Genomic DNA, 72089 nt, shown 5'->3' with positions numbered 1-72089 from the left:
CATCCAGTTGCCTAGCTAGTCGGGGACCTGAGTGAAAGCACTGTCACTCCCATCTCCTCTCCTTTTAGGCTCTGAAATTCTTTGTTTCATTCTTAGTCTGTATGCTTTGTCTTACGAACAAGAAAAAATGGAACTCTAGCTTATATTGCAAACTATGTGTCTGAGTTTATCTACCATCAGGTTACATGTTCTACTATTTTTTCAATCACTGCAAGCAATTTGTTCCTTTTTCCCCATATCCAGATTGTGCTCAGTGCTGTCAAAGGGAGTGGAGGGAAGGACATGGAACCTCAATGATTTTGTAATGAGCTTCCTTCCCATCAACCTTCAACACACACACACACACACACACACACACACACGCATGTACACAATTAGTACATATTCATTTCATTCCATGAATACTTATCAGGCACTTAATAGTGCCAGGTAGTATTCTAGGCATTGAGAAAGCAGCAGTGAACAAAACAAAGAAACTCTTGGAATGTTCATTCTAGAAGGGGAGGGAGAATAGACACAAACGTGATGAAATCATTTGTCTTATGACCATAAGTATCACAAAGAAAAATAAGCCCGAGAAGATGGGGATGGTCACCATCACACACTACACTATCACTACATTACACTGCTATTCTTTGTTTATAGGATAATTTTTTTGTCACTATTAATCTAGAGGCTTTCGTTCTGCCCAGAGATAGAACTGTGAGCGATGATACATGAGTGACTCATATTCAAATGTTTTCCTTTTATGAATGATGAAACTGCAGTTCATGACAACAAATATTTCAGTTCCATTTGAACTATATATATATGTGTGTGTATATATATATATATGTACATATGTATATATACTTTCCTAGTGTAATTAAAATGCTCAAGAGTCCTAATTTTAGTGCCCTGAGAGTCTGAAAATTGGCCTCAACTCTCCTGAGTTTTTTCACCCAGGGTACATGAATGTTTGTAAGGAAACTCCAACTGACCCACTTGATATACCATAGTCCCCAAGTTCCAAGGCAGGAATTTCACAAATGTTTGTGATTAAATACAGGGAGGGAGCAAGTGACAAAGGTCAGTTGGAAGTTGTCAACTTTTCTAGGAGAAAAAAATCTTTTATTAATGAAGAAGTGATGTATATCAATTGATTAATAGAAGTGCTTTTTAAATTCTAGTGACATAAATCTAACAGTAAGGAATTTTAACAAAGAATTTACAAAGATTTACAAAAAAAGGTCCAAGAAGAATTGTCTTATTAACCAGGATAATTTGTTCTGTAAACTTTGCAAAGGCACTCTTTGTACATGCTGTTTCAGTGGCCTGGAATGCCCTTCTCTTTAATTAGTGAAACTCTTACCGTTTACAATTCATTTTATGATCTACCTCTGCCTCTGTTAGCACGTCCATGTAGATTTCAGTGCAGTTCTGTGTTCCCATCAAACACTAAGATTTCCTGTGTTGCTGATTTTTTAACCAGAAATGTTAACAACTCAGACCTGACTCTCATTTCCATTTTTCATGGTTGGAAGTTTGTCCTGAAATCTGTTTCTCAGTTACGTGAAAAGGGAGGCTTATTCAGGAGTCACCAATGTTTCCAGGCAGATTTGGAAGTTATAGGATCAGAAATTATGATCACCATTGTTAGACTGGGGTATAGGTTGAAATATAATATGATCTTCTTTAGGTTAAGATCACACATTCACTATAGAAGCAATGAATCAAATGGAGATTGATGAATTCATGCATGCATGCTTATAATTGTGCATTCAAGCATGGCATTAAGCAGAATAAAGAGTTATTACACTTTCTTAAAAATTGTCTAAACACATGATATAGGAGAGTAGAATTGCCTGCCATTAAGGATTTTGAGAATTTTGGTCAGAATTCTCATGGAAAATCTGAGATCATTGAACTGAGATGAGACATCTATAATAAAAACATAAAATAATATTTTAATGGTTTTCTCAAGATGAAAGAGAAGATTGCTCTTCCAGGCTTCTAATAGTTTTGCTAACTGGCAGAATTTTTACTAAGAAGCTTATAAGTCAGTTTCAATACTTGCCCATAAAAAGAAAGAAATAGAAATTGTGACTTAATTTTCATTATTCCCTTCTGAGATATTTGGCTAAAGTTGAACCATAGTATAAAGTATTTAGTTATTTTTATTATTTTTTTAATTAAGGTGACTATAAAGTATTGAGATTTAATTAATCAGCTCTGTGACATTGGAGAATCCAATTTGTTGATTTAGCCACTTGTATTTAAGATTATAATTCTTCTTCCTCCCTAACTGTATAATTACTAGTTAAAAATTTGACTTTTTCAAAATAAACTGAAAATGCTCATAAAATAAATTATAAGGTCTTCTCTTGATAAAACATGAGCATAAATATTACCACAAAACTCTGGATTTAAAAACTTCTGAAAAAAGCAAACATTTGAGATTCTTTGCACTGTGTGTCACAGTGCTAATAAATGGAAATCTTTAATACAATTGATAGTAATTTCCCTGCTCTTATTAAACACTTCGATAATAGCAAATAGTGGCTAATAAAATTATGTGTAGCCACAAAAAAAAAAAAAAAAGACTTCTGAAAATACACCTTTTTTCGGTCTGGCTTTTTTCAGTCAGTATAATTATTTTGAGATTCATCAGTGTGTGTTTATCATGTACAGTACATAATTCCATGCATAAAACTCTAGTAAAATACACACAGAAAGCCAGTTAGGGGTGCCTGGGATGAAGGAGAGGGGCTGAGGAAGCCACTACAAAAGAGCATGGGAAAGTTTGGGAGTAATGGAGACGTTCTGTTCCTTACCTTTTTGTGCTGATGTTTCAGAGGTAGACACATATGCCAAAACTTACCCAGTTGTAGAATTTAAATATGGGGAGTTTATTGTATGCTAATGATAGCTCAAAAGACCTGTTTAAAACTCACGAAAATAAGTTTTTCACATTTTTATTTTGTAAGATAAATCACTCTGGTACTTCTTAAAATTCAAGTCTATTAAATTCATTAATTATATCATATTTTCAAAGATTTTCCCTTCCAGAGTCTATGAAAACAAGAGAAAAAATTTTCAAAACTTTCACTAAACCATACACGAGCACATACACGTCCAGATGATAAAACCTCAGTCTGATTTTTGGCTTATTGTTAAGAATTAATAAAGCTGAAAATAATGACTTATGTTCTTCAAAAAGGCATAATAACCCTCCACATCTGAAATTCATCGTTATGTGGTCAAGTTCTAGTGCTTGTGATATTTGGGGCCACCTGGCTCTGTTCAAGTCCCTTCTATGAAAACATCGTGAAAGTCAAAACTAGGAGAGACCAATGGCTACCTAGGTATCAGAATGTTCTCTGTGAATATCAGCTTTTATGAAATATCAGTTCTCTGACACCATCAAAATTAATCAATAAGTAGCTTAGTTAATCAGTAATTAGCTTATAATCCAATAATAACAAAATAAACAAAATCTTGGATTATCTTCATATGCATTGGTTTTACCATTAAAATATATCAATTTGTACATTAAATATAAAATTTAAAATATAGTTAAATATATTTTTATTAGTACCTATAGCATAGTACCAATAGCGTATTATGGTAATACTAATATGTCTTATTGAAAAAATTGTTGTGTGGTCTTAACACATGCAGTTTTGGTTAGTGGATGCTTCTGGTCAACAGAATTTCTTGATCCTCTGTTTTGAAGGGCCCCTCATGCCCTGGTTGCAGCCTACCCGCCCAGCCTCAGCTCCTGCTTCTGTCTCATGGGACCCTTGCTTCAATCTTATGGTGCTACATGCAGTTTCTCAAATGTACTAGGGACTTTTCTACTTCTATCTCTTTTCCTATACTGTCTTCTATCTCAAGCCACAAAGTCCATCTGGAAAAAGCAGTTTTCAAGCACCAGATTAAAATGTTGAATGAAATAATTTAAGTAAAAAAGAAAAAAAAATAGGGTCCAGTGGCTCTATATAAAGTAACTGTGCAATGAATGGTAGTTAAGTAACATTTTTAACTGTACGTTCTCAGCTTTTAAATAGCAACAGAATTATCATATTATATTTAGTAATGTGCTTTATTATTTTTTTAGGGTATTTAACAACCTATTAGACTCTATCCTCGTGAAGTGCAGGGACAGACTGCATCTTACCTGTGTCCTTGATAGCTCACTGCTCTATGCCCGCACCTGGACACTTAATATATACTAGCTGAATCCAGTTGCCTTGACATTTAAACAAGGGTTTGAAGATATTCAGTGACTCCTAGGGCATATCCTCTTGGTGGAATATAAAATATTAAGTCGACTACTCTAGCTTTTCTCTTTTGTTGAGAGCAGGTAATTAACCCAAGAACAAGAGTATGAAGAAGCTGAGATGCATTTGCACACTTGGAGAACAACATGGATCACTTTTAGTCTGGCTCCATCAATCCCAAGATTTCCTGGGTCAGGTGTGGAATTTGCCAATTGATCATATTTTAGACAATGCTTTAAGTACACTGCAATGTGATATCAAGGTTCAATTCAAATTAGCATATAACAAAGTTAGACTTTGGATTTCAAAAAATCAACAAGACTAAAATATTGAATCAGTGTAGGGTTGTTTGGGGGAAGAGCAGGGGAATGTTAATCTGAGGATTTCCTGAATATATGCATTTCTCCAATTTTCCTCAAAGAAGCAAGTATAACATGGATGTTCTGTTTTGAAATTTCTTATGGTCTTATAATATTTCAACATTTATTCAATATTAATATCTGTCAACCAATCTGTTGATCTATCTATATAAAACTTGGTCTCCACTGCACTTTGCTATCCAATGGAAGAAACAGACCAAAAAATTAACTATCAAATTGATAAAATAGGAATAAAGTGTGCTATGAGGAAAAAATAAACAAGATCAGAGGTAGAAAATAGGCAGGGGCAACTCAACTTTAGACAGTATGGCCAGGGACGGAATCTTTAAAGAGGCACTGTTTATTTTTTTTTAAGATTTTATTTATTTATATGAGAGAGAGAGAGCACTCACAAGCTGGGGGGGTGCAGAGGGAGAGGGAGGGGCAGGGGAGAGGGAGGGGCAGAGGGAGAGGGAGAAGCAGACTCCCCACTGAGCAGGGAGCCAGTTGCAGGGCTCAATCCCAGGACCCTGAGATCATGACCTGAGCCCTGAGCCAAAGGTAGCCGCTTAACTGACTGAGCCACCCAGGCACCCCTAAAGAGGTACTGTTTAAATGGAGTTCTGAATGATGAAAGGTAATCCATGTAAAAGTCTAGGGAAGAGAGTTCTAGGCAGAGATGAAGAATAGATCTAGAATTGAGGATGGAAAGTCCTGAAACAACTTTGTGGACTATTGTTAGCTTAGGCTGCACTGTGAGATGGGCAGATCCACCCAAGAAATTGCTACATTTTCTTCAAGAGCAAAGAACATATGAAATAGCCAACATTTCTTGAGAGATGTCAATGGGCCAGGCACTGTTTGAAGTCCTTTATATATAACTTTCTTAATCATCCCAACAACCTTATGAGGTTGTTTTTACCCCCATTTTATAGAAGACAAAACTGAGACACAATGAGGATAAGTAAATTTGTAAAGACTCAAAGCCAAATTCAAACAAGTCTTTTGTCTCCAGAGTCTATACCGTTATGCTCTTCTGCCTCTTTTATGTTCTGTAGCTTTTAGGAAGGTAGTATGGAAATAAAATCAAGCTTGCTTGGGCAGTAATGGGATGGGCCAGAAGAGGATATGGTGAGATGAAGTAAAATCTACAAAGGAATCTCTCTCCCACACACTCACCTTCCCTCCTCATTTTGCTCCAGGACAGAGAGGGAAAAAAAAAAAAATTCAAGCATCAGGCTTAGTCCATTAGTCCAGAGAATATAAATCTGAAAGGAGATCTAAAGCAGGGATAGCAATTAAAAGAGGAAAAGACATGTGTTAGTAAATCATTTCACATTCTGGTGCCCAAAAGTTCATTTATCTAGCAGTGGTGGATTGAACCAAAAAGGCAGACAATCAAACTTAGGGTTTCAAGTTTAATTGTATACATGTGATTTCACAGAATTTTTCCAATTGATAATAGCTGTGTAATGAGAAGATAACTGGAGTTGAGAGATGGAACTTCATTTAATGGGAGAATTAGAAGGACAAATTAAGAGCCCAGTCAAAAGTGAGTTCTAAAGAACTGGGATACCAAGGCCCTAGAATGATCAGTGGCATTATGGACATTAACCTATTACTGATCTAAGTCCCTTTGTGGTCTTCTTGCTTAGGTAGAAGCTACCAGACCTTCAGTGTTAGTCTATGTGCTCCTGACCCAGTCTGAGAGTCATGACACCTGAAGACTGAAAGGGCATTTGAGATTACAGGGTAACAAAGCAGAGGCTATCCAGTCCACACATCTGTTTTGAGACCCACCTTATGCCCGCCAATGGGCTACTCCCTTTGTGTCTATCTCCCCAGACAAGCCAGTGGAAAGACAAAGGCACCGTCAGGGTCCTTCCCCAAGCCGGATCCTTACAAATAGGAGAATTAGGCACAGTAAATAGTGTAATTAAAAATAAACTAAAACAATCATGCGCACAACATGTACTTCTGCCAATTAGATTTTCTTGAATGGATCTGAGCCAAAATTTTGGGAAAACAGAGAAATAAAAGAAGCAAGCAGCCCAAGAGCATTAGAGACTGCTGGGGCAAGAGGATATCATGGTGTCTCACAATATCTTTCTCTTAATTCACCCCAACTCACTTTCCAGAAATCTCCAGTCTGCTCTTCCATTACCTTGTCCAGCCATAGGTGTTGAATCTATGTGGAAGAAGTGCAAAGTCTTCAAGAACATAACTTTTCCCCCCTATTCTCCTGGACAAAGTAAGTGTGACAGACTCCACCAGAAACATGTCTCCAGCTCTCTTTTTTATCCACAACATTCAAAGGAGCTATTTTTTGTGTTGCTATGAGCTGACGCTGCAGAAAGCTCCCCAAGACAGTTGTGTGTGCATCAAAACAGAATATAAAGACAGGTGTATTCTGTAGTGTGTGGAAGACCTCATGTACTCCCTAGAAAAAGGTGTCAATACTGACAACAATTCCAAATGAGAAAGGGCGGATGGGGTAATTAAAACAATCCTCAGTGCCTGAGCAAGGCCTCCGCGGCGTGTATATACTTAGAAACAGTGCAAATCATTTAGCCACTGAACTACTTTTCCAATCACTGTTTCAATAAAGTAAATAGCTCCTTAGGAACATGAAGAGCTAATGCAACTTTAGAGAACCTAAGCCAGCCAGTTTTCCATTCAATGTGGTGGCCAGAGCGCAGAGAGGGGGGCTAGTCTATTAAAATCCAGGTGAGTCCAGAGACGTGTCTGCAATTGGAAGGTGAAGGGCGAATCCCCAGCTGTTTAAATCTTCAAAGAAATAATGGACTAATATCCCGAATGCAGAGATGTGTTATACGAAGGTCAAAGAGAGTTTAAACTTTTTCCAGTTCCTCTGAGCTAGGAGCTGGTTTTCTACCTTTTGAAACATTATTGTGTACAAGCAGGCACTGAGCTCTCTGCTCAAGAAACAGCCAGACGGCCGGCCGTGGTTAGTGGAAATGCTTATTTGTTCTGGGAAGCAAAATTGTGGGAGGAAAAAAAGGCAACTTTTGAACAAAACACTAAAAAGAAACAGATCTGAGGAATCTGGTGAAATTGAAACTTTTAATCTGAGAAAGATAATAATGACTGAATGGAAAATAATCTTCATACCCTCATATTTTCGTTTCAAATATTGGAAATTATTTTATGGTCTAGAATTGCTGCCATCACAGTGGATAATTGTGCTTGATCGGCAATTGCTTATTGGAGTCATTTCTTCTCTTACCCTCAGGTTACTGATGGCAGCAAAAGAATTAGGTGGGGAAATTACTTGAAAGATAACTATTTCTAGTGAAAGCCTGACAACTAATCCTAGGCTCCTTTGGCTTCCACTGGAAGAGTGATCACATTGTAAACCAAGGAAGAGAACTATACACAGGTGTGGTGGCTAGTTTCTAAACTGAGCAGCTGAGCTCTGCTCAACAGGTTCTCTCCAGGTTTGGAAGAGAATATAAATCTCACATGATCTTACTAATGAACAGATTGGCTTACATGTTAGGGGAAATATCAGTGTAGATAATTGTCCATTCGTAGTTCTTGTCCCAATATCAGTGTAGATATTTGCCCATTCACAGTCCATGTCCCAAAATGCCATTTTGTTCCCCTTTTGGCAGATGCAGGTGGGGAAAAGACTGGTACCACAAATTTGAACTGGAAAAATACCCTTTGCACCTATTGCTCATATTGAGCAAGGTGCTTCCTAGTTTTTTTGTTTAATGGACTCTTCTTCCCCCTCTTGGATACATTTTCTTGTTTATATATTGGTAGCAGGAATTTTAATTGTTCTTTAAAGTCCTCTCAATCCAATCCTCCATGGAAACTTCTTAATTAATTAATTAGTTAATTAATTAATCTTTTTGTCTATTGAAGACTTTAAATGGAAGGGTAGTGAAAATTGTATCCACTTTTTTAGCAAATTAATTTTTTATAACATGAACTGATAGCAATAAATATATCTTGTGTTCATTCCTTACATTGTTCCTCAAATCATTTGCTCTATCAAAGTGTTTGTTTGAATTATTCATCAATATAAAGTGTGGTGCCTTTAAGGCAAGCTTCAAATTCAGCTCTTTCTTCAAGTAACTGTGAACTTGAGATAGCCCGTAGAAAAATTCTATTTCATGATGAAACAAAAGAAGTCTAGAGACAATGTGAATCTATCTGTCAGAGCAGGAGTTAACATTAGTCTCTTGTTGTTGTTATAAAAATGTTAACCTTGCATATTCTTTGACTTCTATTTAATGTGCCCCAACTCTTAGTCTACCTTTGTCCAATCCAGATATCCAGTTAGTCTTTTGGAGTAACAATATAGCATTTAGTCAAAAATCTAAAGTCACCTAAACTTCATTGCATTGTGCTTAAATTACATATTATTTCTATTTTTATATTCATGTTGGCATCTGGTTAGTTTCAGCATCTAGAGTTCTGGATTGGAAAACTATTCCCACTCTCTTGAAATTTAGAATGGAAAAAGGTATTCAAAACAACTAAAACCAAGTTTCAGTTAAGTGCTAAAGGCTTTTTAATTGTGCATAAATGTGAATGCACTTTTATTATCATATTAACATATTGTGTATTGGAATTGTTTCTCAACCGTATATCCATGATGGTTCAAATTACTGAAACATATACTCTTTTAAACTTGTAGGGGAAATCTGTTTGACAAGACTTAGAAATTTGATGAGATCTCTAAAAGGGAAAAATTTAAATAGCAGAATTACCCACCAATATTTCAGTGGAGAACGTGGGCACACTGGTAGTTTCATAAATGTTTTACAAAATTAAAATTGCAAAAGTGAAAGATTTATTTTGATTTGGGAAGAGGAAAGTCAAAATGTAAACATGTTTTATTTTACAAATGATATGATTACACTAGAAATTAAATTATAGTGAGCACAACTCCTAACTTCAGAAAAGGATCAAAAAATTAATGAGAAAGTGTTTGATGATTTAGTGTCAAATAGTGGATCCAAAGGCTAGATAATTTCTCTTGATGTAATTATGAGTGAACACAGCTACACGTGGAGAATCTTTTTAAGACATCGTTCCTTGTTTTTCTTTACTGCAACTACTTTCACTTCTATAATCACTTGGGTGTTATTACCTATGATAACAATAGTCATGATTTATAACCAGTTATTCCGTGTTTAACTAGGGGCAATGTCACTATTCAATATTTATCAACTTTTTACTAATTCACTAGTCATTCTGTCAAGAAATCTACATATGGGGAGGGGGGAAAGATGGTGGAGGAGTAGGGGACCCTATTTCACCTGGTCCCCGGAATTGAGCTGGATATCTACCAGACCACTCTGAGCACCCACGAAACCAGCCTGAGATGTAAGAAGATCTGGATCTCTACAAACAGAATATCGCAGGCGGTTGGTTTCGAGGTATGAAGCGGGGAACCCTGATTCCGCAGGCAGATATCGGAGGATAAACGGCAGCGGGAGGGTGCCTGGCCGTGGGGATCCTACACCACCGGTGAGTGACAGCCTCGCGCGCTGGGGACGGGCACAGACTCGCAGAGCGGTAGTGGCAGGGAAAGGACTTTAGGGCAGCCCCCGGGGTGGAAACCCAGAGCGGTGAGGTCGCGCACACGTGAGATCTGGGAGCAGCTGGCGGTTTTATAAGCACAAAGGGCAGAGACGTGCCCCGACCTGGAGGCAGGACTGGGAGCGCTGCGGAGGGGCTCACAACCCAGGCCGCTGCAGTTTATAGCAGCCCGGACAGAAATGGGGATGGTGTGGCCTGGAGAGCTTACTGAAGAACAGACTGCGGTCTCTCTGCTCTGAGGCAGAGCGTTGGAAACGGTCTCTTCTGCTCTGACTCGCAGAAGAGACACAGAAAGCTGCCAGGGAAAGCCGCCAGAGAACAAAAGCCCCAAAAACTGATTCCCGCTGAGCCCATCCCCCGCCACAGGGGGGCAGGGCAATTCCGCCCAAACAGGGTTGCCTGAGTAACAGCACAGCAGGCCCCTCCCGCAGAAGACAGGCTGGGAAAACAAGAGCCCAGCAACCCTAAGGTCCCAAGAAAACAGGTACATCTTGCTTGGGTTCTGGTCAATAATTTGGACTCTATATATTCCCTCAAACACCCATCAACAGAATGACTAGGAGGAGGAGCCCACAAAATAGAAAAGACTCAGAGATTATGACTTATGCTGCAGATTTACAAATGGATGCAGATATAACCAAGATGTCGGAGATGGAATTCAGGCTAGCAACTGTGAAGACAATGGCTAGAATGGAGAAATCAATTAATGGCAACATAGAGTCTCTAAGGGCAGAAATAAAAGGTGAATTGGCAGAACTTAAAAATGCTATCAATGAGATCCAATCCAATCTAGATAATCTAACAGCTAGGGTAACTGAGGCAGAAGAGCGAATAAGCGACCTGGAAGACAATATAATAGATAAAAAGGGAAAAGAGGAGGCCAGGGAAAAACAACTCAGAATCCATGAAAATAGAATCAGAGAAATAAGTGACACCATGAAGCGTTCCAATGTCAGAATAATTGGAATCCTGGAGGGAGTGGAGAGAGAGAGGACTAGAAGATGTATTTGAGCAAATCGTAGCTGAGAACTTCCCTAATCTGGGGAATGAAACAAACATTCGAGTCCTAGAGGCAGAGAGGACCCCTCCTAAGATCAAGGAAAACAGGCCAACACCCCGGCATGTAATAGTAAAACTTGCAAATCTTAGAACCAAGGAAACCATCTTAAGGGCAGTTAGGGGGAAGAGATTCCTTACATACAGAGAGAGGAACATCAGAATAATGTCAGGCCTATCCACAGAGACCTGGCAAGCCAGAAAGGCCTGGCAAGACATATTCAGGGTACTAAATGAGAAGAACATGCAGCCAAGAATACTTTATCTGGTGAGGCTTTCATTTAGAATGGATGGAGAGATGCAGAGCTTCCACGACTGGCAGAAACTGAAAGAATACGTGACCACTAAGCCGGCCCTGCAAGAAATATTAAGGGGGGTTCTATAAAAGGAGAAAGACCCCAAGAGTGATCTACAACAGAAATTTACAGGGACAATCTATAAAAACAACGTCTTCACAGGCAACATGATGACAATTAATTCATATCTTTCAATAATCACTCTCAACATGAATGGCCTAAATGCTCCCATAAAATGGCACAGGGTTGCAGATTGGATAAAAAGACAGGACCCATCCATATACTGTCTACAAGAGACTCATTTTGAACCTAAAGATACATCCAGACTGAAAGTGAAGGGATGGAGATCCATCTTCCATGCCAGCGGACCTCAAAAGAAAGCTGGGGTAGCAATTCTTATATCAGACAAATTAGATTTTAAACTAAAGTCTGTAATAAGAGACACAGAAGGACACTATATCGTTCTTAAAGGGTCTAGCCAACAAGAAGATCTAACAATTGTAAATATCTATGCCCCCGACATGGGAGCAGCCATCTACATAAGCCAACTGTTAGCCAAAATAAAGAGTCACATTGATAACAATACGTTAATTGTAGGAGACCTCAATACTCCACTCTCAGCAGTGGACAGATCAACTAAGCAGAAAATCAACAAGGAAACAAGAGCTTTGAATGATACATTGGACCAGATGGACCTCATAGATATTTACAGAACATTCCACCCTAAAACAACAGAATACTCATTCTTCTCGAGCGCACATGGAACTTTCTCCAGAATAGACCACGTACTGGGTCACAAATCAGGTCTCAACCGATACCAAAAGATTGAGATTATACCCTGCATATTCTTAGACCACAATGCTCTAAAACTGGAACTCAATCACAAGAAAAAATTTGGCAGAAATTCAAACACTTGGAAGCTAAAGACCACTCTGCTCAAGAATGTTTGGGTCAACCAGGAAATCAAAGAAGAACTTAAACAATTCATGGAAATCAATGAGAACGAAAACACATCGGTCCAAAACCTATGGGATACTGCAAAGGCAGTCCTAAGGGGGAAATTCATAGCCATCCAAGCCTCACTCAAAAAAAGAGAAAAATCCCAAATTCACCAACTAACTCTACACCTTAAAGAACTAGAGAAAAAGCAGCAAACGATGCCTAAGCCATGCATTAGAAGAGAAATAATTAAAATTAGAGCAGAAATCAATGAATTAGAAACCAGAAACACAGTAGATCAGATCAACGAAACTAGAAGTTGGTTCTTTGAAAGAATTAATAAGATTGATAAACCACTGGCCAGAGTTATCCAAAAGAAAAGAAAGGACCCAAATTAATAAAATTATGAGTGAAAGTGGAGAGATCACGACTAACACCAAGGAAATAGAAAAAATTATTAGAAATTATTATCAATAACTATATGCCAATAAACTGATCAATCTGGATGAAATGGAGGCCTTCCTGGAAACCTATAAGCTGCCAAGACTGAAACAGGAAGAAATTGACAACCTGAATAGGCCAATAACCAGTAACGAGATTGGAGAAGTGATCCAAAACCTCCCAAAAAACAAGAGTCCAGGGCCTGATGGATTCCCTGGGGAATTCTACCAAACATTCAAAGAAGAAATAATACCTATTCTACTGAAGCTGTTTCAAAAAATAGAAACAGAAGGAAAATTTCCAAACTCATTCTATGAGGCCAGCATTACCTTAATCCCCAAACCAGGCAAAGACCCCATCAAAAAGGAGGATTTCAGACCAATATCCCTGATGAATATGGATTCCAAAATCCTCAACAAAATCCTAGCTAATAGGATCCAACAATACATTAAAAGGATCATCCACCATGACCAAGTGGGATTTATCCCCGGGATGCAAGGGTGGTTCAACATTTGCAAATCAATCAATGTGATAGAACACATTAATAAGAGGAGGGAGAAGAACCATATGGTCCTCTCAATTGATGCAGAAAAAGCATTTGACAAAATACAACATCCTTTCCTGATTAAAACTCTTCAGAGTATAGGGATAGAGGGAACATTCCTCAAGTTCATAAAATCCATCTATGAAAAACCCACAGTGAATATCATCCTCAATGGGGAAAAGCTGAGAGCCTTTCTTTCCCTTAAGATCAGGAACACGTCAAGGATGCCCACTCTCACCACTATTGTTCAACATAGTAATAGAAGTCCTAGCAACAGCAATCAGACAACAAAAAGAAATAAAAGGTATTCAAATTGGCAAAGAAGAAGTCAAACTCTCTCTTTTCGCAGATGACATGATACTTTATGTGGAAAACCCAAAAGACTCCACCGCCAAATTACTAGAACTCATACAGCAATTCAGTAATGTGGCAGGATACAAACTCAATGCACAGAAATCAGTTGCTTTCTTATACACTAACAATGCAACTGTAGAAAGAGAAATTAGAGAAACGATTCCATTTACAATAGCACCAAAAACCATAAGATACCTCAGAATAAACCTAACCAAAGAGGTAAAGGATCTATACTCTAGGAACTACAGAACACTCATGAAAGAAATTGAAGAAGACACAAAAAGATGGAAAAATATTCCATGCTCATGGATCAGAAGAATAAACATTGTTAAAATGTCTATGCTACCCAGAGCAATCTATACCTTCAATGCCATCCTGATCAAAATTCCAATGACGGTTTTCAAAGTGCTGGAACAAACAATCCTAAAATTTGTATGGAATCAGAAAAGACCCCGAATTGCCAAGGAAATGTTGAAAAAGAAAAACAAAGCTGGGGCATCACGTTGCCCGATTTCAAGCTATATTACAAAGCTGTGATCACCAAGACAGCATGGTACTGGCACAAAAACAGACATATAGACCAATGGAACAGAATAGAGAGCCCAGATATGGACCCTCAGCTCTATGGTCAAATAATCTTTGACAAAGCAGGAAAAAACATGCAATGGAAAAAAGACAGTCTCTTCAATAAATGGTGCTGGGAAAATTGGACAGCCACATGCAGAAGAATGAAACTAACACCATTCACAAAGATAAACTCAAAATGGATGAAAGACCTCAATGTGAGACAGGAATCCATCAAAATCCTAGAGGAGAACATAGGCAGTAACCTCTTTGACATCGCCCACAGCAACTTCTTTCAAGATACATCTCCAAAAGCTAGTAAAACAAAAGCAAAAATGAACTTTTGGGACTTCATCAAGATAAAAAGCTTCTGCACAGCAAAGGAAACGGTCAACACAACAAAGAGGCAACCCACAGAATGGGAGAAGATATTTGCAAATGACACTACAGATAAAGGGCTGGTATCCAAGATCTATAAAGAACTTCTCAAACTCAACACCCAAAAAACAAATAATCAAGTCAAAAAGTGGGCAGAAGAGATGAACAGACACTTCTCTGAAGAAGACATACAAATGGCTAACAGACACATGAAAAAGTGTTCATCATCATTAGCCATCAGGGAAATCCAAATCAAAACCACATTGAGATACCACCTTAGACCAGTTAGAATGGCAAAAATGGACAGGGAAAGAAACAACAAATGTTGGAGAGGTTGTGGAGAAAGGGGAACCCTCTGACACTGTTGGTGGGAATGCAAGTTGGTACAGACACTTTGAAAAACAGCGTGGAGGTTCCTCAAAAATTTAAAAATAGAGCTACCCTATGACCCAGCAATTGCACTACTGGGTATTTACCCCAAAGACACAGATGTAGTGAAAAGAAGGGCCATGTGCACCCCAATGTTCATAGCAGCAATGTCCACAATAGCCAAACTATGGAAAGAGCCAAGATGCCCTTCAACAGATGAATGGATAAAGAAGATGTGGTCCATATATACAATGGAATATTACTCAGCCATCAGAAAGGATGAATATCCAACTTTTACATCAACATGGATGGGACTGGAGGAGATTATGCTAAGTGCAATAAGTCAAGCAGAGAAAGTCAATTATCATATGGTTTCATTTATTTGTGGAACATAAGGAATAGCATGGAGGACATTGGGAGAAGGAAGGGAAAAATGGGGGGGGGAATCGGAGGGAGAGATGAACCATGAGAGACTATGGACTCTGAGAAACAAACAGGGTTTTAGAGGGAAGGGGGAAGGGGGAATTGGTTAGCCCGGTGATGGGTATTAAGGAGGGCACGTACTGCATGGAGCACTGGGTGTTATATGAAAACAATGGATCGTGGATCACCACATCAAAAACCAATGATGTATTGTATGGTGACTAACATAACATAATAAAATTTAAAAAAAAGAAATTAAAAAAAAGAAATCTACATATGAAATTGACTAAGGTGAACAACACAGTCTGGAGTTTAAGTTACTTGGGTTCAAATCCTGACTCTGCCACTTACTAGCCAAAGATTCTCTTGCTTTTATTATACAACTATTCTTTCAAATCCTATTTGAAAGGGGAGGAACCCAAAGAATGTGATAACAAAAGAGGAAGCAGGTGGGTAGTCTCATAGGGAACAGTCACATAAAGCTGGCCCCCATCAGCATAAGAGAAGATGAGAAATAAACCCACCACCACACAGGAGGGGACAGCTGGAAAACTTGCCTGACTTCATCTTGGCAGTAGGTGGTAAGAAAATAAAATCCGTCCTTGAGAATTTGCAACCACAAGCCAGCCCTTACAGGACAAATGTTTCCAGTCCAACTTTGCTCTGTCTTTGTGGTCTGAAAAATCTGAATCAAGGAACTTAAAGTAGTTCCAGATTGGTAGCATCCCTATGAGACTAACTGAAGCAAAGGAAGCTCCTCTTATGGGAACTTGGCTTTAACCCAGGCCTCAATCTACAGATAACATTCTGGGTTGTGTGTGAGGTAGAGGATACAATTAGCAGATACAGAGTATAAAATAACTACATTTAATTTCTGCAAACATAAAAGAAGCCTATAAATATATAAAGGGAATAAGATGCTATAAAGAATAACCAAGAACTTTTGAGTAAAAACCAATTGTACCTTTGAAAATAAAAAGAAATATTTTGTCACTTCTTAGAATTATGTCTTTTTATATTGATTTGGCTATAAAAACTTTTAGAATTGCACTATAAACTCTTTCTCCCAGTTCATGCTTTGCCTTTTCATTTTCTTGATGCCATCTTTTGATAAGCAGGTCTTAATTTTAATGACGTTCAATTTATCAATCTATTCTTTTAGTTTTAATGCTTATTGTGTCCTGTTTAAGAAATGTTCGTCTACCCCAAAATTATGAAGATAGTGTCTGATGTGGGAAACAGAGGCAGAAGAGAAATTATTAAATTTCCTTACTGCCTACAGCCTATTGACAAGTCCTTAAAATAGGCAGAGTGACATTCCTCTAGGGACACAACTGCCTCAATGTTAATACTTTGCTAAGGGCAAAAGGCAAACTTAGCCCGACCCCCAGGATCCTGTAAGCCTACTTTAACATATAAAAATTCCTTTAGAAATTTCCTTTATCTCTAAACCCCCCAAGATACGTGTTGGCAATCATCCCCGAAGCATATTGCCCGCCAATATACATCTGAAGGGTCTCATGACTAATGCTTTATTAGACAGTAATAAGTGACCTTTTCCCAACAATAGCTACCCCCTCAAGGTCCTGGAAATCTTGTTTCCAAAATTCCTTAGAGACTTACACTATCCCTAATCCCCTCCCAACTTGAAAGTGTATAATGGGTCACTCTCCATGACCCCAGTGCAGCTCTCTCTGCCCAAGGGTCCTAATCCCATGCTTAAATAAAACCACTTTTTGCACCAACGTCTCAAGAATTCTTTCTTGTCCATTAGCTTTGTACCCTAATGTCTTTCCTACATAAGTCCCTTAACTTTTCTTCGAGAAATGTGATTGTTTTACTTTTTGCTTATATGTCTATAAATCTATCTCAAGTTAAATTCTGTGTATACAGTGTGAGGTAGGGCTCATTTTTTTTTTTTTTCCCGAAAGGGTATCAATCTTTCCCTAATGCACTGCAGTAGTGCCTATGTCATAAATCAGGAATCATATATGTATGCATCTGTTTCTGGACATTCTATTCATTTTGTCTATCCTTGTGTCCATCCTTGTCTATCCTTGTGCCACCCTGACTTAACTACAGTATTTGTGAAATTAGTACTGAGATCTGGTAATGTACTCCCTCCAGTTTTACTCCTGCAACTCAAGATTTTCTGGGCTCCTCTAGGTTCTTTGCTTTCTCATATAAATTTTAGCTTCACCTGATCAATTTTCATAAAAAACACACTGGAACCTTAAAGGGGCTTGTACTGAATTTGTAGATTAATTTGGAGGGTATTGGCATCTTAAAAATACTGAGTTTTTCAGGACACCTGTGTGGCTCAGTCAGTTAGATGTCTGCCTTTGGTTCAGGTCATGATCCCAGGGTCCTGGGATGGAGTCCCATGTTGGGCTCCTTGCTCAGCAGGGAGCCTGCTTCTCTCTCTGCCTGCCTTTCCCCTTGCTTGTGTGCTCTCTCTCTCTCTCTCTGACAAATAAATAAAATCTTTAAAAATAATATTGAGTTTTCCAATGCATGAAAAAGATATATACATCTTAATTGACAAACTGTTACAATTTCCCCCAGCCTTTTTTTGTACTTTTTAAATTGAAGTATATTTATACTTACAGTGTTATATTAGTTTCAGGTGTACAGTGTAATGATTCCACAGTTCTATGCATTTCTCAGTGCTCATCATGATAAGTGTACTCTTAATCCTTTTTATCTATTTCACTCAAACACCAATTTTTGTATTTTTTAATGGTAAAGGCCTTGCGTATGTTTCATTAAATTTAAAACTAGGCATTTGGTATTTCGGTACTACCATAAGTGCATTTTTAAAATTTTACTTACTTTTGTTGCTAATAAGAAGAAATTCAAACAGACATTTATATATTCAATGATTTTTTATTAATTCTAATTATTTGTGAACCTCCTTTGGATTTTCTATGCATGTAATTGTGTCTTGAATTAATAATGGCAGTCTTAATTTTTCTTTTCTATTCTTTGTATCTTTTATTTCCTTATCATTTTACACTGGGTGAGACTTAAGTACAATGCTGAATAGAAGTGATGGTAATATACATCATTGTTTTATTCTTATCTCTGTAGAAAATTGTGCAATATTTAGCCAGCTTAAGTATAATGGTAGCAGTAAGACATTTGTCAGTATCTTTTATCAAATTAAGGGAAGTTCCTTTCTTTTCCAAAACAATGAGAGTTTTTTTTTATGATAGTGTGCTAATTTTTATCAAATGATCTTTCTGCTTCTATTCAGATGATGTATGACTTTTCTCTTTTATTCTAATAATGATAAGAGTTATATTGATTGATTTCTGAGTGGTAAATAAACTTTAAGTTGCAAAACTAAATACCTATTGGTCATAATATGCATAATATACTATCTTTTATATATATTTGGATATTTTATTTGGATATTATACTACCTTTTATATAGATAGATAGTTGATAGATAGATGATAGATAGATGATAGATATTTAGTTATGTTATTTAGGATTTTAGTGTAGAGGTATTGGCCTATAGTTATTCTTTCATGTAATGTCCTTGTCACATTGATGTATCAAGGTTATACTGGCCACATAAAACAAACTGGCAAGTGTCCTTCATTTTACAACTTTTTGGAAGAGTCTTTGGAATTTTACTATTATTTCTTCCTCAAATGTTTAGCATAATTCCCTTGGGAAATCAACTGCGCGCCCCCCCCCCCCCGCCCCCAAAGAGTTCTTTGAAAGAAAGCTTTTAATTACAAGCTATTCAACCTTTTCATTTCTTCTTCTGGTAGTTTTGCTGATTTTTTTTTTCAAGTAATTTTCTATTTTATCAGATTTTTCAAATGTATTGGCATAAAGCCATTTATGATATGTTTTATTATTTTTAATATTTGTAAGATCTATAGTGGGTTTTAGTTTTTCATTCTTGATATATCTTAAGGATGTATCACATTTATTAATCTTCACAAAGAAAATCTTTTTTGATTTATCTGTGTTTTCTATCACACATCTAATTTCTTTCATTGATTTCTTCTCTTGAATTTACTTTTTTTTTCCTTCTACAATCTTTGAGTTTACTTTGCTGTTTTTGTTAGCTTCTTGTGATAGAAGCTTAAATTGTTAAAGTTTAACTTTTCTTCTTTTCTGCTACATGCATTTAGAGCTATAAATTTATAGTTAAATATGCAGCACTCGAGTGTTTATGTCAGTATTTCATTATCATTCAGTTAAAAAAAATCTTATTATTTCCATGTGATTTCATCCTTGACCCACTGATAAACTCATTAATTTCCAAACATTTGGGATTGTTTTCTTTATATTTATCTTTTTTTTTCTAGTTTAATTCCATTGGGATCAAAGAACATACTCTGTGTGATTTCAGTCTTTTGAAATTTGCTAGGTCTTGCTTTCTGGCCCAGCATATGGTCCCATTTGATAAATGGTCCATTATTAACACACATACAAAACGTTATTCTGAAGTTGGATGAAATCTATATGCATCAAATAAGTCATGTTGGCTGATCAGACCTTCTATGCCCTTTTTAAATTTTGTGTGTGCTGATTCTGTCACTTACTGAAACATGTGTTAAACCCCCCTCTATGATTTTGAATTGTCTATTTTCCTTTTAATTCTATCATCTCTTGATGTTGAAGCTATGCTATTTGGTGCATAAAATTTATAATTCTTATATCTTCCTGTAGAATCAAGAAATAATGAATGTTTAATGTAATTGAAGACTGATAAAGCTGGATTTTAAACTAACATCCAGCTATTTATCTCCCATGTGTCCACCTCTTCTTTGCTTCTTAATTCCTCCTTTCTTGACTTCTTTCAATTAATCAATTTCTTTCCATTTTCCTGTTCTGTTAGGCTCTTATTCTTAGAATGTTTTATCATTCCCTAAATGATTGCTCTAGAGATTAAAATATGATTTCTTTCTTTTTTTAAAAGATATAATTATTTGAGAGAGTGCATGTGTGCACGGGGAGGAGGGGCAAAAGAAGAGGGAGAAACTTCAGCAGACTCCACACTGAGTGCAGAGCCCAAAGCAGGGCTCTATCTCAGGACACTGAGATCATGACCTGAGCCAAAACCAAGAGTTGGACGCTTAACCAACTGAGCCACCCAGGTGTCCTAAAGTATGATTTCTTAAATCATTATTTACATTAATACTGCTACCATTTCCTCATCAATGTAAGAAACTTGTAACAGTTTAATTCCGTTTATCCCTGAAGGGGAGCAGGATATGCCACATCCAAATATGCCATTTTGGCATATTGATTATTTTGAATTAAAGTTACTTGAGAAAAATCCAGGGCAAGACACTGTGACCCTCCTTTGTCTTCCTGAAAGTAATAAATAAATCTCCCATGTAAAAGGTACCTACCCTTTAGCAAGAGGAAGAGAGACACCCTTATAATCAGGGATAGGGAATTCAGGGCTAAGAAGGCTGTATAAACAAACCTTGTTACTTCTTCATTAACTTATTACCCCAAACCCCTTTGTCTTGTCAATTCTTCACAAATTTATTTGTCTAAGAGGTATAAAAATGGTCTGCTTTGGTCACTTTTTTGAGTTCCATATTTTCATGGGCTTCCATATGTACAAAGTTGAGTTTGTTTTTCTCTTGTCAATCTGTCTTATGTCAATTTAATTATTAGACCAACCAAAGAACCTAGAATGGAAAAAAGGAAAACTTTTCCTTCCCTAAACTATTTGCATTATTACATTACTGTTGCATTATTTGGATTATTGCTGCATATGTATTATTGTATATTTTATAAACCGCATGAGCCATCATTATTGTTATTTTAAACAGCTAAAATTCATTTATATTTATTCCCATATTCACCTTTCTGATGCTTTTCATTTCTTCCTATAGTTTTATTTTTCCAGCTAAGATCACTTTCTTGTATCTAAGAACTCCCATTAATATTTCTGACAACATAGGTATTTAACAATAATTCTCTCAACTTTGTTTTCTTTTTTTTTCTTTAAAGATTTTATTTATTTATTTGACAGAGAGACACAGCGAGAGTGAGAGAGAGCACAAGCAGGGGTAGTGGGGGAGAGGGAGAAGCAGGCTCCCTGCTGAGCAGGGAGCCCGATATGGGGCTCAATCCCAGGACCCTGGGACCATGACCTGAGCTGAAGGCAGACGCTTAACAACTGAGCCACCCAGGTGTCCCTCAACTTTGTTTTCTTTTAATCTGCAATTATGTTGATTTCATCTTCATTTTTGAAGGATTGTTTCTATAGGTATGGAATTCTGGGTTGGAGGTTTTCTACCTCTAATACAATAATTTAAGGACTCTATTCCTTTGCATTCCGTCTTCTAGAGCTTCTGTTGAAAAGTCACCCATTAGTCTTATTGTTTTATTAGTGACAATGGGCCTTTACTTCTTGTTGCTTTTAAGATCTTTCATTGTCTTTGACTTTGAGCAATTTCACTATGATATGCTTAGGGTAGTTTATATACATATGTATATATATGATAATTGGGGTTATAGAGCTTTTTTAATCCCTTGGCAAATGTCTCACAGCACTTGGGGAAAAGTCTCAGTAAATCAGAAGAATGTAAAATTTGCATCACAATTATGGATCATAGAGAAGGGGTAAAGGGAGAGAGGGCTTAGTTCAGATAGCTGATCCTTCAGAAAGTCTTTGAAGAGTCATACCTACTCAGAAACCCTAGGTTTCCTAGTTGCCCCCTCCTAGAACATTGCATTACAGCAAATTTAATAATATACTGTAAATATCTATCTTTTTCACTAGTGAAATGAGCAGACTACAAATAATATGGACCCTTTGTTCCCAACGTACACAAATGTGTATGTATGTGAAACATATGAAAAATAATTTTTATTAATCATATGATCATATTAATAAAAATTATTTCATTATGCCATTATATATATATTTTTTGTTTATGTATTTTGCTTGTTTAAAAATTTTAAAAAACTGGACAATTAAATTGGTGCTTTAAATTGTCCTGAATAGTATTTACTTCCTGGAGTAAATTAAGAACTAATTATTTGAATTATAAAGTTATATTTTCCCCGAAATCAGTAGATTTACTTAACAAGGGGATCAACTCTTACATTGTAATTGATTTCTAAATTTTTATTAAATATAAAATACCTATAGTAGATTCACCTTTGAAAATACTTCTAATTAAGCATAAAGTATAACACTAAACAATTATTTAATATTTACAATCCTGTATCAATTACTCAAACTCTTAGTCAGTGTTTCTCTTCAACTACATTCTCAAATATCTTCAAGAAAATTACCACCCACCTTCCTGTCCACCTAAAGAATGAATTACATTATTTTGTCAAAAGTTGGGGAACTTAAAATCATTTGCATATCCTTGGCATAGATTTTTGTTAACATGTATTCATTATTGCTTCTATATTTAATATAAGTAATGCAAAAGAAATACTAAATGTTCCTGGGATAAAATTCTTTTAAGTTCCTGTGAATTTTTAGCAGAAGTATGCTACTACAGATAGTTACAAGAGTGGCATCTGTTGGTCACTCATGTATCTGCGGATATGTGACTAAAGCACAAATAATGTGGCAGCTTGACTGCATGAAAGCATTAATTACTTCAGTAGTGAAAGGCGATTCTGTGCTAACACTTTGTAATACCAAGATGACCCTAGCATAGACCTTGTAGCATAGTAAAATAAGATTTTTGGAATAATTTTGAATATGCAATAAGGGAGGCTAAGAGGTAAATGCAATAATTGAGATACCGTTCAGTGTTTTTGGTGCTTTAGGAAAGAGAACAAACTTGTAAGAACAAGCTTGAAGCCAAAGATTGCCAGAGGAGGTAAAGTAAAGCCATGTGAGAAGAATGTGTGTCATGGAGGACACACACATCCATACACACACACGCAAGCATCCGGACAATGTAAACCACACAAGACTAGACAGAGATGTTGAGAAGTTTATGTTAGTTCATCTGTAGAAAATGTGTGTGAAGCGTAGCCAGAAAAAGCTATCAATAAAAACTCTCACCTCAGCATAGGGGAGATTAAATGTAAGGAAGTATTACTTGCACTTATTCTGTATGGGCAAGAAGCAAAGGAAAGTGTTTGAAGAGGGAAGTTACATGTCAGGTTGGCCTCAGACTGATAGAGCAATTGGGTGTTTCACAATCATATTTAAGAACCTACTTATTGCTCACTTGAACCACTGAATGTCCCAGAGATAATAGACATCAAGGAGAGTACAGAACCCAAGGAGAAGAATTAAAAATAAACAAAAACAGAATGAAGACGGTCTTGAATGCAACAGAGAGACTGAAGAAAATAAGAAGTGCTAGTTGTTTTCAATGAACAGATCACAGAAATCTTCCCAGGCAGTTTCATTTGATAAAGAACAAACATCATTTGAGTAATTGCTCAAATTTCACCTCCTCAGTGAGACCCTTCTTGACTACCACCATCTAAAGTACCCTTTATCTACTATCTCCTTCCCCTGCTTTCTTTTATAACAATTACCTCCAGTGGGCATTTTATTATGCATTTATTTGTTTCTTCATTTCTTCCCTCTGCCAATGCAATGTAAGCTTCTGATAAGCAGGTACTTTGTTTTATCTTGAATACTAGGTGATATGTAAATGTGCTCAAGAAATATTTATGGAATAAATGAATGAATTGAAAAGCATCAAAGATTAAAGGGGTAACCAGGATCTGAAATCAGTGAATAGAGATGGCATTGAATAGATGAACAGTGAGGGATTAAAAAGTGGTTAAGACAGTGTATAGACACAGTTCAACAGCTACTGGTGGTTCTCAAAGGAAAGAGAACAAGCTGAGTAGTGAGAGATTGAAAAGCAGATAAGACAGTGACTTTTGTGCTATTCTGGGCTTGGAGGAAGAGTAAAAATATAAGAGAAAGAAAGAATGATTGACAGAACCAAGTCTTAATAAAGGTAGCCTCCCTGACTCTCTACAGAGAGAGTGGCCAGAGAGATCCTTCTAAAATGTGTCAGGTCACGATGCTTTTCTGCTCAAAACTCTCAATGACTTTCCATTTCATTTAGAATAAAAGCCAAAAGTCTCAATGACTTTCCATTTCATTTAGACCCTTAAATGGTCTACCCCATGCCACCTGGTCTGGAACCTCCCTGACCTCATTCCAACATTGTTTTCTTCCCTCACTCCACCACAAGTCGGTGACACAGCCACCCTGGTCTAGTCCATAGTTCACCTCCCTTTCTTCCTTTGCCTGGAAATTTCTTCCCCAGAAGTCCATACTGTATGTGCCTTGGTATATTTTCCACATAGCTATCTCCCTCAAATCTTTCATGTCTTTCCTGAAATGTTACTTTAGTTAGGCCTTTCCTGACCCTTCATGTAAAATTGAGTACACTCCCTTCCTATACTTCCTATACTCTTCATCTACCTTATTTTTATTCCATAACATTTATTACTCTTTGACATATTTCAGTCTTACTTTGTTTACTGTCAGTGTCCCTACCTCTAGAATGTAAGTTCCATGAAGACATGGATTTTTACGTTTTGTTCACTGCATAGCTCCCAAACCTAGAATAGAGTCTGACACATAGTTGGAACTCAAAAAATACCATTAGAAAAATGAGTGCCTATGTGCATAATTATAATGAAATACAGGAATGAACAACCCATAGAGGGGGGCGCCTGGGTGGCTCAGTCGTTAAGCGTCTGCCTTCGGCTCAGGTCATGATCCCAGGGTCCTGGGATCGAGCCCCACATCGGGCTCCCTGCTCGGCGGGAAGCCTGCTTCTCCCTCTCCCACTCCCCCTGCTTGTGTTCCCTCTCTAGCTGTCTCTCTCTCTGTCAAATAAATAAATAAAATCTTAAAAAAAAAAAAAAAAACCCATAGAGGAGTTTAATGCATTCATCAGACTAGCTTGGTTTTGTCTGCTTACTCATGAATATCTCTATCAATGGTTCTAAATCAGGGATGTTACTGCACCCCTCCCCCTTCAGAAGGCCATTTAAAATGTATACAGGTAATTTTGGTTGTCCCCATTCTGTAGAAACTGAAGAAGTTTCTCTAGGGATTTAGCATTCAGAGGAGCCAAGGATGATAAATGCCTTTCAAGGCATGGACAGTCTGTCGCAATAAAGTATTGGTCAACATCATTCTTACTGAAAAACACTACTGAAAAATAATTCTTCCTTATCTATAAAAACACAAAAGTGCTGCCTAATGCTGTTAGGAGTCTGTTTATTAATAAATAGGAAAGTATTAAAAATAAGTGAACATTATGTTTTACTTCAGGAAAGATTTATAATTTATCTGAAAACGTATTAATATAATTATAGTTTTAGATAGTTGTTCTATTATATAGTAAGATTTATCATTTTATTTTCTATCTCCAAAAAGGTATTTCATGTTCTGAGACTTTACTGTTCTTTTCTACTTGAATATGTTTCTCCTTCACGTTGGTTTGATGGTTTCAGGTCATGAATCCAGTCAAAATAGAATTCTCACTGTCTCAGTGTCTTGTGTACAAAAACTCACTAAGTACTATGGGGAAAGACCCAGGTTGTACACATGACAATTAATTCTGTTATTTCCAGATTGTCCTATTTGATTCACATGGAATTACTGAACAAATGCAAATCTTGACATACTTCTTTTTACTTCTTTCTTCTTTCTCTTTCTCTGTGGCCTACTCTCATTTTTAAGTACAAATAATGCAGGAAAAAGCTAAAGAATTTGGTGCTGTTCTCTCAGAACTAGCATTCTTCGCTTCATTCTTTCCCATATAAGGGTGAAATCAGGGGACAACATAAAAATGTCTCTCTAGGCAATCTCTATCATAAGTTGGCCATTCAGATTAATGGACCTGTTCCCAAAAGGATATTAATTTAATTCTGATTTCAGCTACAGATTACAAAATAGAAGTAACTTAGATGAGAGATAATGGTTTTCTAGAAAAACAGGCTTGGTTTCTGTTTCTATGGCAAGTTAATTCTGTTAGCAGAAACTCTAAGGATATAGATCCCTAGTTATTTTGCAGAATATCATGAAAAAAAATAATAGTGGTTGTAAAAATAAAGATTTTTATTTATTCCTTACCAAGAACTGTGTGCAAGGAATTCTTTACATCCATTGCCTCATTTAATCTTTGCAACTCCATTCATTTATTGATCTATCTCACAAATATTTATTGGGTACCTACAAAGTACTAGGTATATTCCAAGGCCCTGGAAATAAGGTAATAAATAAGGTAAAGTGCCTGCCTTCATGAAGCTTATGTTCTAGTGGGAAAGACAGATAGTAGACCAATATATGTAATGGAATTAGCAGCACACACACACGCAGATCTTAGCTCAGTTATCATAGTGGTAATATGGAAGCAAAAATGCAAAGGCAGAGTTAGAGAGTGATGGGGGTGGGAAAATTGTCAGTTAGTGGGGTGGGGCAGATTGAAGGGATAAGAAAAAAGCCACGTGACTGTCTGAGAGGAGGATGTCCTAGTCAGAAAGAAGAACAAGTGAAAAAGCCCAAAGACCAGATGAATTTGGCAGAAAGCAAGCACAAGTGGGCTGCCGAAGAGAAGTAGAGGAGGATGGAGAATGAGGCAGAAGCCAGCCCAGTAGAAGTAAGTAATGATAATGCACTGGATGCATTGAGTGCATTGGAAATGTCATAGGAAGGCTTTGTGCAGGAAAGTCATTGAATGTGCTTTACTTTCAAAAAGATCAATCCGGAAGCTCTGTGGTGATGGACTGTGAAAGAGCAAAAGTGGAAGCAGCAGAGAAATATGTAGCGGAAGCTGCCAGTATTTAGACCTGTTGCCTCCAAACTTTTTGGTGGGTACTGTTACTCGTAAAAAGTTTTGGATCTTGCACACTCACTGTCTACAATATAATTTATACCACATGCTAGTACACGTTAGACATTAAACCATGCACTGATATATTGTGTGTTTATGAAATAGAAATAACAAATAAAATATTTAGAATAAAATTTTTAAAAACCTTTAAAAATATTTTATTATTTTGTCAGTGTTGTAAAAACATTTGCCTTCACCAAAATATTATTTGGTATTTCTCCAATTATTTTAATTTCAAATTTTATTAGTATTTACAATTTCTATCAGAGCAATATGACAACATAGGCTCAATAATTTTGAAAAGTTTTGTTTAGTACAGAACTTCAACCACAATTTTCATTTATGTCGGTTTAAAAATGTTTGCTAATCATGATAGCTTCATTGTCACCAGCTAACATATCAAAGCAATTGTTCATTAATGAATATTTAATAGCATGGTCACCATTCCAAATAGTCTTGAAAATTTTTAATTCTTTGACCAGTCTGTCACACGTGATTGGATCATCATTATTTTTCCTCATAATGTGGTTGACAGAAAGCTTGTTATCATAAGCAGGGTAATTATGACTGTTAAACTTCCTTGGGGTTAACTTGTGTTTTCATTACTAAATTATTTTAAACTTTGGGGGTCTGCAGGAATTTTCTAAGAATAGTTGTCAATGTAGGGCACCTGGGTGGCTCAGTCAGTTGAGCGTATGCCTTCGGCTCAGGTCATGAGCCCAGGGTCCGGGGATCGAACCCCAAATCCGGCTCCTTGCTCAGTGGGGAGCCTGCTTCTCCCTCTCGCTCTGCTGCTCTTCCTGCTTGTGCTCTCTCTCTCTGTGTCAAATAAATAAAATCTTAAAAAAAAAATATTTGTCAATGTTCAGTAAAATCTGGATTTCAAAAGTAGTTAATTCTCTTACTTGAGTCACTAAAATGTACTATGTGCAAAAGTCTTAAAAGCAAACAGCCACATGAGGAGCATGGTAAGGCTGCATTGGACAGCTCACCAGTCCTTCAGGACACCCCACTCACTTCTGGGGACATGCGGCCCTTACGTGTGTGGACCTAGGTGGGGAGGGGCTGTCAACCCATTATCCTATAGAAAATCTTAATATTTTTTTTCTTTTTTTATTGCATTTCTGTCAATTTTATTTTATTTCTTAACAGAAGTAATATACTTTGAAAGCAGTAAAAGAACACAATGATTGTACTTAAACACGTAGTTTTTTTTAATTATTATGTTATGTTAGTGTTTTTTCTTCTTTAGATAAAATTAAATAGAAGTAGGGGTTCTTGTGTTTTTTAAGCACTTTTCTTAATGGTTCTTCTGCTGCATTCTCTGGGAGCACAAACTCCATGTTGGATACCATTAATCTATGTGAGAAACAATGGTGGCTTGGATTAGGCTGTTGGCAGCTGAGGTGATGTCAAGCATTACTTCTAGTGGTGAATGGTATCAGAGATAACAATCTGGGCAATAAATGCACTTACTGTTATTGGATTGCCATAAACCCTAGGGCTTTTTACCATTCAAAGCTAAACATATTAATTTTCAAAAAAGAAGATATCTTGAGGTAACAACAATTCATACTTAACATTTCAAATTCATATTTAATATTTTAGTGTTACTCAACTTTTTTGGAAATTATGCTTCTTTTCTCTTACATTGAAAAATTTTGGTTCCTAAAAAGAGTACCCTAATTACTTACTTGCATTATTCCTCCTCCTCTTTTCCCCTTAATACTACCACAGAGAGCCAACTGAATAAAGTTAAGTGTTTCTTCATAGCTCTGTCTTTATAATATATTCCACTAAGGATATACACTCATTGTGCTTCAAAGTTATTTGAAATATTATTGTCCCCTCCATCCAGTTCCCTTCTTACTCTCACAGATAATCATTTTCATTCTTTTTAATTTATGATTCTACGTCTCTTTTTGCAAATAAAAACAAGTATATATTGTAACTGCATGCGTGTATATGTGTACTATTTCCACTAATATTTCTTACAAGGGCAATATTCTAGTTATATACTTGTGTACCATGCTTTTTCACTTAGTATCATATGCAGGGAGACCACTCTGTACCAGTGTACAGAGATTTTTCTCGTTTTGTTTTTCATGTGCATAGTATTCCCTTATGTGGACATACCATTCAGCCAATCCCCTTTGTAACTTTCCAAACATGTGGATAGGAAACTGGAGGCTTAAAAGATGAGGGAGTGAAGTGAAAAGGGAGGACTAGCAGGAGAAAGAAAAGCAATTGACAAAGAGCCACAGGGCTCATGGGAAGACTCTCTGAAAAGGTTCAGGTTAGTGAGGCTTTCTTGTCTTGGGTGAAATAGGGTTCATTGGTTGTGGTAGCAATTCCAGTGTGTGTGTGTGTGTGTGTGTGTGTGTGTGTGTGTGTGTGTCAGGGGCTGGGGGACTTCCCACACATCACCAAGCAATTCTCAGACACAGGCAGGGTGTCCAGGAATTCAACTCAATTCTGACACCATCTCCTCAGAGATAGCATCAGATCCCACAGGTGAAGGTTCAGTCCCACAGGACTGCTCCCCACCTCAGATGCCAGCCGCATGCCCAGGTTATTACCTATGCTTACCACCAGCTATAGATTGGGGTTCCCATGACTCCCTCCTTGGGGTTCAGATGCCAGTTGCAGGTCTAGGTTTTACCTGTATTTCTGACCAGCTGGCTATAAATCAGAGGTTCCCACCACTTCCTCTTTGGGCTCAGTGAATTTGCTAGAGCAGCTCACAGAACTCAGAGAAACATTTTACTTACTAGATGACCAGTTTATTATAAAAGGATATAACTTGGGAACAGACAGATGGAAGAGGTGCGTAAAGCAAGGTATGTGGGAAGGGCACAAACTCCTGGGCCCTGTCCTGATGCCCCACTCTCCTACACCTCCGTGGGCTCACCAGCTCCAAAGCTCTCAGAACCCTGTGGTTCTTGTTTTTTTGTGGAGGCTGCAATAGATAGGCATGATTGATTGTATCATTGATCATTGGCTGTTGACTCAACCCCCAGCCCCTCTCCCCTCCCCGGAGATCAGGGGGTGGGACTGAAAGTTCCAAGCCTCTAATCACAAGGTTGGTTCCACTGACAACCAGCCCCCATTCTTAAGTGCTTCCCAAAAGTCACCTCATTAACATAACAAAACACACCTGTCTCACTCTCAGTCAACACTTAGAAATTCCAAGGGTTTGGGGAGCTGTGAGCCAGAAACTGGAGGAAGACCAAATATGTATTTCTTTTCTTTTCTTTTTTAAAGATTTTATTTATTTATTTGACAGAGAGAGACACAGAGAGAGAAGGAACACAAGCAGGGGGAGTGGGAGAGGGAGAAGCAGGCTTCCTGCCGAGCAGGGAGCCCGATGTGGGGCTTGATCCCAGGACCCCGGGATCATGACCTGAGACGAAGGCAGATGCCTGACCGACTGAGCCATCCAGCCCCCCCTTGTTTTCCTTATAATAAATCACAATATCACATACGGTAAGGAGAAATTTAAAGCCCTAGATTCAGATCCTTCTCAGTGCGCTGGTCTGCGAGATCTACATTTCACCAGAGAGAAAGGAATTATCCTTCTACAAGGTAGAGCCACCCTAGAAATCACTATCCTTGGGCCAAGGAGTGGCCTGATGTGTGCCTCTCCCCCAGGAACATCTATGGTTTCTCTTCAGGCTCTCTATGCGGGGAAGCATAAAAGTATTTGTGTTCAACTGCTGCAATTTTCCTCAGCCAGAACTTCTCGACACATTGATCTTTTCCTCTTCCTCCATGGAAATGTCTTTTATATTTGTACTTCAAAATATTTTTTGGAATTGAGTAGAAAAACAAGGGAAGAAGGAAAGAATGAGGCAGCGAAGGGAAGAAAGAAAGGGGAAAATAGAAAATTATTGGTGTATTTCAGCGATGCATTAAAGATATAATCATTGTTGCTTTAGAGAAGTAGTTCATCATACCTTATCAAAATTACCATGCCATCTAGTTCTATTTGAAAACTCTATCGAAAACAAGAAAACAATTAGATATACTTTTAAAACAAAACAATTAATTATAATATTTTATTGAAAAAGAAAATACAGCAGAGCTCAAAAAGCTACACTTGTTAGGCTTTATAAGGACAGAGGTTTACACAGGTTTTATGTATGTACACATTCATGACATTATATCACAACATCAAAGCACCTTTCACTGCCACAGTGTTAAGTAATGAATAAAACTTATCCAAATTAATCTTTAAAAAAATCTGAAATGATATAGTATATTTTAGAATTATGTACATATTTGAAATATTTAGATATTTTTAAAATGCATATTTTCATATGTGCACCACAGTTACTTCCAATTCTCAAACTAGTATGGCACCAAAATTCTGTTTGTCAAATAACAAAACACAAGATCCTGTAAGCTATCTCCAAGCACCAGTTAAAGTCAGCATTTAATTCTTCATCAAACCAGAAGCTTCTAACATATGTAAAGTGAAGTGCGTATCGGAATAATTTAGTGCCTCAAACTTTTTTCTTGCTTTAATTACCTGATTATTTTGGAGAAAAATGGGGGGAACCGGATGTTTCAGATCAATGTTTTTCTGTTTGATGGAATCCTAGGGCTCTCAGAACAAACTTCCCACGCACTGAGGAAGGTTTGGGGTATGAGCAGATCCATTTTGTATGTAGTATATGTTAAAACTTTATATATAATTGGGATCATAAAATGTGTTCTCTTGCTTTAAGTTTGAAAATACTAATGTGGAAAACTGCTTCAAAATATATTTCATTTGGTTATGCTAACGTAGTTTAAAGAAACATTTCTGTCAAAACAGATTATCACAATTATGTGATATATACACATGATGTCAATGACATACATCAACTGGAAGTTCACCTAAGAATTTTGTCTTCATTAGTTATATCAAGTGATATAATTCTAAGTTTTTATGTACATTTGTTAGGCTAGGAGGACTTTGAATGGAATAATACAATTTTATCATTAGCTAAATAGTATGACTAAAGAACAATATCAAATTTTAGACCAACAGGTAAAAATGGAGAGATAATCCTTTTTTATGAAATTAATTATTTTAACATATCTCCTTTTAATCTTATGTACTCTGTTAAATAAAGATAATCACTTCTGAAAATGAGACACATTTATAATTCTGTTTGCTAATTTTAATTCTAATTGTATTTATGATGTAAGCCAAATGAAAAATATACTTTAGTAATACCTAGTTTAAAAAAAAAACCACTTCGATAAGCACCTTAGAAATAAATTTTCATTAAAAAACATTATTATTTAGGAAAGTGGATGCCAAGATATAGTCCCTCTCTTATCCTCTTTGAAAATGATGTCAACAGAGTCAAGCATTTTCAAATGCTGTCAGATTTAATGAGTACCCAAGAGTTCCAATATTGAGGAACTTAAATTTTTTTTTAACAAAAAAACGTCTTTTTTTGCAGGCCAAGCAGCCACCAAAAATTTATTTTCACAATCACCAGAGGGCGCCAGTGCCTGAGGCATGGTTGGTGTAACCTTCAGGTGATACTTGAATTTGGACATTGCCACGCTAAAAAATGCCTTAAAAAAAGAAATTTGATAACTTCTAAAGAAATATATTTACATTCTGTAACATCTAGATAATGTTGGACTGTTACACAAAAAAGAGAGTTCACTGGCCTATTTCTGGGTAACATTAATTTAACAGGAGTTTATTAATATTTCTGAATCAGGAATTGAATGGATATCACTTTTAACAATGAATAAAAAGAGCATTACTAAAACTATTAACACTAACAATTCATTTAGCACCACGTATTTAGCACCAGAATTGATATTGATAGTTCACACTTAGTAAAAAATTCAACTGAAAAGAAACCTCAAAATTGTAGCAAGGATATGGTGGTTGTAATGCATTTTCAGCACCATTAACGAGTGAATTGTTTAACTTTCTAAGCTTTTGATTGACCTCTCATAAGTCAAAATTATATCATGGCATAATTTTTTAAAATCATTTTGCATGTGTTTAAATATGCCTTTCCCCACACATATAATGACAATATACATATATATGTAGATATACAGATATATACATATATATGTAAAGTCAAATATACTGTTAGGCACTGATAGAAATCTAACTTGACTCTCCCTAAACACTTTGGTAGGTAAAAGCTTCCATTTATGTCAAAATTTGCATCCCGTGATACTGTGGAACGTAGGGGATGTTGTTATACAAAGGTAGAACGTAAACCACGGGCTGAGCATTATTTTTCCTTCCTGGACATATGCAAATTATCTGCATAGCTTATATATTCACTTAATAAGCAGGGTATGAACACAAAACACTTCAGCTGGTCTAAATGTGTATCAGATTTGCTTATGTAAATGATATAAGTTGATTTTACACAAGTATGTATTAATGAGAAAAATGCATGCTGTTTCAGTCCAAATAGTCTGACTATATTTTATTGGGTGAACTTGCCTTCATGTTGGGTCAACTCTTTGCTAGAGTGCCTGCACGGAGCTTTCTAATGACTGTTTCCACAAAGGTTTCAAGTGAACGTTCTGGCGCTCCCAAACGAAGCTGGTAGGGCAAACCCTGACGAACCACAGAAATCTGGATGCTTAGGCTACCGAACAGAAGCAAAAATGGTACTAATAAAAATTGTTTCCACCACATTTTAAAAACAAGCTTATCTGTCATAACCAGCAACATTAAGACTGTGCCTACACAACTTAAATACAATTCTATAAAGAAATCCATCAGTTTAACAGCTAAAATTGTCATTTTTCCAGTCTTCTGATGACATGGAAGCCAAAATAAAAACAAAACAAAACTGTCTTGTGCCGGAAGTGTTTTACTTTTTTACGGAAAACTCCATGCCATAGAGAGAGGATCAGTACTGTGGAATATGGAGAATATAGAGACTACTCTTTCTTTTGAATGATATGTTTTGAAATGAAAATCTCAATATTGACTACTTAAAGCTGCTCTTAAGAAATATCTGATACCCAGACTCTTTCTGCCCCTGGGAATTACAGTGAGAAGTAGCTATCCTAGCACCATGGTTGAATGTTGTGAAAAACAGGACACACTGTTGATAATCAGCAAATTTTCATTTGCTTTAGCCTGGAAAATGAAACAGTTCACATGTCTACCTTATATTACTAAATTTAAAAAGTACACATAGCATAACAAAAAATACCCGTTATATTTTCAGCTGAGTTGTTAAGTTATAAATAAATGTATAGCTCTAGTGATTTGGAAAGGACTGTGGTGTCAGTTATTCATGCCTAGATCCTAGTCTTAATCTGGTATGTTTGGTGATGTATCTGGATTTTTGATGCATCCAGAGCTTTATATTTAAGAAATTTTTTTGTCTTAATAAAACATGGAAAGGTGGGACTCCTCTAAATTGTTGCAATTCTAGGTTTTTTAGTTAATTCTAAAAATATATTCAGAGACACATTTATTAAACACTTACTGCATTATAACCACTCTATAAAAAGCTGGGATGAATACAAAGAATCAGATAGTTTCTGCCAAAGAGAAGCTCATAAAACTTAATTTTTTCCCAAATAAGTCTCACAACATTAATGATGCTTTTAATATTCATAAATTGCTATTAGTATGGTAACTTTAGCCTCAGAGGAACCTCTGTGAAATATGTAGCAAATATCATTATTCTTTTTCAGAACTGAGAAACCAAGCCACACAAGCAATCCAGCAACAGGACTGGAACTGAGAACAGTGATGTTTGTTTCATAGTACTTTTGCTACTTCTATAGAACAAGTCTAGGAAAATGAAAGTTGGAAATACTTCCTAGAGAAATCAAGTAAACATCCTACTAATTAGCTTTCTCTTCAATTGCCCATAGTTAGATAAAAGTTAGACTGGGGCCCGAATCTAACAACTACTTCTGTTCTTCAGTTTAGTATCCAAAAATATTTATTTTTCATACAGTCTATATGTGTGCCCACAAAAGCAGAGTAGTATGATATCAAAACATTTGGTCACCACATTCAGTTTGTAAAAGGAATTAGGCCAATTGTTTGTCATCATGTAAACCTAAACTCCAGATGGTGGATTTTTCCCTCATTGACTGGATTTAATTAACTGTCATTTTTCAGTGCATCCGCCCTAAGAAATTGCAAATGTGTACAGAATTTTAAACAAGTAGCTTCCTTCTGTTATTTGCACTCTGGAACTAACCCCGTTTGCTTATTCTGTAATTCTATGGAAGCATTACATAACTTGTGAACACTCTCTCTCTCTCTTTCATTCTCTTTCTCTCATAATCTCTCTTTCATTCTCTCTCTCTCTCTCATAATCTCTCTCATCTCTCTCTCTCTCTTTCTCTCTCACACACACACACACACACACAAAACATAATATAAGTGTCTTGACCCAGATGTTGAATTTTCCTCTCTAATAGTGAATTCCTGAAGAAGGAAACATTGCATTTCCAAAATCATATGAGTGAAATTTTCATAGTGACTTTGATTTGACTTCCACAATCAAACTTAATGGAGAACTGAAAATTATTCTTCTACATAGACATGGAAATAAGATGTGCTAATTAGTCCTTAGCAAATCATCTGAAGAGGGCCACTTTGCCAAACCCTAACTGTGGTATGCATACAGAATCTTTAATGTGATGCTTAGAGGCTCATGATGATTGGATGGATGCTCACCAAATAATGATGTGAAGAGATGGAAGTGTCCTTGGCATCTCACATGTTTCTTTTGGCATTCTTCACCCTCTGCTGACAGGCCTCAAGATATACTAGACTCTCAGGGTAAGCCCTTCTGAAGCTCTCACCTGTAATTTTTTGTGCAGTAACCCTATTTCTGTGACTTTACATACCTGTCTCCTAAATCTTAGTTCTCCTGGGCCTTATCAGGTTTTTTAGCATCTTGCTGTCTGCCTTCCAAACTCACAACTATTTACTCTAATACAGTAATCCCTGGGCAGTTAATTCTTTCCTGCCTCTGTTAGTTCCAAGTGGTGTCCCTACATTTTCATGCTAATCAGAAGCCTTGCGTATCACATAGTGTCCTCATCACCTATTTCACCTATAGGTGACCATTGTGGCATCTATTTACTCAAACTTACATTAAAATCAATTTGTTAAAAAACTGTAATTTTGCAGCAAAATCTTAAACTGCATTATTTCCTGAATATTTTTGTGAGCTTCTTGAAGGCAGGAACCGTATCTCACATCTTTGCATTATCAGAACATAACTTGCAGAGTGCCTTGCACATAATAAGCACTCAACACATGATTACTAATTCAATAAAAGAGATTAAGCAAAAGGTATGACTTGATCTTACATAAGTTGAGCATATCCTTTGGTGAACCCAAATAAGACAAAATACCTCCAGAATGAAATCCTTGGTGGCTTAATTAAATTATTATGTCCAGACATCACTGAGTGTTATTTCGCAAATTATCACTTTGTAGGTATTATAGAAATGGGTGCTGAAGATGTCCCACCACCTCATATATATTTCAGAATAGTATATTTTTAAATTTCCCTCAAGTTAACTATTGAATCACATTATTCTCTGTGTTACATCCTCTATTATATGTTTGTGCATGTATATATACATACACATATATGTATATGTATCTACATGCACACCCATAAATTACAGGTCAAATATATATTTGATTCCTCACAAGTGTAACATAATTCCTTTGGGAAGCAAGTTTTAGAATTGGATGCATCAACTATGTCAATACTACATAGACAACATTTTAACTTGGGCTTAGAGGTCAGAAGATAGAAATGGATGTTTTGATTACCTCAAAGATGAAACAAACATACTAGACAAACACTAATTTATACAATGAATAATAAAAGGAAAACAAGATTATTATAAAATATGTATAATATGTGCAAAACTCAATATATATATATGCCTATGATTCCCAGAAACCATTCTATTTCCTGGACGAAAAGATAAGCCTATTTAAACCAGTATAGGTAGTTTGACGTTACTCCTGGAAAACAAAGATTGTCAGTACAAGATCCTCCATAACTTGGAGGGCAAGCTGAACATGGTACCCCTACTTTATAGGGTGCTTCTCCAATCCAATTGCCCCTAGAAAGAAGAAAAAAAAGTACAAAGATAATATTAATGTTACATTAGTGCCCATTTAAAGAAATTTGATTGTCCTTAAGCACATGATCACATGGATTGACATGTAATTATCTTTTTGAGAAGTTTGTCAGTTTAGAAAGGCACTGAAAATTATATCCATTTTTTTCTGTTTTTAAGATTTTATTTATTTATTTGAGAGAGGGAGAGACCGTGTGAGAGAGCATGAGTTGGGGGGGGTGCACAGAGGGAGAGGGAGAAGTAGACTCCCTACGGAGCAGGGAGCCCCAGGCTGGATCCCAGGACCCTGAGACCATGACCTGAGCTGAAGGCAGATGCTTAACCCACTGAGCCACCCAAGCACCCCTCCACTTCTTATTTATACAGTAACTTATTATTTTATATATCTTACTTTTTAAATATTTCTCTCTGCAACAGTTAATATTATCTTAATTTACAGATAAGACATGAAGCACTACAATGAATGGTGACAGAATTAGTCACATGATGTCAGGCTTGATGCTCATTCAGTCACCGCATCTGTCTCTGCCCTATAACTGCCTTCTAGAGTACGTTGGCAGGACACATTCCCCTTTTTAAAACTCCTGCTAATGCTAAGGATGGTAATATTTACATGTACTTAGTATTTTCTAGGAGGCTTACAAATGATGAAATAAGCAAGAAGTTGCCATAAGTTGTCATGGTAAGAGACTAAGGGCTCAGGGAAACAAAGGTGATTTCAAAACCTTTACCTATGTGTAAACTCATAGCTTTTGTTTTTAGTAATACTATTTGTTTTTTGATAATGCTAAATACATTAAACTAAATTATTTTGTGTTGTCGATATTTTTATCTGTATTGATGGCCATGATCATAATAATACATCAAATTCATCATTTACAATAGTTGGAAATAGCCACAATGCCTTACTGTTCAATTATGAGGGAGAAGGTAATAGATGTATTTTCAATAACATGGTGATTGGTATTAAGAAATAGCAACATAGCCAGCATTTTGAAGGAAATTGAATGGTCAGGAGGAAATTTGGTTGTCAGTAGTAAAAAGTCAGGGTCGAAAATAAGACAACAGTAGGTAAGAGGCTAAAATATGAAACAGGTGGTTCTCATCTTCTTTAAGACCTCAAGAAGCCCAAGAAGTGACTCTTAAAGTGTATCTACGTAAAATATCTGCTTAAATCAGTCAGTTAAAAATTCAGGCTTTGGGGCGCCTGGGTGGCTCAATCGATTAAGCATCTGCCTTCAGCTGAAGTCATGATCCCAGGGTCCTGGAATCGAGTTCCACATCGGGCTCCTTGCTCAGCGGGAAGCCTGCTTCTCCCTCTCCCTCTCCCTCTGCAGCTCCCCCTGCTTGTTCTCTCTCACTCTCTCTCAAATAAATTAAAAAAAAAAATACATAAGTAAAATCTTTATAAAAATTCAGGCTTTGATCTATAAAATATTTATAGAGGAAAATTTATCTATAAAAATGAAAAACATGCTGATTACTGATTCATATTACAAAATGTCATCAGATTCCAAGAGTATCCATCTCTATTCAGTTTATTGTATACTCTGCCCTCTGGATAAGCTTTCTCAGGTATAATTTGGATAATGACACATGCTTACTCCAAATCACTCAAGGAGGCCCATTCTCTTATGAGTGTAGCTCACTCCTTTATCCTAATCTCTCCTATTCTATATTAATAACCTTATTTCTCTCTATATCTTTATCCAAAGCTATAAGTGTATATGGGCCCAGCCTATGCTATTTTAATTTCATATTTTTCTATTTATTCTACATAACCTTTTGAAATTACACAGCACATATTTTTGGTAACATAAACTTAGAAATACAATTTTATTATACGTAAAATGTATTACATATTACATTATAAACTTTTACATAAATCACAGATTTTTACTAAATAGAGGATAATTACATTCAAAAGTAAATCAGTCAACTAATAAACTTATATTATTCATCCTTCCATTTTTTGTTCTATTCCATCTAATTAAATTCTCCCTCCCTGCCTCCCTCCCTCTCTCCATCTCTCTCTTTTTCCCCCTAAAAAACAGGCTTGAGATAATTTTATATTGGCATTGGAAAATTCACACTCAAATGTCAGTCAAGATTTAAAAATTTTTTCATTGCCTAAGTTTCAAAATAATGGTTCTTTTTTACAGGAAATAAAGTATATTAACACAATATCTTAATCTTTCATATGAAGCAATCAGGTATCTCATCAATAATATTAGAAAATTTGAATCAGTGCTTAAAAACAAATGAAATAAAAATCCCTTTCACCATCTGAGTACTACTTGGCCTATTTATGTCAGGAAGAAGGGTAAAGGCTTAATAGGAAAATATAAAGTGTGAAACTGAAAATATCAAACAAATGCACAATTTTAATGCTTTTTGTAATGCAGACACATTCTACTTTCCAAACCTCATTATTCTAATAATTATGAAGGGGGACCATGGGGAAAATTGCTATTTTTCTAACTTTGCAAAAACACTGCCCCTGGCATACTACCATATAAATGAGTAATGCAGTTATTTGTGAAACGTTTTCTCATTCCCTCCCCATATTGGCAAAGCTGGAAAAAATCTTTGTTTGGGACTTACTTTGGAAGACACCAAGAATGTCATAAATCCTTTGCACATTTTGCTATTTGCTCCAAATGGGAACAGACTCATGGATAAATATTGGAACATTTTATCATCTCAAGAGTTACTGTTATCAGGAAGGCATTTTATCAAATGTTAACAAATGCTTATTTATACTCATCAAGAATATTTATAAATATGGCTATATTTTATAGTCTGATCAATTTTCACAATATATATGCCATAAAATGGAACTAGTGAAAAAATTTCGTTTTATTTTTATTTTTTTTAAGATTTATTTATTTGAGATAGAGACAGAGAAAGAGAGAGAGCGATGGGGCAGGGGGAGAGGGCAGAAGTAGAGGGACAGAGCTAATCTCAGACTCACTGCGGAGCAGAGTCCCACCCTGAGATCATGACCTGAGCCGAAATCAAGAGAGGGGGACTCTAAATCAATTGAGCCACCCAGGCACCCCTAATAAGAAAATTTTAAATTTTCAATAATGAAACTTAAATCATGGCCAAGCTCTAATTTAAAAGGAAGTCACAGCATTTAAATTTTCCCTTCTGGCAGTGAATGACTCCTTAGCCTTCTATAAAATTAGTAAACTATAATTTTTAGTTTTACTTTTAAAAGAAAGGAAGAAGGACTGTGTTTTGCTTTCCCAGTGAAAAAAATAAGCCAACATTCTAGTACTGATAGATGAGAATATTGCAGTGTTGAAAAATTCCCTACAAGATTCTTTTCTGATAACTTTTATAGAACTATCAAAAGCCTGAAAGTACAGTGTTTATTTTGCAATTATCATGACTAAAAATAGGTGAAGGGAATTTAGTGAATCTCCATATCTCAAATTGTTTTGCCCACAATTTTAGCCCAAAATGTTTGTCTTTGTGAAAAATAACTATTCATCTCATTATTTTTCAGGTATATGAAGTCAGGGGAGATTTGAGGATTAGAGGTTATTGTAATTAAATCTTATTCACACTAAAATAACTACCAGACTGGAGATATTTAATATCATTAGAGGTTCCAGGAAGTAGAATCCAGCCTAGTACTTACTTTGGGGCATAGTTGCATACCAGGTAAACTGCACGTCGCCACACAGCTCCCCAGACATTCATGTTTTGGCAAGTATGAATTGCACATCCTATCCGATTGGAGGTGGCCCAAACCATCTGCAAAAATAAACCAATACCTCATTATTGAAGTTAAAGATAAGAAAATGCATATTCCCCAAAATAGTAAGAGCATTTTTAAAACTATGAATCAAAATTAACAAGACAATTGAAATAACCTGGGTATAATGTGTGCACATGGGGCCAAAACATCTCATAGGACATCTGGGGTTGCAATCCTGAGGGTATGGAAAAGCATAATCTTTCACTTCATCATACCATGGCTTGACCAACTGGAGAATAGAGCGATATCTAGATACCAAGAAAAACAATGAGAACTTAGAGTACAGCAGTGGTAATTTATAGTGGACTCATGTTAAGTTGTAAGTTAATAGTTCTTTTTGCAGATTATTCATGATGACTCAAGAGCAAATCCATACCTCACAATTACCATCATCACCTATTCCTCCAAGTAGGGCCAAGCATGAAAATGCCCGGGACTAAAGCAAGTGAGTCTATATTCGTTTAAGTATATGTCTGGTTGTTTCAAAAAGAGAAATACAAATATTTCAGGAATCTTCATCTTTATCTTGTTTTATCTTGTCAAAAATTTCTCCACCAGAATCATGTACACAATTAAAAATTAGATATACAAGTTGTAGTTGTGATGCTAGAACTCAGTGTGTTTTTTTCCCTTAAACTTGAATCACTTTTATTTTAATAGGAAAATCAGGCACACCTGATTTTTCTCCTGTATATGGAAGAGAATGGGTCTTTGGAATGTTGGATGATGACATTCCTCAGTGGTGGAAAAATTATCCTATCACTGGAAAGGTCCTTTCCCATAGTTGCACATACTTTGCATATGTGTGTGTGTGTGTGTGTGTGTACATATATATGTAAATATATAACACACAGAGACATATATAAATATAGATATATGTAATCATGGGAAAGTTGCACAAACACAAAAATGGCTTCTGCCACATTGAAAAAATTTCCCTGAGGTGGGAGAATCCTTTCAAAGATTCTGTGAGGTAAGTGAAGAATACAGGCTAAGAGAGGGTGTTCCAAGGGTGAAAGGGGAAACTGGTCTTATTAGGACCTTTTAACCAATTAAATAATCCTTGAAGACATCTGAAACAGTCACAGGCCAAGCATCATTGCCTGACACATAGTGAGCACTCAATAAATATTTGCTGATATTAATTGAAAATGGTGTCACTCCCCCTTGGGATCCATAAGTAATAAAATGTGTGGATGAGCAGTATCAGTGAAACTGCTTCCTACCTTCCAGTTCGTACAGATAGATTTTGGCCCAAAAACCTCAGTAAATAAGAAGGTCCATGGTCCCAAATGCAAGTAGCTGCCCAAGCCTCTGCAGATTTTGCAAGATTTTCATCCCAAACCTGTGAAGGGGAAAAAAACCTTCAGCTTTACCAGTTTTGCTAGTAACTGACAAAAGTAAGAGGAAGAAATGGTACTACTATTTCCTAAAGTTCTTTCAATTCTGGTTCCTTAGACTATTTTAACTAAAGAAAGCAAATTTAGACCATTGATATTAAAAGTTCTATAATATAATATGATTATATCACAGAAAACATTGCTGTTTTTACAGTGTCATCCAAATCCCAAGTCCAAACATTAGTTTTAGTAAAGGATAGGCTAACAAAAGTACCACATCTAGATGTAACTTGGAGACACCTCATACTGACTACTGAATTTTTAACCCACCCAAGTGAACTGATTTTCCTAGAGGTCATCTTCCTAGCAATGAGGAGCCATGCTATTAATATATCTTAAAACTAATATCAAATTATTTATTCAAATTGATTTACCAAAATTAATAACGTCTAACATTATATATAGGTCAAACTATATTGTAGTATAGTAATTCCCAAGGAGCCTTCATATTTTATAGCATTTTAATCTTTGGTAGTAATAATAATAATATGAGAATTAAATTTTAGTGGGTTATGAACTAGAAACGAATTATGATAAAGAATAATTTGACTATGCTACATACAACTTCTATGAAAATATAGCATATTATGGTTCAATTAATAAATTAAGAAAAATAGTAATTGTTCTCAAAAAAGGAAGGTGTTTAAATTGATAAGGGTGTATTGATGTATAATAACCCTTCTTTAATTGAGAAACTGTGGGACAAAATTTGAATGAGCCTTAGATTTAATAGATATTTATATTAGTTACCATATAGATTGACATTTTCATCTCTAAAGCTGTATGGGGAAATGAAGCCAAGCATTTGTGAACCTGTCAATAATAAATCAACCTAAAATGGTAATCTATTTTATAACAAGTTTCAAGGTACAAAAACTCAAAATAGAGAATATTTACAATTCTTGTGAATCAATATAAAAAAACTGCATTCAAAATTTTTCCCTAGTAAAAATATAATTTAGTGAAGTATTTTTCTCTTATATGGAATGGTTTTAATTGAAGTTTGTAGTTTGTATCATGACATTATTTCCTAAGTTATTTAAATATTATTCCAGCAATCTGAAAAAATTGTTCAAATTTTGACTAGACAGTACTATATTTTAGAAGGTAAAAACTTACATGAAAAAGTAAGTGCCAATTTTATAATTACTCAAATTCACATGGAGCTCCCTACAGGAAATGGCATAGATGTTTTTCTACTGATCATTGTTTTCCTGTTTTTCATAGTCTCCCTTATTTTATCATTCTTTGGGGACTTTCTCCTCTACCAGGTTGTATGGAGCTAAGCAAGACTCACCTACATTAGGGTTGATGGCCTTGAGTTATAAGCTTTCAAGCAAACTCATGAGACTGCTTGACTACAACAGTGAGAGGCTTAATTTTCCACAAGGATGATGGGATTCATATATTTATTTAAGATAACAATGTATTTAAGGGAAGAGAAATTATTTTAGTGATTTTAAATAAAACAGGCAAAAATCAAAATAATAGATGAACTCATCCAGAGACACTTTCTTCCCATGAGGCCATGGCAGCCACCTTCAACAGAAATTTGTTAGTTACTCCGAAGTTGTTTTAAATTAGGAAAACAAAGTCATCTTACATATATTCATCTAGAATTACATTAAAATAAACTTATAAAGTTGTATAAAATGAGAATTATCTAAATTCTATGGTGACAATGGCCACATCTTCTTAAGGAGCTATAGCAAGACACACTTTTCTTAGTTATCCAGAATATCATCTGCCAATTAAATGTGGCAAAACATTACATAATGCCATTTTAATCAGTGAGTAATCAATGTTAAATGCAGTATCAAAAATGGAAAACACTCTATCATAAGAGATGTTGTACTACAGTTTTCATAGTTACTTAGGTCAGACATAAATTTTATGAATTATTGCTTCAAACTTCTCCTTTGTTTTAGCTGTAAAAATTTGGGCAAAGTGTCAACAGTACAAAATAAATTTATAATAAAAGTCATAATATCCAAGGACTGGAATTAACTTTTAAAAGCATTGGGGTGCCTGGGTAGCTCAGTTGGTTGAGCATGGGACTCTTGATTTCAGCTCAGGTCATGATCTTAGGGTTTTGACATCAAGCTCCAAGTCAGGCTCCACACTCGATGGGGAGTCTGCTTGTCCCTCTCCCCCCACTGCCGCTCTCCCCCACTCTCTTTCTCTCCCTCTCTCTAAAATAAATAAATAAATAAATAAAATCTTCAAAAAAAAGTATTTGGCTGATAGTGGATTTATCTAGTATTTATTCTTTTGATGTTTTTCAATGAAATATGGATTTATGAAATATGGATTACAGTTCACTGAAGTACAAAATAGTATAATTAATTCACAAAGGAATTCCAGATTAAATGGCATCAAAAAATTATGTCCCCTGATAGGTTCTTAATTAATTGTAATCAATTGGGGAAAAAAATGCATCTAAGTATTATTTACATATTGAACTACAATGTATACTCAGATCAACAACTGCTAAAAACACTTTATTATAGTCTTATCCTAAAATATAAGCAGAGCATGGCACAGATAACACTGACCTGAAAATAAAAATCTCGTGTTCTAACCCTAATTCTACTGCTATGATCGTCTGTGACTGAAGAAAGTCAAGTATTCTTTCTCCCACTTAACTCATCTGTAAAATAAGATTGGATAAGGTCATTTCTAGGGTCCCTTTCATCTTCACGTCTCATGATTTAATATACCTGAGTAGCACCATCATCAAAGCCAGTAAGATGTATATTATATTGGCTTATAACTTGCTCAATCCTAGCCCTTTCCATTCCATAGAGAGAATAAAACTAGATTCTTTTCAAAATAATTAACAATATTTAAAGCTGTTAAGAATTTAGAAGTAATTTAGCATATATAATTCTATCTTTATACTCATTCATGTATTTTAAAACTTAATATTGTATATGTCACAAAGATAAACTATTTATTGTACATATATGATATAGATTGATAGATTGATATAGAGTTGTATTTAGATCTCAATCTATATTTATCTGAAATATTTCTACTCAAAACATCAGTTTGGATATATGGATTAATCTTTTATATATGGTTAAAAGCATTTCTACTTTATTAAAATGTTGGTCATTAAAAAAAAAAAAGATAAACCAAAAAGTTCATGCCTGAAAAATATCTTACATGAACATACCTTGTTAATGATGATAAGGGATTTTGATAAGAAGACAATGTATTTAGACATTTTTAGGCATGAGTTTCTATGTATAAATATTACAATGAAAATTTGGGGGAAGATGGTTAGGGAGGAGAAGGGATAATCACTTTCTTTCTCTCTCCATGTTTACTTTTAGGGTACTGATGGGAGGGATTTCTGTGTGTCTCTATGTTCCTGAAGGAAGATGCTAGAGAGACTGATGGGCACAGGCTATGTACCCTGCCCCCCTACCCCCCCACCCCCCCAGCCAGAGCTGGCCATTTTGACTCCCCGTGGGAGACATGGTCCACTGTCCCTTTGATACCCACTGCAGGGGAAGTCAAAGGTGCTATACTCTTTCTTGCCTCTTTGTCTTCAAGCAAGACTCACACTCATCCTATAGAGAGAGGAAGATCCAGCTTGAGTAGGGAGCTCTGAAATTTAGGAATTACATCAATCACATCTACTGGTAAAGTTAAGATCTGTATTTGCTATCTGTCTTTCTCCATTGGTTATAATTTCCAGGAGAAAATGGATATATTATTTAATATCCAGCGGTATTTAAATTTATTAATATGATGAGAGGTCTTTGAGGTTTGAAAATAACAAGCAATGATAACTTTATTTAAAAACAATAAGAGATTTCAACAAAAAATTGGGGGCTGTAAGGAGTGGTTCAATATGATCTATTTTTTCCTATCCAGAAGCTCTAAATTGCAATGAATGTGGCCAGCACAACCATGTGAAAGAATTTTTACAACTTATAAAGTTCAGAAAATGAAGACGTAAATTGTTTAAACATTTAACTTAATGTATATATTTCTGGATGCTTGATGGGCAATCTATCTGCTGAACTTTTCTGAGTATGTGTAGCATTTACTTGAAATTATTTTATTTTATTTTATTTTTAAAATGATTTTATTTATTTATTTGACAGAGGACAGAGAAACAGAGACAGAGAGAACAGCAGAGCAGGGAGCCTGATGTGGGACTCGATCCCAGCACCCAGGGATCATGACGTGAGCCTAAGGCAGACACTTAACTGACTCGCCACCCAGGTGCTCAGAAACAATTTTAATATTGGATCCTACAAATATAACAACAGAAAAGGGCACACATGTGTATCCTATGGAATGTCTAGTAAATATGCAACATACTATTTCTTACCTTTTGTTGGAAAACTAAATATCTGATACTTAGTTTTTATTCAACCAGCTTGAACATTCTGTATTTCTGGTTTCTGCCCTTCTAAATAGGTAAGATGAGTGTGCAAAAAATTTAGTTGTAAACACTTAAAATTTGATCTTGCCTCCTAAAAGTGAGGCAAAAATTAGGAATATTATTCATGGATACCCAAAAACATTTACAGGACACACTAGAACTGAGATATTATGATTAAATTGGATAGTTCACAAAATAAAGATGGCTTAAAACAGTGTCAGAGCATGCATATGATTGTAGCTGTGCCCTATTGCCCCAAATGGTTTTCTTACAATCCTTGTTATTAGAGCCATTTAGTTGGTCAGCTTATAAAAGGATTGATTTATCTTTGTACTAAAATGTTCACCATGAACTATTCTACTTGTAAATAAAAGTTAGCATCTTGTCTGTGAAAACCACATAGCTGGACTAAGCCCTGAGAGATATCCAAAATTCAAGCTGATATCATTTAAATATCTAGAAGAGTTGTGGCTCCAAGAAATAGGAGGGGTATGAAAAGAATGTAGATTCTCACCAGGTTTAGTAGTGTTTAGAGCTTGAGCCAAAGAAATACCAAATCAAATCAAAGAATGTTGCAGTATGGGAGAAGTTCGCTGACTTTCATAAGCAGACAGAAGAATTGGATAGTGATATAATCCAGCCCAGGGATGAGGTTGTTTTGCCAGCCATCCATAAGTTTTGGTATCCACAACACAGTGACAGCCAGAATCATGAAGCACATTGACATCTGAAGCACCCATCTTAAATCCCAGTCAACATCTTGGACAAGAAATGTACTCAGACTAGAAGGCAACCCTAAAAATTCCTGGGAATACATCCTCAACATTGAAATAGTGCTTTTTTAAAAAATGGGTAACATCTTCTAATTCCACACATAAGATTTAAATGTAGGAGTGTTTGAAAGAATAGAATTTAAGGTATTAGAAAAGAATTTCTGGCTGAGGAACCTGTGTGCACTTGATATTAAAATTAGTAATGGTTAAGAAAATATGCCTATTAAAGCAACAGGTTAGCCTTGTAATTTCAACATAAGCATATCAGTGAGTAATCATTTAACTTGAGATTTTAAGTTGAAAATTACAAGAAAATCTTAAAGTTTTAAGATAGTACTGCAAAATTTAAAATAAGAGTCACTGTATTTCTTAGACTTTTTTCTTTTTTTAAAATTTTTTATTGTTATGTTAATCACCATACATCATTAGTTTTTGATGTAGTGTTCCATGATTCATTGTTTGTGTATAACACCCAGTGCTCCCTGCAGAACGTGCCCTCTTAATACCCATCACCAGGCTAACCCATCCTCCCACCTCCCTCCCCTCTAGAACCCTCAGTTTGTTTTTCAGAGTCCATCGTCTCTCATGGTTCGTCTCCCCCTCCGATTTCCCCCCCTTCATTCTTCCCCTCCTGCTATCTTCTTTTTTTTTTTTTTAACATATATTGTATTATTTGTTTCAGAGGAACAGATCTGTGATTCAACACTTGCACAATTCACAGTGCTCACCATAGCACACACCCTCCCCAATATCTATCACCCAGCCACCCCATCCCTCCCACCCCCCACCACTCCAGCAACCCTCAGTTTGTTTCCTGAGATTAAGAATTCCTCATATCAGTAAGGTCATATTTCTTAGACTTTTAAGACTCTTTAAGGGGCGCCTGGGTGGCTCAGTCGGTTGAGCATCTACCTTCTGCTCAGGTCTCGATCTCAAGGTCCTAGGATTGATCCCCATGGTCTCCCTGCTCAGTGGGGAGCCTGCTTCTCCCTCTTCCCCTACCCCCACCCCACTCATGCTGTCTCTCCCTATCTCTCTCTCTTAAATAAATAAATAATCTTTAAAAAAGACACTTTAATATATGAATAAATTAAATGTATACATGCAGCTTAGGAAATTTAATTAATTAAATCTGCTGGTAATAAATATTAAACAAATGTGTTTACAACTAAATTAAGGAAAAACAAGGAATATTAATTTTGGCTTCTTAGAAAATCTATTCTGCTCATGGATACTATCTTCAAAGACATAAAATGCTAAAAATTAAAAGATCACACTTTGAATTTTTAGAGACACATTTCTAAATTGGTTATTTTCACGGACACTGTGGTAACAATGCCATTGGAGACAGTTTGGCATGCCCCATAGACATGTATTTTTTTGGACATTTATGTTGTTGTTTCTTGTATATTCTGATAAAAAGTAAAGTCAATTTAGATAGACAGGCTTGGAAGTTTTAAAGAAGTAAGTTAGCTAAGACTGTTTGATCTTTTCCTGGGTTAGTCAAATTGGAAAAGGAGTACTGATTTACAAAAGTGAGAAAGAACCATTACAAAGAAATTAAGTGACGACGAAATTATTTCCTCTGAGGGCAGCCAAAAGCTTTAAAAATGCTTCACAGGCACGATTGTGGCTCTGATTTGAAATTGGTTGGTTTGTCCCCATTAGGTAGAAATGCCTGTAAAATGGCCAATAAAGGACACTGAAAGCGGAATACACCAGATCCAGTGTTAAACCAGACAGGAGGGTGGGAATGAGCTTTGGTAAGGCTAGAGAGGGATGGGGTGAGGTCGGGTGGGGTAGAGCAGAAGAAGAGAAAAGGTCTTCAAATGGGAAATTCTGGGCATTGATTAGACTAATGAAATTGATTCTACTTTATAGGAGCAGTAGATAGTTAAAGGAACTTGATAAAAAAAAATTCCCTCAAGTCTCAAAAATAACTTCAAAATATGGGAACACATTACACTACAAAATACCAAAGTAGGGTCCAAAGCATTTTTTAAATGCTTAAAAGAAGATAATGAAGACTTCCCTCAGGTAAGATGAGTGCTACCTTTCATGTAGGCGGGAAAGGAAAATTTCTATAAAGACATGAGGTAAAGTGGACATTTTTTTAGAGGGAATCATTGCCAATGACATAAATTTATTAAACAACAAACAGAAAAAGGCCTCTCTTGACCCCTTTTCATCTTCCGATTACTGCATCATTCTCTCCTTTCTCTTACAATGAAATTCCCTGAGAAGTGTCTTAACTGAGAATTCCCAATTTCTCTGTTTCCCTTCTCTCTTGAGTCCACACCGGCAGACTCCCCACCCCACCTCCACTCCACCCAAACTGCTCTTATCAATGTCATCAGTGGTCATTTCCTGGTCACTGTCTTACTTGTTCTATCGGTAGTGTTTGGCATGCCTGACCGACCACCTGCTCTTCCTGGACACACACCCATCTCTTGGTTTCATGACCCTACACTTGCCCTGATTATTTCTGGTTGCTGCTTGTGCTTATGCTTGCTGATTCCTCCTCATCTCTCCAACCTATGTGCTGGAGGGTCCTCAGGACTCAGGCCACATCCATTTCTCTTCCCCCCCCCCTTTGTTTCATCTATATTCACTGCTTAGGTAATCTCATCCAGTCTCACAGATTGAAATACCATTTATATGCTGGTGGTATTGTTCCAAATTTTATCTCTAGACCACTCAGTTGAGTTCCAGACTACTTTCTCCACCTACCTACTTTAAGCCTCTACTTAGCATACCCCAAATTGAGCTCCAGATATTCATAACCCCACTCCACTCCCTAGTCCCTCACCAGCTACTCCTGTAGTGTTCCTTCTACCAGTGAATGGCATTGCCCATCTTCTCATTCAGGGACCACCAAATCTGTCCCAGTGCCTGTTATATTGTCTATGGATCCTGCTGTGCTACAAAAGCAGAGTTGAGTAGTTGCAACATATGCCGTATTTACTATTTGATCCTTTACAGAAGAAATTTACCAACTGCTGTTGTGGTTGCTCAGGCCAAAAATCTAAGTGGTCATCTTTACTCTTTCTTTGCTTCATAATCTTGATCTGCTCCATCAGCAAATCTTGTCGATCCTACCTTCAAAATACTGTACATTCAGAATACAACCACTGCTCATCACTGCTATTGCTACCCCCTCAGTCAAAGCCAACATCATTTGTTATCTGGGTTATTGCAAGAGACTCCTACCTGAAGGAGTGTTTCATATCTATGAAGCCTTAATATGTAAATTAATGAGTGTATGGATAAAAGATAATACATTCAGATTTTGAAGTAAGAGTACTTAAATGCGGTTGGTGTTTAGGAAAGAAAGTTCCAGCGCTTTAAATCTATGTATGGATAAATGGGCACTATGAAACTGTACTTGACTCAAGTGCTTTGGAAATAGTAGAGTTCTGTATAAATATAGTCGCACTCAAATGACTGTGTTGGGGGGATGGTCTAGTAATGAAAATGAATAAAGTCGTATCGGGTGTAAGATGGTGCTTGACCTCTGGACAGTTACATGGAAAAAAAAAAAAGACTCAGAAATGAACAAATCTGCCCCACCCAAAGAAGCTACTCCTCTCTGACCAGCTGCTGACAAGTAGGAAGTGGGCTCAATGTCTCTAGAACTTTCCTCTCTTGAAGATAATCTGGAAATCCTGATGTACATGTGAAATGTAGCAACTTAAACATTTGGCAAATGATTTTTAAAAATGTAAAATTCTGTACAGTTCAATATCATGTGGAGCAAATTAAATATGCCCCCTAATTAGAATGGTTGATGGGCCTACAGTTTATGAACTCTGGTTTAAGGTATCATTTTCACCATTACACTCACACCGATGTGGCATCTCCCCTCCTAATCTCCATTGATGGTGGCAGGAAAGAGTGTCCCTGGAGCCACCTTTGCCCCAAACCTCCTATAACAGACTTACCACACATGGGCTGCTGTTTTATCCTCAACAGTGGAAAATGCAAGAAACCCACATTTCCAGATTAACCAATAGGACCCTAGGTAATGCATTCATCTAGGCAGCCAGTAAATGAATATTCACTGGGAGGCATTGGGTACTGTGAATTCAACAGTCAGCAGGGCGAACACGAACTCTAAAAGTTTAGGGAAGAGACAGATAACAAAAACACTACCAAACAAATAAATGAATAATTGCAAACTGTAATACATCATATAAATACATTATTATATAACAAATTATACATATATAATGTATATAATGCATTATATTAAAAAGCTCCAGGAGAATCATGTGCTACTTAAAAGTTTGCTTCTTTTAAAGTCTCCTTAGTCAATCAAGTATATTCCCAAGTGAGCATCGTTTCATGTTGCAGACCCACAGTGCCCACATGATATTTTGTGAAAGCAGGTGCTGAATAATTTCAAGTGAAATTTTGTGATAATATAGAATTACCACTGGGATAATTCTTCCTTTGGCTTAACCTATTAATTTGTACAATATATAGTCTCTGGACAAACAAGTAGAGATTTAAATATTTTTATTATTTCCCTCAGCTCAGTTTTGTGTCCTAAACCATGATTGAAGAAATTTCTCACCTGGAAAATTACTCTAGGATCTCCTGGGGAACTTTCGAGAAGATAGATGCCTAGCCCAATCCTGGACCTATCAAATCAAAATGTTAAGATTGGGGATCTTGAATGTGTGCTTACAAAGTAGTTCTGTTCTCTTCAGGTTAGAAATAATTATCTAAAGCCTTTTTTGGTGGAGAGTCATTTTGATTGCAGAGAACTTTGGGCCGCCCCTCTCCTCTCCCATCCCTACTTACCCACTGCCACACCACAAGAGATGCTTAAGAAGAAGGGGACATTTCTGATAGTTAACATCTGTTAATTTTCACATATAAGCACTTATATCAGTATCCTTCCTCTAAACTCTGGTCTGTTTTTGATTGAAGTTTAAATAAAAATTAAAAATAACATTTTATCATGAAAATGTCTCACTGTCACAGATGCTAGGTGCCAAACTCCATGAGGATATTTGTTCTGTGTATTCAAGGAAGACAGGATTATTGGTGAGAAAGATAGAGATATCGTTGTGTATGTTGCTATACAAATAAGCTAACATCATTCACTCTGAAAGTTACAATTTTAGGAGAAAGGAACATGTATTCTGTGGGTACATGGATATGAATACAGAAATAACATGGTATTTACAGTGCTTATTTAGATACCATGGGAACTCTAAATGGCTTTATTACCTGAGATATTACAAATAACATGTGGGAGAAACATATACAGAACTTTCTGAAGATCTAAAATCTTGAAAAAAAAGATACAAAATTTAAAAAGGATCCTTCCCTAGGCATGCGGGGTGGGTGTCTTTTTATGATAATCACCTGTGACCAACAAGGAATAACCAACCAGACCCTAAAACGGAACTAAGCCATTAAAGGTGCTCAATGGTGATATCAATAGAAATGTTAACAGGATTTAAGTTCCCTGGTTAGCTTTCTATAAAAGAAACCTTAAACCAACCTTAAAGGCCTTCGCTGGCAACCCTGTCGGGACCCCTCTCACACTTGAGAGCTTTTTCTGTATCTTCACTTAATAAACTTCTATCACTTTACTCACTTTCTGTTGTCCACGAGATTCATTCTTCGACTCTGTGAGACAAGAACCTAGCTCTCCCGCATCATATCTCTCTATCTATCCATCTGTCATGTATCTATCCATTTTATTTCTGTGATATCCTTCCATAGTTTTTATTGTTGTATCTCCAATTCACTATTTACTCTTCAGTGAAATATGTATTTCAGATATTGCATCTTCAGATATTTTATCTCTAGAAAACTCTTTTAGCTATTCGAAAATTCTTCATTATATACATGTTTTCCCTGAAATATTTGAGCATGTTTATCATAACTTTTTAAACTTTCTTTTCTGCTAATACCATCATTTATGTTTCTATTGTCTGATTTATGTCTTTGCTATGTATTCTATTTTTCTGCTTCCTTATATGTCTGATACTTTTATTTGATGTCAAACATCATGAATTTTATGTTGTTAACAAAAATGAAATAAAATAAAAAATAAGGCAATTGCTTTCCACTATAATGACACTGAACCTGTATTTAAAATATGCAACTCATGAGAATACGAGAATATGATCCGAATCAGCAGAAGGTGCCCACCAATTTTGCAAACTTAACTTTAGGATGCATCCATAGAAGTAGAATAAATGGAGAATGATTTGTCATTGCTACTCTGCACTTGTCAGATCACATAAATTCTAGCACCTTACTGTAAGAAGAGCACACATGTATTGGAACCCAACCTAGACGACAACAGGATGAAAGGCATTCCTTGCTCAGAGCCACCCTGCTTCCATTCCCAAAACAATTTAATGGGTACCATTCATGTGTGTATGTGAAAAAGTGTGGGTCAAAAAGTGTGGGAGGGAGTACACTGATTTTCTATTTATTTAATAGTACAACTTCTTACCTTTTCCAGCATTTTCAGGAGGCAAATATCTTTTTGCAACGTTCCCTGATAGGCTACTTTGGCAATACTCTGCATGCAAGAGGTGCTATATATAGCTACTTAACACAAAAGGGCTGAAGGCTAAGAAAAAGCTGTGTGACTTGAGGTTAAGGGTCCAAGACATCAATGTTCACAGCTTTCAAAGACTTGAGGCACTATCACAATGCAGAGTTTTCCTATATGGTTACCAAGGATAGAAAGAGTACTGGGAGTAAGATTTGATTCCATGTGAAGAAATACTTTCTAATATTCAATGAGGTCCTCAGATCAAATGCATGTAGAGAAATACCTTAGCCGGTGGTCTCAAGAGCAGGAGATGAACACATGAAGGGGAAAGCATGGGCTTTGTTGTCATAAAGAACTATGTTCTCATCATTTTGATTTACCTGCTGCGTGACTTTGGGGAAGTTATTTATGCTCTCCAAGCTCCAAGCTTCCTGTTTCTAAATGAGAAAAATTGTCCTCATCTCTCAAGACTTCTCTGAGGGTTAAACAAGATAGTGACTGAAGAGTATTTAGCACAGCCCTAGGAGGACAAGGGTGTATTTAATGGTAGACATTATTATCATTGGGGATGCAGGCACTGGAATGGTAGTGATGACAAGCGAACTAGAAAGCCACCTAAAATGGGAAGCAGTGTGAGGTGCACTTTTGATCATGTTATCTGGCAGCCTACAGTTTAAGAGACACCAAGCTTTAATCTCAACAAAGCAGGCAATCAGATAAAGTGAAAACAGATAAACCCTGAAGCAACTAAATAATCAGAAACAGAATTGTATATAGATAATAAGGAGCTTGCTTCCAGGGGAAGTAATATCAGACAGTGAAAGATAAAAATTAGAGAACATTTTAGATGTCTTAAAACTTATTAATTCCCCTCCTTAAATCCCTCTTTACTATATGTCTTATCTTTAAATTTTAAGATCATTTCTTGATGGATTCTAGTAAGAATTCTCCTTCCCAGGGAAATATAATACCCATCACCTACCATTTAATACTGGAATTATGAGCCAGGAAGACATTTTCATGTGTGGCTAATTTTTTTCACCAACTCAGTGTTGCAATAATCTAAAAACTGATTTCTTGATTGTTAAACTATCCTGTGATACACATGCATACTCCAAATCATGCCATTGCCCACGTGGTCAGAAGAATTCAGATGCCTTTCTGCCTACCTACTGCCTGCTGAAAACATGATCTCACTGGAATGCAGAGACCGATCTGGTAGAATGTTCATATTCAATGAAATTATGAAACATGAATTTGATGCACTTTTTAGGAGAAAAAAATATTGTGTCCTGAAGCAACATTTCTCAACTGTTTCAGTTTGGAGTATGTGGTGTGAAACTCTAAGAGTCATGAAAAGTTTAGTCTAAAAACACAACTTGTTGGGCATTGTTCCATATTCATGTAAAAAAAAAAAAAATGTTTGGTACCTGATTTAGACACTATGGGTAACACAGACTGGAAACATTCGAATCCCATGCCTCCAAACCTCAGTCTGTGATGTATTTTATGCCAAGCATTTTCCTTGACCAGTTTAAGCTGTTAGTCTTGATTTTCTCTACCCCCTTCCTACACCATTCTTCAGAAATTCTCATAGACTATTAAACATCTCAAGTTCATAACTATTTAATGGCCACTGACTAGTACATGCTTTTTAGATATGCTAAGTTCAGGACACCAGACCAGCCAGACTAGTCAACCTCTATTATTCTGAAGTTCTTTGATTAGTTTCCAAAAAGCCTTATCCTGAGCATGTCAAAAGAATTAGGTGGGCCTGGTCCTACTCAGGCCCCTGAAACAGATTTGGATTTGTGTGGATTTAAGCCTCAGCACTTACTTAAAAAAAAGATACATGAAACTTTCTTGCAAAAATTCTTGAGTAGATACCCAGACATAAAATCATCCACCCATGCTGTCTCTGTGACACTACCCTACCCCTATTATGAAAAGTGGTCCATGTTGATTACCGAAGCATATTCCTATCCAAAAATTTTATAGTAGAAGAATGTTCCCTCCCACATACTAGCTACTTTTTTCAACCTTTGTAGATGTGTACCCTGGATGATAAACCTGCAGCCACTTGGAGTGGCTGAAACCTGCTCTTGATTTTGTGTTCTTCAACTCTGAGAAACCCAATTGTCCTAGTCAAATCACAGAGGTATCCTTCTTGGTTGTGTCATCATATCAATCTTCATTTTATTTCATAATGTAGATCACTCACTCCTATTTTTTAAAAGAGTTACTTATTTATTTTAGAGAGAGATGCAAGAGTGGGAGGGGCAGAGGGAGAGGGAGAGAGAATCTCAAGCAGACTCCACGCTCAGCACAGAGCTGGACATGAGGCTCGATCCCATGACCCTGAGATCATGACCTGAGCCAAAACCAAGAGTCTTATGCTTAACCGACTGTACCACCCAGGCACTTCCAAATCACTCACTCTTATTGACTTGATCCCTAACTCCACTTTGTCACAATCCAATAGGCTTCAATGTCAGAGTGTTCATTCATCTCTCACCCAGACCAGTAAAACAGCCTCTAGACCACTCACCCGGTCTTTATTTCTGCCCTTTCTAGTCCTTTCCTCACCTTGTAGCCAGACAACCTCTCTGAAATGCAAATTAATTATATAGCTTCCCTGCTTAAAACCTTCAATAACTTCCCTTGATTTTATAATAAAACTAAACAAGTTTTTGCATGCCTTTTCCAGCCTCATCAAACACCATTTTTTCCTCTTATACATGATATCCAAGTCATACTGAATTTTTATCCTTGCCTTCAATGTACTATTTACCATCTTAGAGCACCCTACCATACCTACTACATCTTCCCTACCTCTATACCTTAAGTCCAAGTCTGGGCTAAGTATGTCTCATGTAATCCCAAAGCACCCTATATTTTTTCTCCTTTAGCACTCAACTCACTGCTTTTGCATTTATCTGCTCACAGTTCTTCCTATAAAAGAGTGTCTTTCCACTCCCCATTGAATCTCCCAGCACAGTGCCAGGCACATGAGTAAATATTGTGGAATGATTGATTGAATAATGAATGACTCTTGCCCATCAGACCACTATAGCCACACATTGTTTACATCAGATGCCCAGAAAATGTTAAAAGACTTCATTCAGGTGTTCCACAAATATTTATTGAGTCTTCTCTGTGGAACAGATATGATGCTAGGTTCTATAAATACTCAGCAGGAATACAATAGATTTATTTTTCTACACTGTTGTATGTGGCCAAATATCATTTGCCATCAAAAAAGCAGTGTTGTAATACTAGGAAGTATAGTCACTATAGCCTTCATATGATTCAGAGCTTTTCTGTCTACCACCTAATGGTGAGGTTCTGAATCATACTGTGTTAACGTTTCCATTTGCACTTTAGAGCCTGTATTCAAAATGGTCACAAAGAAAATGTTCTCAACCTTCAGCTGGCTCCATACATGAAGAGTTGAATATTCATATATAAGTAACACTAAGTAAGTAATATTAAGCAACATGCACCTTGAAAGAAAATTCCTACAAAATGTGCCCAGTGTCCGTTGGAAGCCAAGACACTTAAAAGGCTCTACATCTATGAGAAAAGGAATGTGGAGTTCCAAAAGTGCAGGAGAAATGCCTTCCTGTCAGCAGTCTTTCTCAGCTCACCGCTGGCTGGCAACGGGTCTCAGGAGGGTTTCTAGTAGTCATAAAAGCATTCATTGAAAAGATTTAGGTTAAACACAGCAAATTTCTCATGTTTATAACAAGAAAATTGAGTTATCCTTCCCAAATGAGAGGAAATGTGCCATTTGGGATAATATATGGTTTCATTTAAAAAAAAGAAAAAAACAAAGACAAGGAGAGACATCACAAGTGTTTGGTCAACTATTGAATAAAGAAAAAAAAAGGAGTTTAACATCATCTACATTCTCTTTCACATGAGGCCTAAATGAACAAAATCAGCATTTTCATTATTCCTGAGTCATAAATTATTGTAGGCAAATAGTTTATTGGCTCTTTCCAAGGATGGATTAATCTATTCTCCATTCATTCACTGGAGTCATGCTTTCTGTTACTTTACTACCTGCCATGACTTGGTAACTAGTATTCTTCTCTTTTCCAGGAAGCCTTATCCTTTTAGCTCTGCAAATAATATTTGCAGACACCAAACAAATGAAATGGGCCATATTATCAACCTAGTGAAATTATATTACACCTTTTCATCTTTAAGTTGTTCAGTTCATACCCACCATTATCTTTTCACTGTCCCTAACCTGTCTTTCCATCATTGTATATCAACTATGAAGACTGCTATCTCATGCACCATGCTTCAGTTAGCTGCTCATACCTGTTGCTGTGTAGGTGCAGGGGTCTGACTCCTTCTTACTTTGCCTAAAGGAGTGGTACTACTAACTCAGTGATTGCCCCTTCCCCAGTCAACTTCACTGGCAATCTAAACTCCATCAATTGCTAGGGCCATCTTTCTAAAATGTGGCTCTGATGCCACTCTAAAACTTCTATAGTCTCCCTAATCACCTTTTATGAAGTGATCCTCAGTATTTTCTCAAACTCCTCAAAAATATGGCTAACACATTATGCTCTTCTTCTCCTGGTGATTTTGTGCATGCATTGCTTTATCTGCTATAACGTTCAACCCTGCCCCTTCCTGAACATCTATCTCAAATGTCCCTCCTCCAAAGAGCCTTTCATGATTTTGCCAACAAGAGATTATCACTTCTTTCTTTGATTTCTCCATGGTATTTATCTGTACCTCGTTGATTACATCAACCTTATGCAGCAGTGTATTCTACTGAATTATATGTTTAGTGTTTTCTTTCTTGTTTGTTTTGTTTTTTATGGTTTTGTTTATACTTTAAAGACAAAGATTTCTGTTATCAATGGATCTCATCCTCTTATGGAGGGAACTCTACATTTTTAAAATCAATTTATTCAATTGACATGAATTCAAGGAATATCTTACAAATTTTACTCCATGTGTGAGTCTTGTAATTTCATTCTTCAGGGGATAATTCTTATTCTAAGAAACTAGCATGGTTTGTGGTTTAGAGTCATGGTTTAAGCTGCCCTTAGAAGAATGAAAAACAGCTGGTGTCCAAGGAGCTCTGGAAATTTGTCAATAAACTAATTGTGGAACAGAAGCCAAGAGTAAAGAAGTTTGACTTGCATATCTTAAGCCCTATCTATTTTATTATTATTTTTTAAAAGATACTGTGTTTAGAAAATTAAATATTTCAAATATGTATTTTTTACTAAAATCATGGACAAAATATCCAAAGAAAATATTATACAACTATAACATAAATGTCAACACTCTGAATTCAAATTGTCTCTACTTTATTTAGTCAAGGGTACACTGCCATAACCAAGTACTTAAAAGGAGTTAAAATCATTTAATTTTGAGGGACTCTTTTAGAATTTAGGAAAACCTTTTTGTTTTAAACTTTAGGTGCATGTGGTAAAATATCATTATACATGATAATAAAATTTCCATTAAAATATATATCAAAATTGATGCTACTTATAAACATATAACAGTTCATAGGGACTTCAACTAAATTATCAAATAAAGGTTGATCACTGCCTATACTCAAGAACTGGCTCAAAAAAATAGAGATACAAAGGTGAATAAACATAAATTCAGCACCTAGAAAGCTCGAAAGAACTATATAAATAAGTATAGATCAAGTTTGACAATCATGAGAGCAGAATAACAGACATGAAGTGTTCTTTATAGCAGTTAAAAGAAGGAGAAATTGATGGGATACCTGCGTGACTCAGTCAGTTAAGCGACAGACTCCTGATTTTGGCTCAGGTCATGATCTCAGGGTTGTGAGATTGAGCCTCCCTACTGGGGCTCCCTACTGGGGCTCCCTCCTGGGGGCGTGGAGCCTGCTTAGGATTCTCTCTCTCCCTTTGCCCCCCCCTAAAAAAAGAAGGAGAAATTGAATATGGTTGTGAGGGTAAAAAAATATCAACAAAGGACATAGCATTCTGATATGAAACTTGAAGGTCAGGCTTGTAAATCATGGAATAAGCTAAGGAAGAGACAGATGGAAAGAGACAGCCTGGGAAGAAGGTTTAGAGAGAAAAATTGTGGGTGAAAGAGACCCAAATCAGGCCAGCATGGTTAACAAAAACCCTGAGCTGAAGACCATCTTTGATGAGGCTCCTGTGGCTGCTATCACACACTGATGAGGATTTGAACACGCGGCTAGTGGTCCTAGTGAGGTAAGGGTCCTAAGTGTTTGAGGTATATAGTAAGGGTTAGGAATGGAGCTGACTTTCAGACTGCTCACAATCCAAATCAATGCTGAACAAGTTAAAATAAAGGTAAATGGTGAATTGAGATCTATATTTTTCACCTGGCTTAGAGATTAGTCATTTACAATTTGTGTTCCAACCTCCAAGTGGCCTACTATGTTGTACTTCCTTCAGTGTTTCATGAGGGATCCATGTGAATTATTTCAATGACTCCATTTACTCAAACAGTCCTTCTACCTTACAATTTCATAAAATTGAGCACATTTTTCTAACTAAACTAATCAGTTTTGTCCTTCTTCAGGGCCTTTTCCGTTGCTCTTCCCTCCACCTGGGAAGCTCTTCCCTCATCCATCAGTGTGGTGGACTCCCTCACCTCTCTCCAGGACACTCTTAGTGAGGCCTTCCCTGGCCACCCTATTAAATTTCACAATCTCACCACAACCTGCTTTATTTTTCTCCACAACCTTATCATCTTCTAATGTACTATGTACTTTATTTATCTTGTTTATTGTCTGGTTTCCCACCCAGGGGGTCAAGGACTGTCTATTTTATTCATGAATGTAACCCCAGTGTTTAGAGTAGTGCCTGACATATAGTAAATGCTCAATAAATATTAAATGAATAAATACATGTGCAAATGAATTACATGCAATATTTACATGACAATTTGAGATAGTCATATTTAATTTTATAGAACTTACTGTTCCAATTACTGCTTCTTATTAACTTTACTGAGTGAAGAAGGATTTATAAATCATCTACTGACATAACCAGCACTGTATTTGGTTCTTATAAAATAAATCATATCATAGCTCCTATATTTGAGAAATAATAATAGAATAGAATATGAATACTACAGGATTTCAGCTGGCATTTTAAAGGAGGAAACAAAGATAGCCTGACACCTCCAGGGATTTCCCCCAACAGAGCATTTAATAAACCTTGCCAATGGAAAGATACTTCCCAACACAAGCAATGACTGAAATTTCATAGACCTAAATTCTAACTCCATTAATACCATTCACTGTCCATACCACCTTGGCCTAGTCATCAACTTTTCTAGGTCTAAGTGATTTCATTTGTAAAATGAAGATCACAGTCTTAACCTCATAGGGAGAATGTGAGCTATCAAACGAGATCATCTATGGAAACAATTAGCCAAGTCATTGGCACATGGAAAAAATTAAATCAATGCATGTGGAATGAACGAATTCTTGATCAGTGGGGGAAATACAAGCAGAAAAATGTGGCTTTTTCAACCATTTATACTGTGTTGTACCCCACCTTTACTCATGATGATCCCTCTGCCTTCAACATCATTAAAATAGTGAATTGCACATATGTTGGTTGGTTATTATCTATATTATTATTCCCATTTTAAAGATAAGGAAATTAAGTCTCACACACATTAAGTAACTTGCACAAAGTCACAAAGTAAGCAGCAGTGTTAGGGTTTGATCTCAGAGGAGCTCGCCTCTAAAACACTTCAGCTATCTTGACCCTACTTTTGTCTGCATAGTGATGTGATTGGCACCAGGAAGTATTTCCTAAATCCACAGTCTATATATTATACTTTTCTGATCTCACATAGAATCTTATGAATATTTCTCTCCTAATTTATGGTAACTAAAAAAACTTATTTATTCTTTTTTCTATGTCAATATATCACCTTCTAGAAAGTGCTAATGTTTGTTGAAGGTCTATTGTGCTAGGCTCTGGTCTAGGTGCTCAACCCCTCAACTCATACTTTCCTGATTACAACCCTATGTGGCAGGTACTACGTTTATCCTCATATACGTGGTGATAAAAATGAAATAAAACATTTATGCAGGTTATATTTCAGGACTGAGATTTGAACCCAAGCATTTAGATTCCAAAGCCCATATTCTTAATCATGAAAGTATAGTGCTATTCCTACACCAGGACTGATTATATCTCCTTTTCCTCTTTCTTTATAGAAAACTCCTTAGGAAAGTGCATTTTCATAGAGTCTAAGTTGTACTTCTATGAAATATGACTCTCTTGTATTTGGCAAGTCTTTATTTTTCCTTTAACTCTGACATCTGCAATTAGTCAAACTTAAAAAGCTTATTTAAATAAAAGAGATGAATTTAGAATATGATAGAAACACCAGATTTTAGGTCGGCATTTATAAAAAGTTGTTAGTGGTACCACCTCCCCACCCCAACTTAGAAAAACCAGGCTGGTAAACAGACTCCAAGCTGTGCTCTTCGAAGGTGCTGGACCCTTGCATAAACACACAACAAAAAATAAAGTAACTTTAAAAAACACAGCTATCCTTTCAATACCAACTCAAGGGTTTTGTTTTATTTTTTACTTCCTAAGTAGAGTGATTTAAACATAGAGTGCCTATTTTTAAAAGAGCAAAGAATGTGTACATGGCAAGTTGGAACAGTGTGCAAGTGTGCTGGCTTCACTCTTATCTGAACGACAAAGCATTAAATCACAAAGAGGAAAAAGTCAGCATGTTCTCTGAGAACACAAATAGATTAGCATCAGGAAGAGCTTTGTCCAAGAAAGGGAAGAGACACCTACCCAGAGAATAAATCATGTACACAAAACCTATAATTTTAAAAAATTATTTTCAAGAAATGTTTTAGCTGATAAATATGACCATTAGATAAACAAAACACAGAAAAAGTTCCATGTGAATATTTTTTTTAAAAGTGTACCTTTCAAATGTGGTCAGTCAACATACCCCATTCTTTATCTCTGTTTCTTATATAAGACCTGATCCATCAGTGGTTATGGAGCACACAAAAGAAAATGAGACCCCCCCCTTTAATTCTATGATGGAACAAAATTTAAGCCTACTAGGCATATAAGAACCTTTCCTAAGTTAAAATGTATAGCAGAGCTCCATATCCTTTAACATGTAAACACTCTTTAGGTTCTTCAACGAACAATTTAAATCCAGCGTCCTCACTCAGAACTCAAAGAAAACAAATTCCTCTTACCATATATTCCATGTTTGCTGCTGGTGGGAACACCTTGCCCCGAACTTGATTATGATAATCAAGAATGGCGATCATGTCATTCTGCGAAATGTAGCGCTTCCGCCTGGCTTTGGGGATATCCGCAGAATCTAGTTGTGCTTTTAGTGCTGCTTCAATATCAGTGAAATTATTGGTTGGCGGGGATGAGTCAGTGGAATTGAGTAAGACGACAGCACTTGCTTCACAGAGAAGGGAGAACAGGAGTGCACTGCTGACTGCAGAGACTGCTATCATTTTGAGGGATGGAGAAGGAGAGGCCACCGAGTTTACTTTGCTTTAAAGCAGAAAGGTAGAGTTAGGGTCTATGAGAAAAGACAAAAAAAAAAAAAAAAAAAAGGGCCAGTGGGTATGAATTTACAAATTCATCATTTGGGAGCATTGCTTGGTATGATTTTCTCTGAAAAATTCAAACAAATGTTGAACTCACGCCTAGGAAACAATCTATAGTAGTTGTTATACATTTCACTTGGTGTTATGAGGCAGATTCCTAAAAGAAACTTCCTATAGCTAGAGAAAAATAAACAACATGACTACTAACCCTAAAATGAATGTGAACCATTTGCCCCAAATCCCTGCACCACATAATGCATTTGTGCATATTTTCAGAGGGAAATCTTTAGGAATTGAAATTAATCTTGAGAGTGAGAAAGGAAAATGCATCACAGGTAACAACAGAGAATGTGCTGATATTGTGTCCCAGACATATATGGACACCAAGGGATAGAATACAAACAAAAAAAAAGTTATAATAAGTCAATCTCATTTCTAAAAAAATAAAATAAAATAAAAATGTGAGCTAGTATAAAATCAATGCATGCAAAATAAACTTGTTGAGCTAAAGAGCTTACCTCTGCAGAATGCCAAAATGAATATACTGTTCTTCCAAAAATTTAAAGTTCTTTGCTAGGTTGTAGCATGAACTCTTATAAGAGTGTGTCTTATTACAAGCTCTCAGAGAGCAAAACTCTGCAAGGTTTGAATGCTGCTGGCTGCAGGAGCAGCTAACAGCTTTTATATGTCACAGTCTGCAACTTCCAGAAAGGGCAGTCTTTCTTAGGGTCTTTCCCAGCCAAAATCAAAGGGGAGGGGTTTTGGATAGAAAAAACAGTGATTGGGTGGCAACCTTTTTATGTGGGTGGTGAGGAAATTGAGTCACACCCACAGCTTACAAAGTACAAACCATAAAAGACAAACCCCTTTTCTCTGGGCTTCCACCTTTTCTGTGAGTGGTTAATTTTCCTCATTTAATGCTTTCTAGTTCCTGGTTCCCATACAAAAAGGAGGAGAAAAAAAAAAAAAAAAGAAGAAGACTGAGTTCTTGAAAACACAGACGGCTGAGTAACAAGCAGTACATTTTTTTTTTTTTAGGACAGTAAGTGACATGGGAGCTGAAAAGAACAAGCTGATATTAAATCAAAAGATCAGCTCACATCATTAATCTGGGTGGCCACAAATATGATTCAAGAGGGATGCCAGGCAAATTAGTAGTAGCCAAACTATAGCATATATTAGGATAATAGATGTTCAAGTGGTTGTACTCTCTGTCTCCATGTGGCTTTATTCTTCTAGTTTATGTATTTATTCTCCCCCTTTGTCTTGTTTCACCCTCTGTCCATTTTTTTTTTCTTTGTCCAGAGTGAGGCAGCAAATTACCTGCCTTTTACCTGCCTTGTATACAATACAAATAGAGAAGCTCATGACAAATGACAGGAGCCAAGAAACATCTGTTTCAGGTTTAAAAGCATATAGTTGAAATCTCAGCAGAGAGTGGCTCAGCCTCTCAGGAAGCATATTGGAGGGCATAGCACAGAGGCCATGAAGAATTTAACGGCAGCAGCTAGCTGCCAACAGTTAGAAGTGCCTTCTCAGAAAGATGGCACTGAAACAAAATCTGTGTCCAGCAAGAACAAGAGCCAAGAATGTGAATGTTAGGGCAATCTACAATGAAAGGACCCTCAAAAATGTCATGTGTCATGATATCACTAGTAAAATGTGGACCATTCACAGTCAGTGGCAACAGGAATCCTGGAGAATACACACTATTCAGTTTAGGAACTTACTTAACATGCACTGACTTGTCCAATTTACCAATGTGATTGTCTCCTGCATATTTCAGCAGAAAGAGTACTATGTGCATTTACAGTCATCAGAAATGACGGTCATGTGGTTAGAAACACACCGGACTGGGAGCCAAGTTTCCTGGGCTATATTCCCAGTTGGGTCTTCAGCACTCTGTGTGGCCTGATGCATACTGTTTAACTCTTCATGGTGCAGCCGAAACTGGGAGGCAAAAGGTACATATCCTATGGTGAGATCGACATCATCCAATTCCTTAAGAGAGCAGTAAGGCATTTGAAACCAGAAGTTTCTCTGAATTTCAAAGTACAGTGATGGTTGCAGTCTTAGATGTTAACATGTGTCAAGTGTCACTATATTTTAATGAGCTCCTAACTAAAGTGAAGTCATTTTAGGAGAGCTTACCATACAATACTGAAAGCTGTAATTAACACTGTAGAACTGGAAAGGCAAGAACATAAAAGCACAGGAGGTGAGCAGGAAGAGTATAAAACATTAGAGCAGCTTGAGAGAATGCACGTGGCTGTTCACAGTTACAGATGTTTAACAACTGGAGCTGTCCAGCTAGGGTCTCACCCTTCAGAAGGTACTCATGGCACCTTGAATGAATCTCAAGGACACAGTGATAAGGATTCCTGAATTGAATAGGAAGTTAGGCAACATACTCCCTGTGGTCATCCAGTTCAAAGATCCCAGGACCTTTGAGAGTTTAGTGCTAGCACTGATTAGCCTATATCTTTCAATATATCTCATATAGCTGTCCAGCATAAATGAGACTAAAGGACTTTTATTACCTAAACAGCAGAGATGAGCCTTTCTTTCTCCAGGGTGGCTGAGAGCTCTTGCTTAGAGACTCATAAAAATCAACCATTGCTTTCAAGTTTACCTCTTTGTCATGTACCTAAGAGATATTGTCCATCTCTTGAGATTTGAATTAAGGGACTCCCATGGGGATAAAAATTCATTACTTGAGAAATGTGTCTGAATCATAAATGAGTTTCCTCTAAGAGGAAATAGAGGAATAGAGGAGGAGAAAGAGAAAGAAGGAATTTCTGAGTTGGACCTAAATGGGAGATTACCTCTTTGAGTCCAATTACATGAGGACAGAGCTGATAGTTGCTTAATCCTGAGACCCTGAGGCATGTCAATGATTTCAGATGTCTTTCAACACACATGGATTATATTGTGGAATTTCAGACTATTAAGGAAACCCACAAGGCTATGGAATCATAAAAGAAAAGACCTGTGGGAGGAGAATTAAAAATTCTGCCTCCAAGCAGATGTTATTGCCAGGAGTATTTGAAATGCTTTGGAAGTAATTTTAATTTTAAAACACTTGCAAAATTAAGGGGCATACATCCAAGTTGCCAATAAGAGAACTATTAATGAACAACTAACAATGAGGTGGTTCTTTATATCTTCTTGAAAAAAACCCACTAACATGTTTAGAAACCTTAGGGGAATGCTTGCCAACAGTGACAGAAATGGAATGTAGCTACATTACTGAAACAAAAACACACATATAACATATACAGTTGGTAGCAACTATTGTCTACCTTGAAAGCTGTGAGAAAATGGTTGTGATTTTTAAAATGAATTAAGATATAAATATCCCAGAATAGCACACCTGCTTAACCAAAGGTACAGTGTGTGTGTGTACAAATGTATGTGTAGCTTTGATCTAAAACCTATCTAATCAAAATTTGTTCTATGGACTAGTAACATTGACATTGCCAGGCAGCCTGTTAGAAATGCAGAATTTCAGGCCCTATCTCTGAATTAGAATGCATTTTATTAAGATTCTCTGATGATTCATATGCTTTTTTAAGGTTTGAGAAATACTATCTAAATCACTTTTTTTCAGAGACACAGAGACATAACCATATGACCATTAAATAAACTATTGTAAAAATCCATTGATCTAGTAACATGGGGAGAAGAAAAGACAATATAGGTGTATATGTATTTTTGATATAGGGGATACAAGTCAACTTGTGCTTCATAAGGAAGAAAGGTCATGGGGAAAGTACCCATGTATAATAACTCCCAAAGAAATTACTTAGTAGTTGTCAGAGCCTTTTTAAGACTGTGATTTAATTCATATTAAACAGATTATTGAAACAATGGAATGCAGTATACATGAAAGTGCTTTGTAAATTGTGACGTGTTATATAAACAGAAACTATAATTGTATTCTCTCACCTCCAGGACAGAAGCTCCAATCATCCTTTGCTCCTCACTCTGTTTCATATATCCACTAGCTCTGTAAAATATGTGGATTTATTTTATTTTTATTTGAGCATTGTTGACACACAATGTTACATTAGTTTCAGGTGTACAACTTAGTGATTTGACAAATTTATACATTTTGCTACGTTCACTACAAATGTAGCTACTATCTGTCCCATTACAGCATCACTCTTACAATATCACTTACTATATTCCTTATGCTGTAACTTTTATTCCCATGATTTATTCATTCCGTAACTGGAAGCCTGTATCTCCCATTCCCCTTCCCCCATTTTACCCAACCCCCCACCCCATCTCCCCTGGCAACCATCAGTTGTGTATTTTATCTCTGAAATGTCTTACCAAACTAGCCCCATTTTAATAGCATTATTATGTCTTCTTTTTTTTATTTCTCTATTTTTGTTTTATTTATTTATTTATTCATTCAGTTAGTTTTTATTTTAATTCCAGTTAGTTAATATACAATATTATAGTAGTTTCAGGGGTACAATATAGTGATTCAACAATTCCATACATCACCTGGTGCTCATTATGACAAGTGCACTCCTTAATTCCCATCACCTATTTCATGCATCTCCCCCACCTCCCCTCTGGTAACCATCAGTTTGTTCTGTACAGACTCTAAGAGTCTGTTTCTTGGTTTCTCTCTCTTTCTCTAAATCATTATTATGACTTCTTAAAGTTAATCCCATTATCTTTTTCTAGAATTACTCTAGTGTCTCTCCTCTCATTCATTAGTCACATTGCTTTTCATTACCTTCTTGAAAAGCAAACAGAATCATTTCACTCACCTATATGTAATACTCTTGGCTGTCCATTGCCCATAGGATCAAGTTCAAGTGCCTGGACCTTAAAGGGGTCTTGAGATTATAAATCAATTATATGTTATTATTTAAAAAGCTCAGTAAACTATAAGATAACATTGCATAAATTGTGTATTAACTTCTCTTTAATAAAATATTTTCTTGCTTAATTACAAGTCTCAATAGCAGTCTAGAGTCATCAACATTTGCAGATGTCTAATGAGCTTTGCAAAATTTTCACCAGATTAACCATTAATAATTACTAATCAATTTATGACATTTCAGATAAAGGGCTGATATCCAAGATCTATAAAGAACTTACCAAACTCAACACCCAAAATTCAAATAATCCAGTCAAGAATGGGCAGAAGACATGAACAGACATTTCTCCAAAGAAAACATACAAATGGCTAACAGACACATGAAAAAATGTTCAACATCACTAGCCATCAGGGAAATACAAATCAAAACCACAATGAGATACCACCTTACACCAGTTAGAATGATCAAAATTAACAAGACAGGAAATAACAAGTGTTGGCGAGGTTGTGGAGAAAGGGGAACCCTCTTACACTGTTGGTGGGAATGCAAGCTGGTACAGTCACTCTGGAAAACAGTATAGAGGTTCCTCAAGATGTTAAAAAATAGAGCTACCCTATGATCCAGTGATTGCACTACTAGATATTTACCCCAAAGATACATATGTAGTAAAAACAAGGGGCACATGCACCCTAATGTTCATAGCAACAATGTCCACAATAGCCAAACTGTGGAAGGAGCTGAGATGCCCTTCAACAGATGAATGGATAAAGAAGATGTGGTTTCATATATCCAATGGAATATTACTCAGCCATCAGAAAGGATGAATACCCACCATTTGCATCGACATAGATGGAACTGGAGGGTATTATGCTAAGTGAAATAAGTCAAGCAGAGAAAGACAATTATCATATGGTTTCACTCATATGTGGAACATAAGGAAAAGAGCAAAGGACCACAAGGGAAGGGAGGGAAAACTGAATGGGAAGAAATCAGAGAGGGAGACAAACCATGAGAGACTCTGGACTCCAGGAACCAAAGTGAGGGTTACAAAAGGGAGGGGGTGGGGGGATGGGGTAACCGGGTGATGGGTATTAAGGGGGGCACGTGTTGTGATGAGCACTGGGTGTTATACACAACTAATGAATTATTGAACACTACAACAAAAACTTATGATGTACTATATGCTGGCTAACTGAACATAATAAAAAAAATATATAAAATATATATTTATATAACACAATAAAATATATATATATACTTAGAGGGTAACTGATGAAGTGTGAGGCCTTGTAAGAATAATACAGTTTTAATGTCTAATATGTATTTCCATTTATAATGTTATAGAGGATCATAAATTTATTGGATTCAGAAAATGTGCAGAATAAAAATACAAAATATTCTCAAATTTTGAGCTCTTTGTCAAATTAATATTATATATAGATATATAAAATATGTAGTTTATATGTTATATACTTATATAAATTTTATATATTATGTAATAAATATATATAATTATGATACATGATACCAAAATGCTGCATTTTCAAAATATTTGAGAAATTCTATAAAATATATATAATACTATCTATATATAGTATACTTTATTTTACTATATTACTCTGTATTGTAAAACCAGATTCAAGTTTCTGCATTTTAATTCACCATTATCTCTCTTTTTTTTAATCTTTCTTACAAAAAGTGATTAGGAACTAAATGTAACATAATGATATTTGAATGGTTATTCCAACTTCTGTGTGTTTATTTTTCTTCAAGAAAAAAAAACCTTTTAGGTTTTCTGTATTTTAAAAGCATTAAAATTAACAATTTTAAGTGTGACCAAACTTGAGCTTTCTCATTGGAAAGAGTTGTGAAAATCATAGTTCCAAAGCAGCCTTTTAAGTCCCTGACAAAACTTGATTTTAAAATAAACAAATAATACAAAATAATAAAGAACAATTGTTAAATGAATATTTAATGTAAGAATAGAACAAAATTGTTTTATATTCATACAAGATCTTCAAAACTTAACCTTCATCTAAAAAAGGGGAAGCTATTGAAGAATTTGCTCCAACAAAACAAAGCAATAAATGAAGATATAGATTTGTAATCCAAGAAATAGTTCTACATGAGAATTTAAAAAAAAAGGGGAATTCCAATGATGATGGTGAAGGGAATTATCACAATAAAAGCTTTGTGTAGCCTGGAGAGCAGCCAGTCTAGATTGGAAAAGAACCACAAAGAGTCCCAATATAGAGTGTTTCCAAGGAAAAATAACTGAAATTGATGGATATTATAATACTTTTTAAACATGCTGAGAGTATTTTTATAAAACAGTGTAGGAGGAAAGAAGTATAATTACAGAATACTATGTGATTCTGCTATGAATATTTATTAATGCATAATAATATGAACAATGAATAGTTCTATAACCCCAAAATATGAAATTACTCTATGGTAGGATGAAGAAAAGAGAAGTGTGAATTTGTATGTTTATTGGGAAGGGGGTGGGGCTTGAAAGAGAGCTTGATATCTTTGTTATAGGAAATGTTTAACTTACCAATTACTGCATAACAAATTGTCCCAAGTTATAGGTTAAAACAACAATAAATATTTATTATTTCACACAGTTTCTGTGGGTTAGGAATTAGGGAATAACTTAGCTGATATTCTGGCTCAGGGTCTCTGATAAGATTACAGTCATGATGTTGGCTGGGAGGGGGCGGAGCAAGATGGCGGAGGAGTAGGAGACCTGGATTTCGTCTGGTCTCAGGAATTCAGCTGGATAGGGATCAAACCATTCTGAACACCTACAAACTCAACAGGAGATTGAAGAAAAGAATAGCAGCAACTCTCTGAATAGAAAAGCGACCACTTTCTGGAAGGTAGGACGTGTGGAGAAGTGAATCCGAGGCGATATTCGGGAGGATAGATGGCGGGGGAGGGGCCTCCGTCGGCCACTTCTGGCAAGTGACAGAGCAGTGGAGCACAAAATCGGAACTTTTAGAAGTCGGCTCTGCTGAGGGACATCACTCCAGTGGCTAAGTGGGGGGTGGAACCCTCGCGGGACAGTGTGGTCTCAGGACCCTCGGGGTCACAGAAAGACCAGGGGTGCCTGAGTGTGGCAGAGCTCCCAGGTATCAGAGCGGGAAAGCCGGCTGTAGAGAAGGAGCTGAGGCGCGGGCTCTCAGCTCGGGGTTGCCATATACTGTGATCCGTGGCACAGTCAGGCCACTGCTCCTCCAGCAGC

General features: G+C 36.3%; 1 protein-coding gene across 1 annotated transcript; it reads right to left on the bottom strand.

The window, feature by feature from the left end:
- Nucleotides 1–37270: 37270 nt before the first annotated feature.
- On the bottom strand, nucleotides 37271–64630 carry PI15 (peptidase inhibitor 15). Its single transcript, XM_032421881.1, has 6 exons — nucleotides 64520–64630; nucleotides 63633–63973; nucleotides 42517–42635; nucleotides 41406–41538; nucleotides 41171–41286; nucleotides 37271–37503 (listed from the first exon to the last, which is right to left on the bottom strand). Exons 2-6 carry the CDS (start codon nucleotides 63903–63905, stop codon nucleotides 37368–37370), a joined length of 777 nt encoding a protein of 258 aa, XP_032277772.1. The 5' UTR covers nucleotides 63906–63973; nucleotides 64520–64630; the 3' UTR covers nucleotides 37271–37367.
- Between the last annotated feature and the right edge of the window lie 7459 nt (nucleotides 64631–72089).

Source organism: Phoca vitulina, unplaced genomic scaffold (assembly GCF_004348235.1).
Source record: "Phoca vitulina isolate PV1807 unplaced genomic scaffold, GSC_HSeal_1.0 scaffold25, whole genome shotgun sequence".
NCBI lineage: Eukaryota > Metazoa > Chordata > Mammalia > Carnivora > Phocidae > Phoca > Phoca vitulina.
Note: the sequence above shows the minus strand (reverse complement) of the source record. Positions and strands in the feature narration are given on the sequence as shown.

Bases quoted from the DNA above. Each gene is read 5' to 3' on its own strand.
- PI15 (XM_032421881.1), bottom strand. From the start codon at position 63,905: ATGATAGCAGTCTCTGCAGTCAGCAGTGCACTCCTGTTCTCCCTTCTC. The intron at 41,539-42,516 runs GTAGGAAGCAGT...CTTGGTATCTAG, and splicing joins CTATCTGTACGAACTGGAAG to ATATCGCTCTATTCTCCAGT. The intron at 37,504-41,170 runs GTAAGTACTAGG...TCTTCTTTCTAG, and splicing joins GTATGCAACTATGCCCCAAA to GGGCAATTGGATTGGAGAAG.